General features: G+C 34.1%; 1 protein-coding gene across 3 annotated transcripts; it reads left to right on the top strand.

Annotated features, from left to right (window-relative positions):
- The first annotated feature begins 21,948 nt into the window (after positions 1 to 21,948).
- Rassf9 (Ras association domain family member 9) lies at positions 21,949 to 48,140 on the top strand. Of its 3 annotated transcripts, XM_010610264.2 has the most exons (3): positions 21,949 to 22,262; positions 22,828 to 23,103; positions 45,468 to 48,140. In XM_010610264.2, exons 2-3 carry the CDS (start codon positions 23,057 to 23,059, stop codon positions 46,726 to 46,728), a joined length of 1,308 nt encoding a protein of 435 aa, XP_010608566.1. In that variant the 5' UTR covers positions 21,949 to 22,262; positions 22,828 to 23,056; the 3' UTR covers positions 46,729 to 48,140. The 3 variants fall into 3 exon arrangements, with proteins under 3 accessions (XP_010608566.1, XP_010608560.1, XP_010608571.1); XM_010610258.2 differs by lacking the exon at positions 21,949 to 22,262 and having other exon boundaries at positions 22,781 to 23,103; XM_010610269.2 differs by lacking the exon at positions 21,949 to 22,262 and having other exon boundaries at positions 23,052 to 23,113.
- The last annotated feature ends 10,173 nt before the right edge of the window (positions 48,141 to 58,313 follow it).

Raw genomic sequence — 58,313 nt, 5'->3', positions numbered from 1 at the left:
TATATATATTCGTCCTTTCTTAGTGATTTCAATGAATGCCATGATTTTTAATCCTAATTTTCTTGTAATAACCTCTACATTTGAACCTCTGATTACCCAAATTGTACATCCCATTATATCCACAGTGGATGTACTTAGAATTCCACTGTCCATGGTAAAATTTTTATTTCTCCAAACAACACTCTAAAAATACCTTTTGCAGATGGGAGGGGAATCTGGGGATTGAAAGAAAGATGAAGAAGAGAAGAGGAAGGGGAACTGAAAAGGATTAAGAAGTAATAAATTATCAACTCCTCACCATAATACATCCATTATGTACTGCAAATAAGTACCAATACAAAAAGTCTAATAGAGAAAAGACTTCCTGTAATATTTCTCATTTTGGTTATTGGAATTACGATTTACTAAAGTGCATGTAATGAAACACTGGGATCCATTTCCATCACCTTTCTCCTCCCCAGCCTACAGGGCCAATTAACAAAATGTAATCCATATTCAACTGCTTTTTATTACTTCATTGTTATCACCTACATTCAAGATATCAGCACCTCTCCCCTGAGCTGCAGCAATGACCACCTGAATACTCTCTGTGAAAGCAGTCTTGAACCCTTTCAATACAGACCATAGAACAAAGTAATTTTTTTAAAATTACAAGTAAATACAAGTAAATCTATTCTTGTCATTCTCCACTTAAAACAATCTTGAGAATTTTTTTTTACACTTAAAACAAACCTTAATCAAAGCTGGTTTTACCAGAGTGAATCTCTCTCTTCTCTGTCATCATAACCTATGACTCTCAGCTTCTGTCCCTATATTTTGGTCACACTGGCTTTCTGGCTTTCCCTCAAACATACCATACTTTGTCACAGATCTTTAATGAACTCTGTGATTCGGTTACTGTTTCACATTCACTGCCTCCTCCCTGAGTAAAAACTGATTCTAGTTTCTCACTCTTTGAACTTTACTTTGTTTATAGGACTTGGATTGGTCAATGACATTTAGTAAATATAAGAAAACAAAGACTTAATATGTGCTTCAAGCTTAAGTATTGCCTTTTCGTTCTTCCATTGCCACAAAAAGAATGTTTCCAGGATAATCCCAATATAAGAAGAAACATATGGAGTATAGAAGTCGCACCTGGCTTGCAAATTTGCAGTTTAAGGCCCAGATTTCTGAGTTTAAAATAGGGTTGTCTGAGCAAACTCTTGAACATATGAACAGGCTTAAATGATTGGTTTCCACTAATTGACTCTTGGAGTGATTTACTATGCAGTATTTTTGTGGCAATAGCTGACTGATACAACCACTCATTTAAAGGACCAGGGGATTTAGCTCAGTGGCACCGTGCCTGCCTCAGAAGTGCAAGGTCCTGAGTTTGAAATCCGGTACCAGAACAAACAAAAACAAAAAACAACCACCCACTTAAAAACTCATCCCATAGCTATCCTATTCAATTTCTTAAACTTTTAATTTATGCATTTATTCTCTGCCTTTTATAAGTAAACGTAGGATACGTTTGTGTCTTGTTTCCTTATCAGAACAAAAATAATATCTCTACATAATAAGCATCCAGTAAATATTGAAAATTGAGTAAACTAATGAAATTCCAGGCTGTCCTTACTGCTTTTAGGATACCATCTCACAAGAATTTCCATTCTCCAAGTTGTGAACAAAGAAACTCCAGAAGCAAATCTTTTTTGAAGAAATTCCTAGCCAAATGAGATAGTATGAAAGAATGCTTCCCTTCAAAGGGTCTTAGATATTGTTTTACATTGCAATTTACATTTTGTAAGTTACCATTGAAAGTAAGTGAGGGTATAGTTATGCTAATAGCACTTCCTAGTGCTTGGTAGAGAGACTAGGAATCAGGAAGTTGTCAGAAACAGAAGACTACAGCAACAGTTCAGCAGGCTAAGCCAAGAAGCAAATCAGTGTAACCAATAGCACTGGCCTGAGAGTAATTTAAAGATTTAACTTGAAGTCCATTTGTTGAAAACTTACTCTACAATGGGAACTGTGCCAGCATAATTTGATTTCATAAAAATTATCATACTGTGAAATCAGTATCACTAGATGATATTATTACCATTGTGTGACTTTAAAAAATAAGTAGAGAGTCTAAGTAAAGATAGGTCAATTTGTTAAGTAGAGTGTGCAAAGGACTGAAAATCCTTTCATTTCTAAAGCAACAGCTACTTTGTGAAATTAATATCATATTCAATTAACAATTCAAGAAAACCTATATTGATATGTTGTAAAAACACTATGACAAGTAAAGAATAGGTTAATTTTAACTTAAAAATTTAAAAACGTATATAATTTTGATTGTAATTCATCATTTGTCTTATTTTTCAGGCTTACATGTCTTGTACATCTCTACTAAATGTACAAATCTTTCATCTCAGAATGCTTCTTACTACATGGATTATGTAGAGGCTAAATGATCTCTGTATGCATTGAATTGCTTTAAACTGGAAGAAATTAGAATGCATAGAAAGAAGACTCGAGAGACTGTGTTTGTCATCCAACTGTGAAAAGCACTCTCCTGGAAAGGAGGGTATTTCCTACTTTGTACTCTAGGTGGAGGCACTAGTATGTGTAGAATGGAAATACCACACAGAACTCTTTCTGTACTGGACCATATTTTGATGCTACCATATTTCACTGACCCACAGAATTCTAGAACTGAAAAGATCCAGATGGAATTAGTCTTATAATTTCACTTTCCAGAAATAAATATAGTCCAAGATATTCTAACTAGGTTGTCAGTTTCCTTCACCACTCTATTTAATCAGATTGATCTTGACTCTACAGATCTGGTCTCACACTTTTTTCCCAAGGGAAAGCTGTTTTCCAACATCAGTCAAGCTATTTTAAGAAATCTGTTTATTCTCTGTGAGTGTCACTATTATTACTCCAGTATCCCCACAAGTTGAAGACTATCTAAAAGGTATCAGTCATTAAAAAAAAAATGGGCTTTTCGTTTTGGGCAAGTCTTGTGTCCTTTTATTTTGAATAATATTTTGAATTTAGCATATTCAGTTATGGTGCTATCTTGCAATGAAAATAGAAAATGCTTTAGCTTATAGATTACAGATTTGCTCCTCAGATAATCTTTTGCTTAATTATACAATATCACCAAATTTTTTCTTTATCCTTTCTGGCTCAGAAGTCAGATATATGTGAACATTAGTCAAAAAATCACACTCAGATGCCTACATGACATAGACATATCCCATCTAAGTCCAATTTAAGGCAGCCATCTGCTTGTTACTTATCTGGAGATTATTTCTCCCCAAGTGAAAGGTTAAATATGAAATAGAAAACTGTCCAGTTTTCCAGAAGTATAACAGAAAGGTTTTATACTTCAAGTTCATTTGTTAGATCTACAAGATTTTAAGTTATACCATGAAATGCTGAAGACATACATGAACAATAGTTTAAATGAATATAAATCTTAAAAGACATACATCCTAGCAATTGTCGTTTAGTGTGACCATTTTAAGGGAAGCTCTCCACTAATTCTGACAATATCATCACAATACTAGTTTAAGAGGTTCTACTAGTAAATGTCTCATTGGTTTTAAATGCATAAATACATCATTTCTGTATGAGTCATATTTTGATGATGTGCTTTTCAGTGATTTACCAGTATTATCTAACTTATCAGTCTTAACTGGCATATATTTGCTTATGTTTCCTTATTATCTGCTTTCACTGTAGGATCTAAAGCAACATTCTCTTTTCATTGTTCATATTAGTTTAGTATTTTTTCTATTTTACTAATAAAGTTTGCTACAGGTTATCAGTTTTATTCACATTTTAAAAATAACTTTAAGCATTTGCTGATTTTCTTCAGTTTTTTGTCTATTTTATTAATTTACACTCATATTACTAGTATTTATTTCCTTTTCTGTTGGTTTAGATTACTATTCCTTTTCTACCTTCTGTTAGGCTTAGAACATTGATTTCAAATCTCTCCTGGTATAAATACTTAAATCCCTAAGGTTCCATGAGATCATGGATATCAGTTTTGCACTGATTTTGATAATTTTTATTTTCATTATAATTTCTAAAATATATCTTCCAGTTTGATGTAATGTAAATTTTTTTCTAATCCCAATAGTGTGAAACTATAAATCAATAATAGCAGGAATTTTGAAAATTTTACAAATATGTGGAAATTAAACACATGGTATGTAACAATCAATGGGCAAGGAAGAAATTAAAGGGAACACTTAAAAATATAAACAAGGATGACATATACAAAATGATGAAATACACCAAAGCCGTTGTAAGAGCAAAACAACAAAATGCATGGAAAAAAAGAAGAAAGCTCAGATAATCAACTATGATGATTAAACTAGATTATCCATTTGATTTTCTTTTTTTTTTCTCATTGAGTTTATTGGTACATTTTTAGGTATACAGTACAGTTACATTCATTATTGGGATTTTGTACCTTAACATGACAGGTCTTTGTTCTCATTTTTCCCCTTATCCCTGCCCCCCTTCAGCCCCTCTTCCCTTCCCTATTTACAAATACTTTATTTCCATTTTTCCATTTTCTCACTTTTTCTCCTTTTCCTTTATTACCTTTCCCCCACCCTTCCCATTTCCCCTACACCTTTATCCCTTTTCTTCCTATTTGACATTGTCAATTCACTTGATTTTCTTAGGAGCCATCCAATGGATTAGTAAGACACACTACTGTGTGTTTCAGGGTATGTCATGGAGCCATAACATTGGCGTCTACTTTGGTCCATCTTCCCTTCCTCTCTAACATTTTACTCTGCTTTGCTTCCTGGCTGTAATAAACTGGACATTTTTACTCTCACTATGCCCTTCCTCCATTTTGTTTTTGCCCTGGAGACAGATACCTGTGTAATGAATCCCCTAAAACTATAAGCAAGATTAAACCTCACCTTTTTAAGTCGTGAGTAACCATTATCCTATCCTCATGATAGAAAAGCTGATTAAAGCAAGTGGAGCCCTAGAATCCTATAAGCAGAGCCTGACAGATGATTGTAGTTAGAGCTCAAACCAGAATGCCAATAGGAATGTAGACAGTAAAGGCCAGGCTCAAAAGATTTCAGTTGTAAATAGGAACTTCACTGGCAACTGAACTAACAACTGGGGAGCAACACTTTGACACAAAACGTGCCTGAATATTTCCTGAGAATTTGAAAGAGACAGAGATTAAAGACAGTGGATTAATTGATTTAGTTGAGTAAATCTCAAGGGATGTAGTATGAACAAAACTGGTTGCTTTCAGCCAGACTAGGGGTAAAAATGAAAGCTGAGGGCAGAAAGCCAAGCAGAAAAATTTGAAAAGCTTAAATTTTGGCCCCAAAACAACCACTTGTAAATTTGAGGTAATAGGAGTGTGGTTGATGAAGTGATTAGCACTACTAATAAGAAACCAAGTATTCTTTACATTTTATTGGTACATTTTTAGGTATACAGTACAGTTACATTCATTATTGGGATTTTGTACCTTAACATGACAGGTCTTTGTTCTCATTTTTCCCCTTATCCCTGCCCCCCTTCAGCCCCTCTTCCCTTCCCTATTTACAAATACTTTATTTCCATTTTTCCATTTTCTCACTTTTTCTCCTTTTCCTTTATTACCTTTCCCCCACCCTTCCCATTTCCCCTACACCTTTATCCCTTTTCTTCCTATTTGACATTGTCAATTCACTTGATTTTCTTAGGAGCCATCCAATGGATTAGTAAGACACACTACTGTGTGTTTCAGGGTATGTCATGGAGCCATAACATTGGCGTCTACTTTGGTCCATCTTCCCTTCCTCTCTAACATTTTACTCTGCTTTGCTTCCTGGCTGTAATAAACTGGACATTTTTACTCTCACTATGCCCTTCCTCCATTTTGTTTTTGCCCTGGAGACAGATACCTGTGTAATGAATCCCCTAAAACTATAAGCAAGATTAAACCTCACCTTTTTAAGTCGTGAGTAACCATTATCCTATCCTCATGATAGAAAAGCTGATTAAAGCAAGTGGAGCCCTAGAATCCTATAAGCAGAGCCTGACAGATGATTGTAGTTAGAGCTCAAACCAGAATGCCAATAGGAATGTAGACAGTAAAGGCCAGGCTCAAAAGATTTCAGTTGTAAATAGGAACTTCACTGGCAACTGAACTAACAACTGGGGAGCAACACTTTGACACAAAACGTGCCTGAATATTTCCTGAGAATTTGAAAGAGACAGAGATTAAAGACAGTGGATTAATTGATTTAGTTGAGTAAATCTCAAGGGATGTAGTATGAACAAAACTGGTTGCTTTCAGCCAGACTAGGGGTAAAAATGAAAGCTGAGGGCAGAAAGCCAAGCAGAAAAATTTGAAAAGCTTAAATTTTGGCCCCAAAACAACCACTTGTAAATTTGAGGTAATAGGAGTGTGGTTGATGAAGTGATTAGCACTACTAATAAGAAACCAAGTATTCTTTACAGGAAAAAGAAGAAAGATATTCTGAGGGCATACTAGAAATTAACAAAATCCAACCCATTCTATACTCAAAGGTGTTAAAATGTAAATGGTTAATTTGAGAAGAGAGTCCCATGGTCAATGCCAAAGAAAGGAAACTTAAGGAATTGGTTACCCAAATTTACTTCACCACATACAGCTATTCAGGCATTCAGGGTCATGGCAGCCATATCCTATCAGGGTCTGACTATGCTCAAGTTGGTGGTAAAACTTCATTCATATGAAGCTGGCTGTTCAGAAGTGCAGCGTATCTCTAAGAGTTGTGGGGTCAGGAAGACTTCCATAAAGATTTCAAAGGAAGATTTGGGAAGCCAGGAAAATACTCCTTGAAAGATTAATGAAGTTGCAAGATCGAACCCAAAGGTGCAGCAGAGACTCCAGGAAATGAGAAATGTTAGGAATGTACAACATCTCTGCAGGAAAGTTACAAGTCATGAGCAAATCTAGCCTAAGAGAGAGGTCAGGTAGGCTGCAACCAGCAAGGCCGAGGCAGTGGGAGGCATGACCAAGCCTGCGGAACTCACCTCTCACCACCATGTACCCCAGATGCTGAACACAGACATGACTTAGTGTTTGCCCTGCTGAGCATTCTTTTTGTTTTGAGGTGATTCTTTTATACCCCCTATTCTTCCCCTTTAGAATGAGAATGCTTACCCTGTGCTATTGTATTTTGGAATTATATGACTTGTTTATTTTTACCAAATTTAATAGATTGAAGTTTGCCTTCATTCTCAAAGGAAACTTTGAATTGGAGTTTTAGTAATACTGGGACTATTGAAATTTGGGGGAAAAGATTGTTATCTTTCAGTTGTAAACAGGACGTTGAATCATGTAGGCAGAATCATGAACTTATGTTTACTTGGAAATTATAAATGGCTTAGGAAGATGTGTTTGGGTATCAAGTTGACAAATAGTGGGATGTGACAGTTCAGGTGGACTGTCAACTTGATTGCTTTGGAAGCCACTAAAGCACATTTACAAATGTGAATGGGTAAGGCATGAAGATGACCTTGGAATTTTTATCTGGTCCCTTGCCTCTTCTGGCACTGTTCCATATCTCTGCTTCCCAGATGCCCTGAACTAAGAACCTTTTCTCTGACATGCTTATCTACCATGAAGGTATTGCCTTGAAGCCAGATGACCTTTCCCTCTTTAAATTGTGGGTATCAGGTTTTGTGTCCCAGAAAAGGGAAAGCTGACTATTACATCAACCTAACATTATACCATAAGAAACTAGAAGAAGAAAACAAACTAAGCTCAGTTAATGGAAGGAAGGAAAAAATAAAGATTAGTAATAAATGGAAAAGATTAAAAAAACAATGGAAGAGATAGGCAAAACTGAGTTGCCTCTTTAAAAAGATAAACACAATTGGCAAATTTTAACTAGCCAAAGAGAAATGAGATGATTCAAATAAATAAAGTTAGAAATGAAAGAAAAGACACTGCAAATGGTACCACATTAATGTGGAGGATAATAAAATTCTATGAAAAATTACATCATCAAGTTGAAAAAGCACATAAAAAAGACAATTCCTAGGCATATACAACTACCAACACTGAACAATGAAGAAGTGGAACATTTGACTGGACCACTAAAGCTGAATAAGATCGAATCTGTAATAGTCTCTTATCAAGGAAAATCTTCACTGCTCAATTCTTCCAAATATCTTAAGGAAGAACTAATACTAATCCTTCTCGATGTTATCCCCAAAACTGAGGAGAAGTGTTATGGTTTGGGTCTAGATGTCTTCCCAAAGCCTCATGTCATCACAGGTGGCTGAATCTAGAGTGTCCGTTGCTATGATTAAGGGCATGCGATTATTAAACCACTACACGTGAACGATTGATTTGACACTGCCCTAATCCTGGCAGTCTGGATAAGATAACGGGGAAGAAAATATGTTACAGATACAAAATGAAATACTAGCTAACTGAACAAAGTGTGAAATCCTGCATTTGCAACAAGATGGATGGAATATATTAAGTGAAATAAACCAAGCCCATAAAGACAATTTATACGTGATTTCACTCACATGTGGAGTCTTTAACAGTTAATCTCATAGAAGTTGAGATTAGAATCACAAATACAGGAAGGGGTTTGGTGCTGGGAGATGTTGGTTAAAAGAAATAAAATTTCACTTAAAAGCATGTAATCAAAAGAAGGATCACAAGTATGAGTCTAATCCGGGCAATTTAGATACCCAGTAAAATGGTATTTTAAAATAAAAAAAGCAAAAGGACTGTAGTTGTAGCTCAGTGAAAATGTGCTGAATTCAGTCCCAGTGTTAGAAAATAAAAAACAAAACAGATTTTTATACAAGATAGGGACAATAGATAACAATATATGGTATTCTAGAGAAAGGCTAATATAGTGGCTGCAACGTAACTTATCATAAAAATACTAATTGTGAGTTAATGTATATGCTAATTATCTATATTTAGTCATTCCAAAATGTATGTATATTTTTCAAACAATTTGTAGTATATAGTAAATATATATAATTTATCTGTCAATTTAAAAAATAAAAATAAAGACATAAAATTCCTTAATTTATACTAAACTCTAACACAGCTTCTGATATCACATCCTCTGGCTAAGACATTATTTCATTGTACACAAGTCTTTTATAATCACGAATTGTTTCATGAGAATGAAGTCAGCACAAAGACTGTTGAAGATAACAACGTTTTTTGGCACCAGGCGCTGGTAATGTAATACTTCATCTTTGCAGTAATAATAGCTAATATTTATTAAGCCATGAGTTTTTCACAATATCTCTGCAAGGTACAATACATGTCTGTTTTTTCAGTAGAGACACAGAGGGGTGCACAGCGTAAATTAAAAATAGCAGATGTACAAACATACAGTCTGGTTCAAAAACCTCTGCTCTCAACTATGCTGCTAGAGGCATGTGGAAGGTCTAACATATTAATATCCAATACATTGGTTTTTTGAGACGGACAATGCTAATGTTGAAATCTCTTGGGTGAATCACTTCTACCTCTAGAATTTCTATGCTTCACTGGCTGGAAATTATCATCATGATTAAAACATAATGTTTAGATATGATAGTGCCACCCATCATATTTCAGTGAAATTAGTTAGGCGTGTTGAATAATTGTCTTTAATTAATTTATACTAATTTATGGGGAGATCTTAACCTGGGACACATTTGGTGGTCTTCCTTCAAAAATGTTATCTTTGACTTTGGAATTTTAAAAAATGTGATTTGTTGGCAGCGATTTCATTTGCAGAAAATCACTTTTAAAAATTCTGACTTCAGGGTTACTCTTGGAAAAAAATCAGATACTCTAGAAATAATGGACCCATGTTCTATGTTCAGGCAATCTGCTAAAATTTTTCATGTCACTGTTTTCATTAGCATCTCCTGCTGAACACCCACAAATATTTCTGATATGCACTTTTAATGTATAGTTTTATTTGGAGGAAATAGTAACTAGTGCTTTATGGAATTGTCTATAGAACTATAATATCTTTTAATTATTTGCGTCTACTTGTCCATGACTAGAGTGCCTTTTGGATTTAAATATTCTCATATCAAATTCAAAACTTTTCTTTTCAAGAGAGGCAGCCCGTAATGTTAACAGTATAGCTTTAAATCTCTGCTCTATCACTAAGTAGTTTTCTTTCGCCCTCTGTTCTGTTAACTTTATTCATAATATGATTTTAAAAAAGGACATCTGTTATGCTCTTGTAACCACTGATAAATCCCCTGATGTATAAGTGGTTGTGAGACAAATCTATTTTTTAATGTTCTACATAATAGTGTAAAACTCTACATTTTTGGTCATTTATAACACTCTTTTAGGTTGGATTTTCAGGAGAAGCATCAATTTAATGACATATGTGCTTGAAATTTTTACAGACAGTGGTTAGAAAATTAAAGCCCAAACTGAGATCTTCAGTTAAATATCCCTCAATACTATACACCCTTTTAGATGTTAGGGAATTGCTACTCTTAAAATGTGACCAGATAAGAAGTGATTCGTTGCTGTTATATAAGTCTGATTTTAATATGGTTTGAACATTCTTGTGGGAATAGTCACACAGTGAATTATGACTCTTGGAACTCAGTGCAATGTCAAAGGGAAAACCAAATAAGAGCAGAAACCTGTGCAATATGAATTATCATTTCCTTCCATAGTTTGAGAGCTTTGAGTAAAAGTTACAAAAGAATGAGTTAATTCCACTTCTTATCGATGATAGCAAAGATCCTCAGATTTTATTTTATTTTTTAAGAACCTCAGGTTTTAGGTAGCAGCTGGAGAGGGTAGAACTGAAGATATATGACTTAAGTTTCAGGAATGGATCCACTGGACCATGAAAAACTAAGTTTAGAAGTGCGAATAAATCAAATGAAAGCCAGTGGTTTTTATGTTCTGTGAAACTGAAGGTTTAAGTCAAGTTCACTAAAATCTCTAAGTGGCGGGGAAAGATCTCCACTCTGCCTTTCAGGAATTTTAAGATCACTCCACTGGCTATGTAAAGTCTGAAGGCTGTATTTCAGCTACCTTATGAATCTCAACAATTGTATTAGTAAACTGGTGGTGCATAAGCAGAATCACTAACTTAAAAGAAATGTGTGTTCTCACAGTTTTGGAAGCCAAAAGATCAAGATCAAAGTGCTGGCAAATTTGGTTCTTGGTGAGAACTTTCTTTCTAACATCTGAAACAATTGACTTCTGACTATGTCCTCATGCCATTTCCTCTAGATATGATATCTCTTTCTCTTTTTACAAGAATACCAGTCCTATCAGAGTAAGGACTCATTACTATGACCTCATTTACCCTTAGTTATCTCCTTAATAGCAGTATTTCCAAATATAGTCACACCAAGTGTGAAGACTTCATTATATAGATTTGGTGTGTGGGAGGGAATAATTCAGTCTATAACAGTAACCTAGCCAAGAAACAATTTAAGCACAGAAGAGGTAAGGAAAGCATAGATGGAAAAGAGATTTTTGGCGGAAAATTTTAAGAACTATGGAGGTAGCTATAAAGCCTTAGAAAAAGTACTAAGGTAACTTGACTCGACCATGTCAAATTGAAATAGGGACAAAGTAGAAAATGAATTTTAAATGTTTCCTATTTTTAAGAGTTACCAGTTGCCTGTTAACAGAAACTTATTATGCCTGGTTAAAGTGTGCAGGGGTACAGGGGGATGTATTGAAATGGGAATGAAATAAAACCTCAACCAGGAGTTATGTCTTGGCAAAGAAAGTGTCCACATTTTGTCCATGTACCGAGACTATGAGGGACTGAGTTTATGGGTGGTAGACTAATCAACCTGGCAAAGGCAATATCAAAGCAGTGTCACATTCAAGCTATGACACAAGAATTGCTGGTGTCTTTTATTTTTATTTACAGTCAGAGTTGGAAGCAAAATGTAGAGTAGAAAGATTTGAAAGTCGTACAATTTAGAAAGAATAGAAGACCACATATGGAAAGTTCCAGACAGGGACGGTGTGGTTGCTAAAGAGATAATTACCATTAAAAGGAAGCTTATATTTTCCTCCAGGATGATAGGAGACAAGCATAAGAGCATCTCAGGAGTTAGCAAGACTTCACTCATCACAAGCTCAAAGGTATAAAAGTACAAATTCATTTCAAAACTTATTTGAGAAGAAAATCCTGGAGTGCCCTCTTCACATTGGGCTACTTAGAAAGTTGTGCCCCTGTGACTTATGCCCTGAGTTCAAACATCAAGGCATTCAGAGAACTCTGCAGCCATTATTCAAGTGGGTTCAGATACTGCACATGGAGTAGCAGAACACGGCATTTTCTGTAATGCCAGTTATTCAAGTATGCAGAATGAAAAACTTTCGACATAATGAAGGCTACCACCAGGATTTAAAAATAAAGCCTGTGAGGGCAGAAAGTATATAACAGGGTCAGAGTCTTTGCAAACAACTGCTGATGAGGTGATGTGTGAAGCTGGAAGTGTTATCTAAGCTATAATGGAGACCTAGGGAAATTAGAGAGGCCAATAATATAGAATGCCTGCTGGGCAAAGCTGCATGCAACAAGCAGGGCCAGCCATAAGACTGGCCCTGTAAGCTATTGTCAGCGGGGAGATGGAGACAGGGCTGGACAAGCCCTTCGGAGCTTACATCATCACCCTGTGAATTAGAGGACTTGATGTTTATCCTGCTGAGATGGGTCTTGCTTTATTCCAATGTTTCCTTTCTATGACTCTATTCCTTCTTTTAGAAAATGGAACTATATACCTTGTGTCACCATGTTTTAGAAGTACAGTGAACCCTTGACTTATAAACTCACTTTGCTCTAAAGAGCTGGTTGTAAGTCAGTTTGGTCAACTGAAGGCTTAGGCTCCTCTACACAGCCTTCAAAGCCTGTCTCTTGTACACAGGCAGATCTCACAGTTCTTAAAAAGACATTGGCCCAGGATTTTTCAGTTAACCCCACATAGGAATGGATATTTTTATGATCCTTCCAGAACTTTTTAAGGGCTAAATCTTTACCTGAGACAATCTGGAAGTACTAACAGCTGACATTCAGGTCGTAGCACAAGTCTTTGTTTGTAGTTAAAATTAAAATTTTGGTTGTAATCCAAGTTGTTCATATGTCAGGCTGGTCATAACTCACGGGTCCATTTTATGTAAGTTGTTTTAAAATTTTTTTCAGGAGTTCACAGATAAATTTTACCTTTAGTCTCAGGGGAGACTTTAGATTTGGACTTTTGAATAATTCTGCAACAGTTAAGATTTGGGTGATTCTTGGAGAGGGACTAGATACATTTTTTTTAAAAAAGTTGTGAGATAGATGTGATTCTTTAGAAGCCAGGAAACAAATGCTTCTCAAAGGCACGTACATCAAAGTCTTCATCGTTAGCCTGTGCTGATACTGAGAGGTAGTGTAGCCTTTATGAGGTGAAAATCTAGTGGAAGGAAGTTAGGTCATTGGGAGCATGCCCTTGAAGGAGACATTTGGACTCTGATACCCCTGTTTTGCTTTGTGGCTTTCATGAGGTATATAGCCTTCTCCACCATGGACCTTCGCCATGAAGAGCAATGCCAACACAGGCCCAAAGCAACAGGACCAAGCATCAATGGACAAAAGCTCTGAAACTAGAGCCAAAATAAACTTTTCATTTGTTATGTCAGCTTTCTCAGATGTTTTGTCACATTGATGGAAAGCTGACTAGTACATTCAAATCAACATAGTGACTATTGTCGTGAAACTTTCTCAACGTGTGCCTTTTTCAGGTATCTATTCACAATGTGACTGATCCAGAGGAAGAAAGAAGCCAGGCTTTTTCTAACCTAAAATTGAAAAATGATGCAATATCACGTCTACCATTATTTGTAGAACAAGTCACTAAGTACCACCTACATGTATTCATTAGAAGTGCATCACTAATTTTGTCTACAAGCAAAAAGAGAGTAATCAAGCTTTATGATGGAGCTAGGAACATCAAAGAACTGGGGGCAAGTTTTTCACAGCTTCTTTAACCCTTCTGAAAATTCTCTGTTCACCTTTGTGACCGTTTTTTAAATTACAGAGCTCTATAATCCCTAAAAACCCTAATCCTCACAGTAACCCTAACCCTAAACATTACTACTCAAATTTATTACTTAAAATCAACCTTATCATTGCATTAAAATCTATGCCACAGGATTGGTATATCAATTTAGTCACCTTTTAAAACAACCCTACCAACTTTTGCAAAGGCTTTTCCCCTGAGCGGGACTGCTCTGTTCTTATAGATGAGAATCAACATCAAGAAATATATTGTTGCCTTTTCTCTCTCCTGAACTTTTCATCTGTGAAAAACAGGTTTGCCAGAAGTACTGAGAAGGAAAAATTTCAAAAACTACTATTCAAAAACAATATGAATTTATGTTGTTACAATTCTAGAAGCTGAAAGTCAGTGTATACGGTATCCATAAAATAATATTGCAGTTCCTGGTGAGGACTCTCTTTGTGACTTGTAAATAGATGGCTGCTTTCTGGCTATGTCTTCACACAAATTTTCATTTTCATCTAAGTGGTAAGAAAGAGAACTCAGGTGTCCTCTTCTTATAAGAATAGAAGCCTTATAAGATTAGGGACTCATCTATAAAATTTCATTTAATCTTGTTTCCTTTCCTAAAGTTACACAATGTAAATATAAATATAATCTCATTGAGGATGAAGGCTTTGTGTTAGATTTCCAGTTTGACAAAATACCTGGGAGAAATCAACTTAAAGGAAAGGTTTATTTTGGTTCACTGCTTTGGATGTTTCAGTCCATGGTCAGGTGGCAACATTGTTTCTGGGTGTAGGGTGAGGAAAACCACACTGGGAAACCCATAGGTAGCAGAGCTGTTCATTTCATGGTTACCAGGAAGCAAAGTGGGTCCAAAGACAAAATACACCCTTCAAGGGTACTCTTCCAATAACTGGCTTCTTCTGACTAAGTTCCATCTCCTAATGTTTGTTTCTAACACTTCCCGGTAGCACCACCACCTGAGGGCCAAGCCTTCAATACACAAGCCCTTAGTTGCATTCTAGGTTCCAGCTATAACAGATTTCAATGTAGGTACTTAGGTCACTTGAGAGGCCATACCAGAACAAGTGTAACTCGTGTTTGTTACATGTGAGGCTGATAAGTTCTGTACATCTTGAGGAGAGAACACTGGTACACTGAAGAATTCAGAATACATTGAAAAAATTATGAATAAGTGTGAAAAAGGAAACAGTTGTAAACCTTCATAAATGATTTATTAACATTTAGAAAATAACACTTCTTATTTATGTGATTATTTTCAATCCTCCTTATTAGAGATACTTAATCCCTCCCTCCTCTCTATATCAGTGTTGTACTTTGTACACAGCTTAATAAAAGGAATGATATTTTATATTAAAATAGTTCTCATTCAACTCAAAATTTTGAAAGCCAAAACTGTGCCTTCTCACCCTTAAATAGAAAGCTTTTAATTAAGTGCCTTGAATGCTATAGATGTGCAATAAGGATTTATTTTATCAAAGAACAAATTAGCTTCAAGTCAATGTATCTGTTAAAAAAGAACCAAGCATAAATTGTAACAAAAATAATGTCAGTCAAATTCAATAGTAAGAATCTTTTTTTTTTTTGATACCAGGGATCAAACTCAGGTCCTTGTGCTTGCGATGAGGCAGAACCACTGAGCTAAATCCCCAGCCCAGTAAGAATCTATTTTATCATGCTAACAATAGTAATTTAGCTACTTTCAGCCTTTGTTAAAAGGTTTGTTAAAAGCTTTTGTCATTACATATTTGCTTCAAATTCCTGCTTTACTTCATAATCTAAATGTAATACATTTAGAACGTAAGATGTAAGCTTGTAAAACATTTTTGTGTTTATATGTGAAGTAAAAACCAGCTTTAAACCAAGAAGTGATTATCCTTTGTAACATTTTTAAATGTTTAAATTAATGAAACGAAGAATGTTTGAAGCATTTCCCCTTCTATGCAGACACCAGCTTCTAACATCCTGCTTTCACATCTCTGTTCTTTTTAATAACTTTGTTACCAAGTCTCTGAGACAAATCTCTATGAGTCTGAACCATCTGAAATAGTGCCTAGTACAGTATCTTGGCTGGAAACCAATGGCATCTCTACTTTTCACATCCATCCATATTTATTAAATTACTGAACTTTTAAATTAGTCTTCCACACACTGTTATAAAGAATACATTTCTAGTTATAATAATATTACATGTTCCCACAAGATTTTTTTGTTTTGTTTTGTTTTATTCGGTTTGGTTTGGTACCAGGGATCAAACTCAGAACCTTGCCATTGAGAGGTAGGTGGTGGCACCACTGAGCTAAATCTCCAGCCCAAGATCATTGTATATTTTAAGAAGAATTCATTAGTTAGCAATTCAGGATTTCATGATTTTTTTTCTTTCTCAATTAATATGGTTTTGATTGACAGATCATGACTTCACAGTAACTGAAACTAAATTTTAAAAGTCTCCCCGTGTAAATAATAGGTAAGTGAGATGGTAGCTAAATTATTAATTGATCTGATTTGACCATTCATATATATACATATATATGTATGTACATATATACATATATATATAGATGCATACACACATCACATTATGGAATACTCAAATCAGGTATATATATATATATATATATATATATATATTCAGGTCAATATATATCACATTGTATTCCTTATATGAAATTTTCTTAACATTGAAATAAAATTATTTTGTTTCATTAGAAACTATGAAGTCAAAGTGAGATTGGAACCTTTGTCCTTTAAGCTCTTACAAATAAACTAAACATACGAGGTTATAAATTAAAAGAGAAGACTGCATCAGGAGAATTATGTTCTAACTCACCTTCTATATCAAGCTTAGAAAATAATTTATTTTTTCATGGATTCAGAATTCTTTTGGGGGGGATTCAGATTCAGAATTCTTAACAGAAACATGAGGCTTGTATGAATAAATTCTAAATTATATTTTAGACTGTATATTTTAAATTTTATTATATTTTACATGTCAGTACAAAAATAACTGATTTAGTAACATAGAGAACAAGGTGTACTTTTGGTGTACTCTCTACAAACGCGTTTTTGAACAAGTGCATTTATCTCTGGGTCCCACATTCTTATTTATGAGACATTTTGGGTGGAAAGTGTTTAGGTTTCTTACCAACTCTCAAATCACCTTTCTTTATAGTTTGGCCTAGGTTTGGTTTTGAGTTAATTACTTGATTTTTCATGAGGCTGTCAACTTCTATTTTTTAGTGATAAAATCGTGAAAACATTTTGTTTCTTGCTGACCACATTGCAATCAAATATGATACCAAATCGAGAAATACCAGTTCAAAGCACAACATATTTATTATTTATTATAGAAGGTGATTGTACACTTGGAGACACATGTATTTATGTGCCCATGTTTAATTTTCTGAAAGTATCTGTGTTTCACAGCTTTCAAAACTTTATTTGGAGTTAAACAATTTCTGGTTGCTTCTTCCAACTTTATACGGATTGTCGCTTCATCTCTTCGAGTTAATAACGGCCACAGTTAGTAAGGGAAGAAATTTGGCCTTTTATTTAGGACACAGATGTCTAGTCTACACCCACCCAGTCAACTACTCAAATATTGAGTTTAATTAATTAAAAGCTATTTTAATGGAACTGCCCATTGAAGCTGGATGAGTAATTGTACACTGACTATACAAGTTCTGCAAATCTTAGGAGTGTTGTTCTAAACTTTTATGGAGAATCAAGAGAACATGGCAAGCACAGAATCTCAGAGTTGAAATGGAATCTGCTTATGGGCTTTATTTAAACCACTGAAGTTGTTATTTCTACCATACCTAAAAACTCTTAGGTTGTTTTACAGCCCATGACACCACCAATCAGTATTTAAGAGATTTTGTGGGAAAACCACATCATTATATTTTTTACAGTTTCTATCACCATGAGAAAATTTAAGACAGGAAAGAAGTACAGAAGTTAGATATTCACTACAGAAAATCATGGTAATAGTAGCTCTGGAATTCAATTTAGTTATCTATTCACTACAATATTTCCCTTGATTTTGCTATAAACAATTTTGTCAGAGTGTCATTTTGTCATTTCCTGATCATCCAAAGATTCTTGCTCAACTTTTGGTCCCACACTTCCTGGCCAGCTGCAATTATTTATGTATTCTTCTCTTTTGGCCAAAGGAAAGAGATTAGATATCTTACTACTTTTCCTTTAATTGGGAGTGGGTCTGAGTAAATCAGATAAAACTGGTGGATTTCAGCAAGCCCTCTCCCACATTATTTCCTCACAGATCATCATGGAAGTGGTGAAAAACTGGCTCACAGCTGAGTATCTGTGTGAAATCTAAGACTTAGAATTTCAGCTCTGCTGTTCTTTTTCATGGCGGCCCTGGGGAAAACTGGCTCACACCCACACAGTTGCCTATGATAAACATTCCAGCAAGCCAATTTGATCATTAAAATATACAGAGAAAATAGCAATGCAATACATGTATAGATAAGACGGGTTCTTTAAAAAAAGAAACATCTTAAACTTTCATTTAATGATAAAGTGAGGATGCCTTATTGTTTTTTACATTTTTGAGATTTAAAAAAGCTGCGGTTCAGCTAGGTTTGATGGTGCATCCTGTAATCCCAGCACATAGGAAGCTCAAATAGGAGCGTCATAAATTTGAGTGCAGCCTGAGATATACAGCTAGCTCGAGGTTGGCCTGTGCGACTCTTTGAAAGAAAGAAAAAAGAAAGGACCAAAAAAGGAAAAAAAAGAAAAAGAAAGAAGAAAGGAAGGGAGGGAGGGAGGGGGCAGAGAGAAAAGGAAAGAAGGAACAAAGAAGGATGGAGGAAGTGAACAGAGAGGTTCAGACAGGCTAAGCAATTTAACTAAGATCTCTGCAAGGAAGTGATAGAGCTGCGACAGGGAACTCTGTGAAGTTTGGATTAACACTCTCAGCTCCTACACTTTATGTGCCGCTTTCCTGTGAAATCTTACAGAAAAGTTCACATAATAGCCTTGAATGCCAGAATACAGAGTCCATGCTTAATTCTGAAAAAAATCTAAAAGGTTCATGCTGGCAGTGAGAATGGTGTTTTTAGTTTTAAATTTTTTATTGTGTATACCTAAAATATATAATATTATGTTGTGAGGTGCATATGTAGTAAAATACTTATTATAGTGAATCAAATTCACATATGTTATACCTGTATCTATCTATATGTATTCTACCGTAGTTACTCATTTCTCTTCTTTTGGCAATAGTAGTTATATTTATTTAGCAAAATTCCTGAATGTGATACACTATTATTAATTATAGCCATCATATTGTACATTATATCTATAAATTGTACAGTCCATATATTTGCTGTCTTGTATGTTTGTCCTAAATCTCCTTCTCCTCAATCCCAACACAGGTAATGAAGTGGGTTATTGTCAAAGATTAGAACACATTGGAAGGTAAAGATAACTGAGACCTTGATGTGCGTGGTTGAGAGTCTGAAAAATCTTTGCAGTCTGTGGGGTTCATGCATAAGATCTGTTGAAGAATTTTGAACTTTAGTTATATATAGGGAATTAAGGTGGGTGTGATGGCACATTCCTGTAATTCCTGTAATTTCAGTGCTGGGGAGGCCAAGGAAGAAGGGTCACTGAAAGTCTGAGGCCAGCTTGAGCTACATGGTGAGTTCAAGGCCAACAAGAGATTAAGTCTTTTTAATATGAGAAAAGACTAGGTCAATGATTTAAAAATGAACTAGACGAAGAAGTTATGCATTAGTTTTCTTAATGAGAAGCCCTTTAAAATACAGATTTGTCATCAAAGTGTTTTAACACTATTAAGCTTTTGGTATTAATTCAACCACAAGTTCAATAATCTTCATTTAAGTGATGAAATATTCATTCATTCTTTATTAAAGGTAATGAACCACAGTCCATTGGATTTTTTCAAATGTTAATGGAAATACACAAGGAAGTATACATTTTCCATCTATTTGGAGATAAAATTATTAAATATAAAATTATATGATGTTATATATGGCAATAAACCCTTAACTTTTTGTTTTCTTTTCTACTAGATAAAAATAATTTTTAACTCACTGACTTTGTTTTACAGTTTGACATATTTCCCAATCTCAGCCTAATAAATAAGTTAAAAATGCATTCTTCAAGAGAATTGAATAATCTTTCTGATGGGCTATTAGACAATGCTTCATTGTATCATGAAAGGACAGTTATTCTTTTCCTTAATTTCAAGTTTAAGAGAATTTTTAAGAACCCTCTACCTCATTACAGAAATATTAAGTGCTCAAGCTAAAGTGTTAGCAATTTACTTATAGTTTTTCATTTAGTTATCAAGATGAATATTAATAATTATAAAACTTAATGGAACTATTTCATTGGGAAAATTTCTTACAAAAAACTTGGATAAAAGTTTGAATATTTAAAAGGATATTACTGAACATAGCCAAATTCGTTTTGAAAAATGGTATGTCGATTTATACCTACTAGAGTATAATACGCTAACCATTGTTATGACAGAGATCAACGTAATATTTTACAAATTAACCTTTTTAACAAAGATGAGCGTAATCTTCTAAAAAGTTAATCCATTTGGTAGATTCCGGATAAGCTCTCATTTTGCTTTAACTATATCATGTGTAGTGACCAGCAAATGTAACATTTTAAAATATAGTTTGTTTACTTTTAAAATTATTGTTTGCTCATTTTTCTATTTAGATATTAATGTCCATGTCTTATTTCTTTCAGTTTTTAATATCTGAGGGACAATAAACCTTTGTGTTTTTTCGTAGCTTTATTGAAACATAATATATATAATAAAACTGTGTGTATTTAATTTATGTAAATCCCTGTTTAATTCTTATGAAAGAGCCAGTCTTGAAATATAGCAATAGGATATTTTATGTGAGGAATTACAACATCCTAAATAAGACTCATCTGTGATAACTTGAAGCTCAACCTGATTGTGTTAATAAAGATGTAATGTTGTTTCCTCTTTCTCCAATGAAAGTATTTTATTGAAAAATGCAACATAGCTGTATATATAATTAATGTTAACAGGCATGGAGTACTGAAACTATGGGAAAATCAGGGTTATTTGAAAAGACAAAATTCTTTGCAAATTGACTGTAATTGTATTAACAAGAAAATAGTATAGCTTTAAGGGATAATATAGTGAATAATTTAGAGCGACTGGACAAATTTCCATAAAAGTTTAAATATTTTGTTTGTGTGTTGAGTTAACAAAGTAAAATCAAAACCAAAAAAAAGGAGAAATGCAGTCATGTGTTTTTCTTTCATATAAACCATTCAAAGTGTTAAAATTTGCATGTTTGGTTGTAGATTTGCTTGTAGGTTTACCAATATATGTCTTCTCTATGCTTGTTTTTGTAAAGGTTTTTTTCTGGTACCACTGACCATATGTACTTTTAAAATGGATATGTACCCTTGAATTATATTATTTCTCAAGAAAATAAAAATGTAACTGGCTCTGGTAATTTTTAAAAATGTATGATTTAAGGGAATACACACCACATGTAACATTATATAAAAATATAAATAAAATGATTTTTAGATACGAAGGCACACATATATGTTATAGATACATATAGAAAGAATTAGACTCAGAATAAGCAAATACAACCATATTTTTCTGAGCTCTGTAGAATCCTGCAGAAGGCACCGTGTATAAATACCATGGACACCTTCGGGTCACTTTGCAGGGAGGGTGGGGGCAGTTCCTGAAGAAAATACAACCCTTCCTGTGCTTTGCCCGGGCTCGGAGCCGGGCCAGCCTGACGTGTGCTTCGGGAATGGTATCCATTGGTTTCTTTTCCCTCCCTCCTTCATCCTAAACCTCAAAGGCCAAAGTAGAAGCCGGGCAGGGAGCAGTGGGCCAGGGCCTGAGGAAGGCGGTGATAGAAGCTCTCGGGGCTGCACCAGGCTCTGGGGGTCCGCAGTACGGTCAGGGCCGGGCTCCCCCAGTCCTGGGGCGCCTTACACCCCGACCCTCCCTGCACCCGCAGTTTCCCGAAGCCCTCCGTTCTCCTGGCGAGGGGCGGGAACACAGGGTTCGCCTTGCTCTGAAACTCCCATGGCCCCCAAGGCCCAGCAAATACCAAAGTCAGGCAGGGTCGAGGCAAAAGAAATCCACTGCCGGTTCGGAGTTGATGCCGCGATCACTCAGCCTTGGAGCCCTTTGTCCCTTCAACTTTTGCAAAGTGAGCTTGAGACTGGAGGAGTGGAGTTGAGGAGAACTGTTAGGATCGTGGCGTTGCGGGGCTTCAAATCCCAGGGGTTCTGCCGGGGTCCCCCTGGATCCTGTCTCCCGCTCCGCTCCCCCCTCCGTTAAGGCTAGAGCGTTGACAGCCGGGTGGGGGAATTCTGTATGGAATCAGTAGGCAAAGTGGCTTTGGGCCCCGCTCCTGCTTTCCACGATCGGATTACATTTACAGACTGGAGCTGCCTGGGCGGTGGGGGTTTTTACTTTAAAATCTCTTACGTGTGCTCACCTTGTGTGGCTGGGTGTGGAAAGCGGGGGAAGGGGAGTTTCCAAGTGGAGTGAAATTCCCATTCCATGGGTATTACCATGCCTGTGGGTTGGCTGTTCTTAAAGTTTAGTATGGGAATGTGACTAATTCAATGCACCTTTCTTTTTGCCTCCCCTCCTCTCCTCTCTCCCCTCTTCTTTTGTCTTTTCTCTCCTCCTCCTTCATCCTCCTGTCTCCCTCTCTCTCTCTCTCTCTCTCTCTCTTTCTTTGCCTGCTTCCAAACGCCTTCTCCGAGGTTGAAGCTGGGCAGGTCTCCAAAGACTCAAGCAGCCACAACAATCCCGCAGTTCAAAGTTAAGCAGCAGTTGCACAACTTCCAGCAGCTCTCTCAGCCGGCTCCTAATGAGCTGAAAGCCAGGAGATTCTGAAGAGGTGAAGAGCAGATTCAGCCTAGAAGTTGAGATCCGGCCCCAGCCCCGATCTCTCTGAGGTACCGTCCTAGGAACCTGCTCGCCAGAGGGACCATGGCTCCTTTCGGAAGAAACTTGTTAAAGACTCGGCATAAAAACAGGTAAAGCCAAGTAAGTGCGTGTAGGGGAGCTGTGTGCTACGCTGGTACTCAGGACACTACATATGAAAGCACACGTTTGGTTGTACCTAGATTCTGATGAAAACTAGGGACACAATGTCCCTGGGAAATGAATTTGGCTAAGTCTCCTATGAACACTGGACTGATAAGGGTACTGCTCTAGTTTTGATGACAGCAGTAGCTAGGTCAGGGATAGCAGAAAAGGATCAGTGAAAATGATTTTATTCCCTTTTTGTCTTTTGGACCATATGAATCTACAGCTAACATCAATTGTTTTTCTTTTTGCTTTCTGCAACAGTTGAGGGTAATAGAATGACAAGCTTAATTTGGTTCACACAGAACTTTAGAATATTATAGAAAAGTTAAATGTTTGATGAAGGCATAACTAGAATTGATAACCACTTACTAAAGTGAAAACCACAGCTGCTGAAATGATATAACCAACCCGGAAACAATGTTTTGGTTCCCCTAAGAGTGGGACATTTCTGAAAACTGGAAATTTCCCAAAGGAAAATATTCTGTGGAGAAACTGTAATTCGGTTCTTCCAAAGTTCTTCAAAAACTTTAGCAGGTTTTAGACCAAAGAAGAATTCAAGCAGCTGTCCTTATTGCTTTGATTTTACTTTGGTTTTATTTGCTATTTTAAGCCTGCAATGCCTAAACTATAAATACATGTACTTAGAAAGAGTACACACACACACTCACACACACACACACACACACACACACTCACTCACACACACACACGGAGATGTTTTCCTGGGCCAGCCTATGTGTTTAAGCCTTATTAAGTATTTTATTTTCATCTCAAATGTTACATTTTTATGGCAAAATAGTGAAGATAATTTTAGACATCAGTAGGCTCTTTTTTAGAGTCTCTATTTTGGCCTAAAGACTTTTGCACTACTCTGCTCAATCTTGCCTGTTTGTACTTGTTATAATTTGCTTAGTGTTAATTTAAAAGGATACAATTACACAGTAGGAAATGATATAATTATTTTTAAAGTGTCTTCATGACAATATAGTGGTAAAACTTTAAAATCAAATCTCTGTGCATTACTTTTACACAAAAGTCTACACATTTTTGCAACCTATGTTGAATACGTTGTTCATTTAGTTGGCTAAATTCCCTTAAAAAAGTGAAACAGCCATACACATATCATGAAACCCAAGTCAGTTTTATTTGCTAATAACTTCATAATACATAATAATAAAGTATTTGTGAAATAAGTGTTTTATTATGTATGGCATAATAAAATAGTTTGGATATTTAAAAAAGTTAAGGATAGTTAACAAAGATAAATTTGTAATGAAATATCTTCTAGAGAAGCCATGCCCTTTCCATAATTATTTTTAAGTGAATTTTCAGTAGTAATACTATTATGGTGTAAGCTTTTTACATTTATTTAAGTGCTATCAAAATATGAAACATTACTCCAAAAAACCTTACAGTTTTATAAAATCAATTTGCTTTTCTAGTAAATTGTATATTAAGTTTGTTTGTTTTGAATTTTTAAAAGCACTTCCAGAATCCTGTCATTGATATACAAAATACCAGTGCAATGAAACTTTGCATCCTGTGAGCCAGTGATTTTTCTCTTGCAAAGGTCCCTTCCCCACTTTCCTTCCATCCGTGTTTACCACTGTTCCATTAATTCTAACACACCACTGCTGTCGTTCGAGAAAGTGAGTATGCAAATATTTTAATATCACATTTTTTGCGTAATATTATAGAACAACAAAATGTCAAGATAAATTTAATAGTATTAAAGGGTTGGTTAAAGAAGAGGAACCTGATTTTTTTTTCTGAACGTGCATGTTTTGGCACAAGTGTTGATACCGAGGGTACACAGGAACTGCTGTAATTATGGATTGCTTCTCTTTCCAGACTGGTATTTTTCTGACTCATAAAAGAATTCAAACTGCAGAAATGAACAAGAATGGAGAAATATAAGTTTTTCAAATTAGGCAATAAATGGATTATTCCAATAGATTTAACATAACTTTTTGGTATTTTGTATTGCTATATGTGGATTCTTTTCTTCTCCCCATTCAAAGGTAAAACTATAGGTCAGGATTTGTTATATTATTGAACTTACACATTTCACTTATCTAGTTCTGTGATGATTCAAAACATACCACTTCCATATAGAGAAATCAAATTTTTTAAGTGAGTGACTTATTCTTTTATAGATAATGTGATTGCTGATAAGGCAGTTATCTGGTAAGTGAAAGCACTCTGATATATACAAATATATATATATATATAAATTTTTTTGTTGTAGAACACAAAGGAAAAATTTGGCTAATGTAGTTGTAATCTTCATATATATTACTTAACGAGAAGAACTGCTTGAACATAACTGCAGTTTTATCAGCAAGAAAAGTGTAGATTTCTGAAAGGTATATTAGGGATTTGAGGTCATAAGATTTTGGGCAAATTTTTTTACTGAACTTTTCTGTATGTCTTTTCCTTATTTACTCTTAGTAATAACTCAAAACTGAACCCCATGATATGGTTCTCAAAATAGACGAGAGCTGTAGAGACAAACAAAATGCAAATAAAAGTTCAAAGATGAAGCACACAAAATTTAGGAAATGGAAACTACAAAGCTTGAAGAAGGTGGGGCTGTATCTGTCTAGACACCGTGATGTTTTCATGCGGAGGACAGCACCTTGCATGTGGGAGACCTGTAACACAGCTGTTTATTTAATTTTGTAAACTAAAATTATAACTTGCACTTAAACTGGAGACATGGTAATTATTTTATTCCCTATTCATCATGCAAAGCAAACTACATATTACATGAAACTGAATATTTTATAAAAGATTGATGTAATCTAAAACATAAGGACCTTTCAAATAATTATGTGAATTTAACATGAAAATAATACTACTTTGCCAGACAATTTTTATAAATTTGAAAAAGCATTTAAGAAATGTAGGAAATAATCTTCAGGAAGTGTGAAAATAAATGGATGGGCTCAAAATGATAATATTTGAACATTGGACTTAAGGTTATTATTTCCAGTTTTCAGATAAATAAAATCTATGGAGTCAATCTAAGTTCATTTGTATATAGATATATTAAGAGTTAATCTTTTAACATTTTCTAATTGTTTTAAAGATTTATTGGTGAAGTATAGTTTTCAGGAGGTCTCAGGAAATGGATTGTTTAGTTCTAGAAAGTTTTGTATCTCAAACCTAAAGATTAGTGACTATGTTGTTAATCAGATTTTTGTTCAACATAAAAATTTAAAATGGTGACAAGGGGAGATATTTTTCAACAAATTATTCAAGTTTCTAAAAATGTTCTGATGATCAGTTAGCAGCCATATTTTCTGACATAAAACCCAAAGAATAAAAGATGAAGCACTGCTCTAATTGTATTCATTGGACATTCAATAATTCTATTTAGATTATTAGATTTTTTTGGTTTTTATACAAGTTTCATTTGAAAATGTGATGGTATATTTCTATTATACTTTTACTGTAACAATTGTTTTGCAGGTTAATGTGTTTAAACAGCAATCAAGAACCTTTTTAACAGTTTGGAAAGCTGGGACTTGACTTTAAAACTTTTTGGAACATTTTGTTATGAGACCTGATCCCTTAGTGTTTTAATTAATAACATTGAAGGGCAGGGAATGGTTCAAACTTTTGCCAAACAGGCTAACAACAGAAAATTACCATAAGGAAACAGTTACCTATATATTTGTCAGATATATGAATTTAGAATAGTTCATGTAGTTGATTTGAAAGATAAAGCATGCTGATTATAATATGATTTAATCCAGTTGAAAAGAACTTTACAACTATTTGAAGGGCTATTTAAACTTTTCTTGACTTTTGCTTGTTTCACCTTATGTCTTTCCCTTGGCTTTTCCTAAATGAATGGGTATATATATCTGTCACTATGGCAAACATCCTCGCAATATCAACCCCAAATTCAAAGGCCCCAAAATATATTTGCAGTGAATACATTTGAAGTGCTATAGTTCTATTGTTTTATAATTGAAACATAAATTTTGCACTAGAATTTGCTATTGAATTACTGAGAACATATTTGTACTTGTTTTATTTAATTTTATGCGGGGTGTATTATGTTGCCACCATAAATAAATTATGCAATGGCTGCTTCATCAGAAGGAATAATTAAGTTTTACAGTTAAGGTAAAAGTTTTTGGCAAGCAGGATGTCTTCTCTTTGCAATTAGAAGTATGGTAATTTATGAATTCTGAAACAGGGGAAATTATATTTCATGTATATTTTGTGTATCCTTCAAGCAAAGGTTTAAAGTGTTCCTAAAACTGGCTGAGAACTGCCAGATATTTTAGTATATAAATCTTCATAGTTTTCTGGAGTTCCTGAAAAAGATTTCCCCTGATGATATCCAGTAAATTAAGCAGTTATTAGTTGGCAGCCAACAATCCATTAGGAACAATGACTGGAATGCATCATCCCAAGAAGAGTATCCCAAGAGTACTGGCATGGATGAAACTAATCCAGGTTAAAATTTAAATTGACATTCAAAAACCGTAAGTCAATTTAAAACCTTCTATGTAAGATGTATTATGTACCATATCAATGCAAGCACATGACAAATTGAGTTTTTAAATTTATTTTTAAAAAAAAACAAATTTCAAAATGTATATAACCAGTTATTATTTTAATTTAGAAAATGCCTTGTGCAGCTAGTTGCATAAGTTAGAAATGCTTTGATGTTGATTGGTATGTCCAAAAAAAAAAAAATCTGTTGATAGCTATAAATAAATTTCCAAATACAGCTCATTTTAAAATGTTTTGTTCTACAAATAAAAGTTGAAGTAGGATTATGAATTTTCCTCTTATACATGTATATGGATACCAGTACTTAACAAAGAGTCTGTCTGTCTTTAGCATATTGACCTTCTAAAATGAAAGCTCATGATACGTCAAAGGGTAAAGTTCAGCATAATTCTATGTTCTAGAGTTCTTTAGTATATATGTGATGATTAGTGTTAAAAGATATCCAAAAACAACATTGGCAAAAACCGCTATTATTTATTTGTTTGTTTATTTATTTATTTATTGAGACAGAGTTTCACTATGTAGTTTAGGCTGGCTTTGACCTCACTTTGTAGCCAAGACTGGGCTGGGACTCAACAATCCTTCAGCCTCAGCCTCCTGAGTGTTGGAATTACAGGCTTGAGCCACCACACCTACCCAACATTAACTACTGAAGATTTAATTATTTACTCTTTTTGCTAGATTGTGACTCCTTTCTTGTGGAAACTAAGGTAAAACTATAGCTTCTCAAGAAAACTTTTGTAGTTTTATATATAATCGAAAGTGACTATTAATTGAATTATCACCCACATACCAAGTAATTACTTCATTTGAATAAAACAGAGTTTTGTGAAAACATAATCTCAACTTCTCTTTGTAGTTACATTTTGGATGTTATCTTTGTCAAATAGACACCAGACTTTATTGCGATTCCAGTTGGGGGGAAAAAAAAAGCTAGCAAAAAGCAAGGAGCAATGTTACTGGCCCTGCCGTGGTGGTTCTCTTGTCTCCTTTTATGACTCTTGCCTGGGACCCTGTAAGTATATGGTTGATAATAGGGGATAGCCCGTACTACAGACTCACTCCTGAAGATTAAGCATTTATTATTTCTTTTGAAATGAGAGGAAACTGTGATTGGGAAAAGGTCTCTCACATACAATGTGAATTTATAGTGCTTGGGTCAGATTAATACTGTTTATGAGAAAAAAGTAAAATGGTAAAAAAAAACTGGCAGAAAAATATTTTAACTAAGAATTCAAGCTATCTAGAACATACACTTCAGGACATATCCCAACTGCATCAATACTAGTTGCACGCCCTAGGGCAAATATTTAATCTTTCTAATACAATGACAACAGTAATGACATGCGAGGACAAATCCAACTTTTACAATGTTTGTGTGTAGGGAGGTTACTCTTTAAGTGAAAGATATGAAGGTATCAATTTAAAAAGTTGTTTAATTTATTCTGATACCTGAATGTGAAAATGAAGAAGATCTGATGCATAAGCTTCATTGCATTATATGGTACACTCTAAATGAACTCCTGTAATAATTTAACATATTGCAGTAAAGAAAATACTATTGTTTTTCCTATTCTACATAGTACACAGTGCAGTAATTAATAAATAGTATAGACAGGATTCAAATCTGTGCTCTATATTATTACTGAGGACTTTTGTATTCTTATCCTAACCTAAAAACACAATTAAACAAACTATAAAGTATTTGGATTGTATATAATTATGTATGAAAGATTTAGTAGAGTTCTAGGAGATAACAAAAGCTCAAGTAGTACACCTTCATTAGTTAGGTCTGTTGGATGGCAAATATTATAAAACATATCTAATAATTTAAAATTTATATGAATGTGATGTTTGGTGCGTTGAAATTCCAAATCTACACTCAAATTTCTGCAGCACCACTAATGTCATTGCCCAGATATAAAAAATTAGATGATAAAGCTTGAGCATAACTAGGAATGAGGAAACAGGCATTATTCTGATCTATATTTGGATTTTTATTCTGATATTTTTGAGCCACTGTATGAGGTTGTTAGCAATTTTGTAATAAATAGCACCATGCATAGCACAGCATAGATTGTTATATTTTCTTATTTGTTTTTGCAATGGTTTTAATTAAAGTAAAGGATATACAATGAAAATATATTAATTTTTATGTTATAAAATGGGAGCTTGAATTAGAGTCATTTTAATGTGTAAATTCTATGATTCTAAAGTATCTTTTGCAGAGTAGAATTTAATTTTATTGTACTCTTGTTTTGTTTTTTGTTGGTACTGAGAATCAAACTCAGGATCTTGTGCTTGTGAGCTTGTGAGTCAGGCAGCAGCACCACTGAGCTAAATCCCTGGCCCATTCTTGTTTACTTTTTGATGACTACTTTAAAAAACAGAAATTAGAGTTTGAGTAATTTTACTTTACATAAAATATAATGCATCGACACATCATTTCCACATGGAAAGACAGCATTTTAGTGAAAGTCAAATGTGTTTAATTTCATTTATAAAATGATACAGCAATTAGATTATTAATTATAATTTCTAAAAATTTTGTGTTTAGTATTGTTACTCACAATTCTAAACTTATCAACACAGTTACATCAATGTTATGAGCCATTAAAATGCTATTTTATTTTTTAGGGCTGAAAAACAGTATTTGGCACCATACCAGACATGCAGACACAACCCAATTCCTAGGAGATTAAACTCCTAATTGGAGAAAATAGCGCTATAGTCAAATAGGCCATGCATGAGCATTATTTAAAAAAATCACTCTTCCATGGGTAACTATCTTTGACAGTGTAAAGAGAATCATAGTCTTTACAATGCAATTAAGAAAATGAGAGTATAATCTTTTGGAGCTGCGGAAAGCTGTTCTGCTGTAGAATCGATGTGCAGAAAGTGTTGATAACTGACTCTAAGTAGAAGTATAAGAGAGAGAAGTAAATAGAGGTAAAGGAAAATAAGAGGAGCATCATCACAATTAGGTAGCGTTTATTAAACTCCCACATGTGACAGGCTTGGACAAGACAAGGGAACACAATAAGATGTACAGAAAGATGTAGGAGGGGACTGAATCACAGTAATCTAAGACTGACTCAGATGGGGTAATCAAAAGAGAAGAATTCAGGAATCATGCAGTGATATGGTCACTTTGGCCAAAAATCTATTCATGGTGGTTAGACTGGTGGAAAACAATTTTTACAGTTGAGGATACAACAGAAGTATTCAGGAGAAAGGTAAGGATATGTTTATGTAACATGTAAAGTCATCTATAATTAATTGCTGTCCTTTCCAATAATCATATTAAACTGGACAGTATATCAGATTATGGGATTGAATTATTCTTCCATTTTATGAGTCTCAAATTTTAATTCCACTTAATGTGGATCATGGTCCAAACTTGGCAAGTTTTCATGCTTACTAGTTATGCCATGTGATTGAAAGAAGCTTTATATCTGAAACTTATGAAACATAATGGTGTATGTTTTTTGTACTCAACCAATGACTGGGATGTTTTATAGACACCCTGGGTATCTTTTGTTACTCTAGTGCTGCTGTTTATTCTCATCTGTTTCAATGTCACTATAATTCCCTAAAATTATAGTTAACTGAGGAAACTTAGCATTCAGTAAAAGAGCATTTGCTTTCAAAGACACCAGTCTTTCACTGCAGAGATACTTATTTTTAGCCCTGAAAATAAGACTTCACTTTTGCCTGGAAGCTATAAGAGATGTTATTGAAAAGCTATGGCTAATCCCATGGGGCAGACCTACCATAGTTGCATTCACATATGAAGAAACGATTTGTACACAGTTTTAGAAAGGCACTTAAGGCGCTGTAATGGACCTTTGAGATTCTGTCTTCATTAATTGGTCTGAAAAGTAGGCAGATCCTAGCAGTAGGCCAGAAAACATTTGTCATCATTTGTTTATTGTCTGATCTTCTACTCTAGAAGTGAAATTCAAGAAAATTTTTCCCAGAGCTATTAACAGCAGTTAACAAGACTCAGAAAAAATAATTTTCTTAAAATGTGATCACTTATCATCTCTACTTTTAATTAAGAGAAGTTTCTGTAATCACAATCTAGATTAAATAAAATGTGGCTTATACCATACAATGCCTTACATAATTTGCACCTATTATAAAAATAAAGAGGGGATGAGCTGTCCCATTCTGTCAGATTTGTGATCTACATACAAATTAAAATAAAAGTAGCAATTTAAATTTGTCACACTAAAATTCACATACTGAACAAGTATTTATTCACCTTGTAATAATATATGGGACGTGTTTCTCAAAGAGCTCATGATCAAGTAGTGAAAAGGGTAGCAGTAGGTGTATAGCACAATAATAAACAGACAATAGAAAAAGAATAAATGAATTAGAAATTTGAAATTCTATAGTCACTGCAATGTAATAGTGTTTGGGTGTTTGTAGATCATAAGGGGTACTTATTGTACTTCAAATGCACGGGAAATCCATTGAAGAGTGGTTAACAGAAGGTTATATGGTTGTATTTATGTTTCTTAAGAGGTGAACTTTACTACTATACGGACAAGGACAGTGGGACATATAATGGAAACAAGGTATCCAGTGGAGAAGTTATTGTAATAGAGTGAAATGTGATGACTAGTTTAATGACAGAAAATGACAACATAAATACTCTATGGAAACAGAACTTTGCAATGAGAGAAAATGAGAAATGAGAGATTATTCTGAGGTTTTTGATGAGCAGTTGTAAATGACAGTGTCAAAAATGGATAGGGAGACCTTTGCAGAGAAGCAGATTTGGTTGAAAATGTATGGGAAAGTAATGATTCTAGTTTGAACTTGTTAAGCTTCAGATGCCTATTAAGCATCCGAGTAAAGGTGATCAGTATGATGCTGGTTCCTGCAACTCAGGACTAGAGATATAGGGGGAGTGGTATGTTAGGTAACAAAGAAGTAGTTTCTCTGAAGATTTCATGAAACACTGAGGTCTTTTTAACCAGGAGGTGAAATCCCTGAATATGGCCCGGCTGCTTGACAGTGGGTCCGTGGAGCCCAAAACTCCCCTGCTCCCCAATAAGCCTTCCTCCAGCCCAGCTAGGATTCAAGAGCCAGCCTCACAGGCAAGGGGCAAGGAGAACCAGGTGCCTGGGGGCTCAGGCCCAGGCCCACCAGTTGAGTTGAACCCTGAATGACATGAAGAATTGAATACAGAAAGATGGGGAAAAGAGCATTTCTGGTGAAGGAGAAATAGGGAGAATTATACCAATGTAGTTTGGGGAAGGCCAGGAAGATTATTCTCTTATTTTATTTTATTTTGCAGTAGAAAGGTCTGTAGGCAAGAATATGATGTGACCATTATGTACCATAAAGATTAACCCGGAAGAAATACTTAGACAATGATGATAGAGTAGAAAAAGATTACAAGTGGGCCCAGTAGGGAACAGACATCTTACACGATGTGAAGAAAGGTAGAATTAAGTCACCATGGAGGCAGAATTTACAGGGCAGAAAGGACAGTGGCAAAGTCAGTAGAGAAGGAAATAATCTACAATTCCGGTTCGGAGTAACTGGGGGTATAGTTGTGTCACCATAAAAAGCAGAAAAATACCAAGGATAATTTTTGAGAGACAAGGACACCAGGGAAATGATCGGAAGAGTCCAGGTATCGTTCAGGTGTTTCCAATATCCCACCTGAGCTGAGACTGAAAGCCGTGATTCATCACACCCGCTTCCAAACTGCTCACAGCCACGTGGGGCTGATTAGTGCGGCGCAAACTGCACCTGGAATGGGATGGTAAAAGAAAACACACTGGCTCCCAGTCAGGGCTCTCAGGCTTACTAATCCTGTTTGAGTCCCACTCAATCTACAGGAAACAGCCATCTTTTAATGATGCTTTAATTATTACCTTCGGATGAAATTGCTTCCAAAGATTACCATAACTTCCCCTAGATTATAATTTTCTTTTGTGTCAGGCTGTGCTATTTTTACCTTTTTATCTCCTAGAAAGCCTTATCCAAAATATCTGTGTGATATCATACGTAGCCTGAGATACAAGAAATGCCCTATTATTTAAAAATAAATTTTAGATTATGATGCAATTTAATCATCAACGTCGAGTTCACTAACTTTTTTGTGCAAAAAGCCACATAATAAACATTCTAGGTTTCCCCAGCTACTGTCTCACTGGCTCCACTACTATGTGACTATAGAGTGAAAAACCACCATAAACAATATACAGGAAAATGGAAATAGTTTCTGTAAGACATTATTTATGAAAGAGTTGATGTTCAACTATAACCACCAGGCTTCAATATTCAGAACTTCTGATATAGATTAATAATTGAGAAATTTCTTTTATTTTCCTCCCCCAAGTACCTTCTTTGGAATTCTCCTCTTAAATAAATACAAAAAGAAATATTTAACACCATTATGTTAGGTTTTTAGGTTTCAGAAGTGAAAGACTCAGTCCAGGACCTTACTGGCAAACTAATGAACAAGTAAGCATTATGCAAAGTAGAAAGTGCTATGACCGTCTGTATACTGCATTGTATAGAGGCAAGTAGAATGAGGACTCATTTTTATGGGCCTGTGGGAGCTGACTTATTCAATAACCGGGACATTTTCCCAGAGGAAGCAACATTTGAAGTAGAATAAGAATCAGTTAGGAATGGAGAACGAAAGATTTTTCCAGGACAAGGGAAGCCAGTTATCAATAAGTTCAGAGTCACAATTAAAGTCCAGCAATCAATGATGTGACATATTACACCTGTCAGAGATGAGCAGCAATTTAGGAATGGGTAACTCAGTGTGCGAATTAAAAAAAAATCCTTGACCAGAGTTGCAAGAGTTAAATCCTGGAAAGAATGCTAGGAGTAAGGGAAGAAAAGAAAGGGAAGGAGGAGGTAAAGGGGAAGGAGGAAGAAAGGAGGAAAGAGAAAACAGAGACAGAGGCAGAAGGAGAGAGGGAGGAAGGGATTGATTTGAAATGGACTTGCTAATCACTGAGGATTACAATCAAGGAGGATGCACAACAGTATTACAAAAGTGCACGCAGAAGCCACACGCTTTCTCCAAGCCTGGAATCCAGCACCCGAGAATCATGGTGTTCATCGTGACCTTTTGATCACAGCAAGTCCAGGACTCTGTTCAAGGGAAGAAGCGATGGGCTCCAGAGGGTGGTAAGAATGGGAAGAGGTCGCAACATATTGTGTCACAAAGAAATCAAGTCACATCAGTTCTGAAAACTTTTACTGAGCTTGACAGCAAGATCCTGATAACCGTAAGAGAAAGGTATCCACTTGGGGAAGTGGTTAAGTCACTTGGGATGGGTAAGAGTTGCTGGAAGTGAGGAACCAGAGTGACTGTGGGTTGCTATTCAAGTTGGTAAAGAAAATATAATTGAAATATATGATCAAATGAAGGTTGTTATAATTTGACAAGATAGTGGAAAAGACAAGAGGAAAAGGTAAAATATTTTAAAGTTTAAGGAGGTATAAATTATAGCAAAGTCCTAGTGAAGGCAGGAAAAATTCAAAGCATCTTAGAGTTTAAACCCTTCGGAATTAAAATAGACATACAATACATTTGACATAGATGACTGTTGTTATCAGTTATGCGTTTCAGTTGCTTTCCTTTTCTTTAACAGGAAATTTGACGACAGGCTTTGATATACTCTTATTTTTACAAATTATTACTTTGCAATTGCTTTTTTAGATAATTTATTTGTTATTACTGGGGAAAGCTGATTATGTTACTTGAAGCTTCCAAATGAAGTCACACTTTATTGTAACTTTTTATACATTTCCAGAAAATGCAAAGCAGGAACAAAGGAGCTTGTCTGGTGTTTTTTGGCTATCCTACTGGAAAATCAATTTCTTGCATATTTCTGGGGTCATTCAAATAAGCCAACCCATCTCTGAATATATTTCTAGGGTGAAACGTAGGTGGTTACAGTCAGATACTGCCTCAAATTACTGTTGTTAGGAAATATCTTCTACTATGAAGACAAATCCAATTATGGTTTTGGCTGTCAAGAGGAAAATTAATGTTAATAGTTAATTAATGTTAATAGTTAATGACAGCTATCATTAAATGAAATATCCAGGCTAGGTAACTTTCTTTTTAATAAATGTGCTTTGTTGTTATGAAATAGTTCACTATAAATACAAGGCACTAAGGGAATCTTAGATACCTGCCAGGTACTGGCACAGGTCACAGTGTGAAGTAAATATTAGAACTTCCAATGAGATTAGATATTTTCTCAGCAATTCATCTGGTAAGTGCTACATGTTAAATATTTACATTTTGATTATTATCAGTTTCCGGAATCTGAACTATGAGCTTAGTTTACTTAAACCCCATTAGTCTCTAAGACACATTCTTCACACATTCCCGTTCCTTTTTTCTGTTGGTGGGAATGTGTATTCTTACTACCCTGCAACTGTGGAATGTCTAGGGCTATTCTTATCTTGCATGGCTGATTTATGGTATTACTTCCTAGAAAATTAAACTGGCAGTACTTGAGCATAAAACTAGTAAGTACACACATGAACCAAATTTTAACGTTTGGGGGAATATTTATAACCATTTTTTTGTTAATTTTTTACTGTCCTATTTTACAGAAAAGTCAATTCTCTGAAGGATTAGTTTTCAAATTATTTTAAGAAAAATATCAGTGGTTTGTATTTGGAGGAAACTATTATTTTGGCAATACTGCCAACACTTTTCTATCAAAACAGAGATTCAAATTTTCTTAGTGATCTACAGAAGATTTCTATTGTTTTATGGGTGAAAGATTTTTCTTTCTTTTTAGGACTTGTAGTGTTGTTTTTGAAAAAAAAATTATTGATCGGTCAGAGCTTACTTTCTATTTGCCCGTATTGTTAATTCTAATATTGTTTAAATTTTAATCTGTGTTTATGTATATATGTTACACATTTTATTGATTGATTGATTTTTCCTCATTGAGTTTATTGGTACATTTTAGGTATACAGTACAGTTCCATTCATCATTGGGATCTTGTACCTTTACATGGCAGGTCTTGGTTCTCATTTTTTCCCCATCTCCCTGCCCTCCCTTCACATTTTAAACAATGGCAATGAACATTTCTATTTAACCTTGCTCTTTTTATTTCAACTACAGCATATTTGGTTTATATAAAATGTCTTTAGTTTTCCTGTATTTACAATGTAGTGCTTACATTTTCAGATATGAACCTGATGCTGTTCTCTTTATATAACCATTCATTACAACACCATGAATTACATGCTGTTTATTATTATTATTATTATTATTATTATTATTATTATTATTTGGTTTTTTGAGACAGGATCTCACTATGTAGTTGAGACTGACCTGAAACTCACTATGTAGCCCAGGCTGGTCTCAAACTCACAGCCATCCTCCTGCCTCAGCCTCTGAATGCTGGGATTACAGGTGAGTGCCACCACGCCTAGCTTAATTTAATTTTAAATAAATTCAATATCTGTGAGATTATCTGTAATTTTTTAATCTATCAAATGGGCACAATTGTACACATAATTTTGGAGAGGAGGACTAAATGAGTATCTAAAAGCCTTCATTTAATGTTGGTATTATTATTAATACAGTACAGAAAACATAATATTTTAAAAAAAGAGAATATATATATACATGAAAAAGCTCTAGAAAGAAAGATTACCTCTAGGTTCTAGGGTGAATAGATCATTTTGAATTTTATTATTTGAAATCTGTTTTTGTTAATTTTAATAATATTATATTATAACTAAGAATAATTGAAATAGTAAAATTAATATATGAAAAAGCCCTTAATCTAATATAAGTGTAATCAATCTTCTTTGTTAGTTAATTTCATTGGCACATTTTAGCTATACATCCTGATCACATTTGTCATAGGGAATTTCTCCATGTAGCTGATATATCTACATTTTTTTCCTATTCCCCTACCCTTCATTCAAGCCCTGTTCCCCTCATTTTCAAAGATTTGTTTTCATTTTTCTTTCTTTTCTCTTTTTTCTTTTCCCTTCCTTTTCCCTAGTACCCCTTCCCATTTGAACATGTTCCTATTTCACCATATGTATTATACATTTTAAAGAAGATGTGTTTTTTCGATAGAATGGACTATTAGCCACGGAGAAGGATAAACTTGAGACTTTGCTAGGTAAATGTCTCTGAACCCTGAAAGGAAACTCTTAAGTGAAAAAAATCAGACACACATGTAAATAATGTGTTGTTTCTTTAGTATGAGAAAATGAAAGTGCAAATAAGGACCAAAGCATAACCAATTCTATTTCAGTACTTCATACTTTTTGGGTTTCACGTGACATGATAAAGCTTCATCTCTTGCAAACTTTTTTAACCCAATTTATAACATATTTTAAATCTGAATCTTCCTTTTTTTTTGTATCTTCAGCATTCAAACACATTTCTTGAAACAAAAATTCCATTAGCAAAGGACTGTTAATGAAAATTATAGTAACTCATATTCTCTCATTTAAAATGAACCATTTATTTGGAAGTAAACTAACACAATGAACTAAACTGTATTACAGTTTCCAAAAGGTCAGATGTTTAAGCTCAATTTGGGCTCTCATTTCTGTTTATATTTGGAATATTGCTTTTCTTTGGTTACAAAAACACATCATAATATATAGATAGATAGATAGATATTTTTTCTTCTCACATAATAATGTTGAAACTAGAGTAATTTATTAGATAAACTAATTTTATAGTTGCATTTTGAGAACATTTCATTCTTGAGAAAAGGTACTATCAAATTTAGAAATACAATCTAAAATATAATTGAGAACTTTCAAGTAGTTGTGGCATTTTATTTAAGCCAAAAGTATCTAAACTTTTAAGCTAAGTTTGCATATTTAAATATCAGTTTATAACTTCTGGCATAAAGCTTTAGTGAACTTGCTTTTTATCAGAACTTCTTTATATTCCTTAATGAATTTTATGCTTTTATTTACAGCAACATGAATTTGTACAAATTATAGCCACATTTCAGCTGAGATAAATATGTTATTCTCAGATCCCTTGCCTTCTTACTAGTTAATAGCTCTCCTTCCCAATTATCAACTGAACCTCCCACTGTGGACTCATCATAATTTTAATATTATGTCAGTTAATCAATGTTCTGTGACTGGTTCAATAGGCTGGACCTCATTCCACATGAGACTTCATAACTCACTTGGGTAAGTTGTTCTGAGAAGGCTTTCCATAATGTCACATTTATCTTTTGTGTCAAAAATTTGACAGCTACAGACCACTAGAACCTGTGTTTTTTATAGCATCAGAGTTTCCTAAATTTCTAACTCTTTCTGCTAAGAAACAGATAAGATTTTGCATTGTATTTATCAGAATACTGGACACAGGGAAATCAGTAATATATACTTTTGGCTTTCCATATTTGAAGTTTCCACATTAGTAATTTCAATTCATTGTAGACCAAAAATGTGAGTAAACAATTACATTTATATGGCACATGCACTGAATTTTGTTTCTCTCATTAGTTCCCGAAGAAAATAGCACAACTATTTATATATCATTTGCATTGTCTTAGTCCATGTAATCTAGAAATTATTCAAGTTATATGTGAGAATGTGCATAGGCAATTTTATATTTTAAATGAGACTTGGTCAACTGCAGATTTGTGTATCTTTGTGAAGAAGGTTCTGGAGTAAAGCCCCAAGGACGTGGAGAAATGAATTTATGCTGTACTAATTCTGTAATTATTCTTTGCTATGACTTCCAATAGTAGAGTGGTAATAGGGTAAAATAAATTTCTATTTACTGAGGAATATATGAAATATAAAAAAAATTTAAAGATAATTAACGGTCTTATGGGTTAAACAAATAATAGGAACTCAATTCTTATTTTCTTAAGGAATAAGAATTTTGGATGAGAAAAATTTATTTGAATCCTACTGCCTGAAAAATAAAACATCCTATGACACTGTTAGCTGAATCCAAAGGCTGAACAATGCAGACTATTAGTAACCAATGTTTAGTAATAAGAAGATAGAAATCAACAGACTTTAAGCTGAACATTGTATTTTCACCTCAAGAGAATAAGGACCTTAAGACACTATTAGACTCCAGATTAAGTCAACAGAAGACAAAAGTATACTTTACCTAAAATTATTTCAGCTGGAACTTTGATTAGAACTGATGAAATATTAATTCTGTGGGGGAAATGCTCTGAGTTCCAAAAAATTATTTTTAAAATAATTATTGAAATGCAATCAATTCACAAATTAGGAAATATTTGTAAATGGTTAGTAATAGAGGTAATTTATTGTATTTTAGGTGTCAGTAGTATGTGAAAATCCGAAATCAATCTCGGGAGGAGCATTCTTACCTTCAAACTTTGTCCCTTGAAGCAAATTACTTAACCTTCTTTTTGTCTCATTTCTCTTGTGTAAATAGTGTATTTCTAACCACCAAACACACAGTCCTTAACTTGACAGATACTACGAGCCAAGAAGCTCCTAAACTAGAAGTGAGTTCATTAAATCAAAAATAGTAAATAGAAACAAATATTTGCAACACACAGGAAAAAGCTGATTAATGCTATTTAAGAAGACCGCGTGAAGTGTAGGAGTGAGGAAAAGCATAGCATGAAAGGCTGAAAGGAAAAAGAACAGCGCTCTTAAAACTGGCAGTGAATTAATTTATAAGTGGAACTAAAGCTCTGGGGAAAGCACAGACAATGGAAGTGAATTATTGGAAAATAAGATTTTATTAAAAAAAAAAAAAAAAAAACAGGGGCCAGGGATTTAGCTCAGTGGTTCTGCTGCCTGCCTCGCAAGCACAAGGACCCAAGTTTGATCCTGGTACAAAAAACAAAGCAAAACAGATAAAGCTATGCATGCTTCAGGTTTTTTGTTTGTTTTGCTTTGTTTTTCATGACTACAGCATGTTATTTGGGTAGTTCATGATCCAGTGAAATGTTTACGCACTCATTCTCAATAATCATGGGTACAAACAAAGCAAAACAAAACAAACTACACATTTGGAAATGCCATGTGTATATTTGTTTTATTTTTGAAGTAGCAATCCAGTGTGCACTAGAATCAGAGGTGAGATGGCTCAACTACTGTATTTGGATCCATTAGATAAGACCTGCTTATTGCTTTCTGTTGCACAGCAAAAGAAGTTATCTAGTCTGTATTTTTAACCTTTTGTTATGTATGTTTTGTAAATGTCATTTTTTTATTAGTAAGTTTCCAAAGGTTGGGAAAAGAATGTGTTTTTTTTTTTCGTTTCAGCTTCCGTGTTGTTAACACAAAAACTGACACTACACAAAATGTTCCCTACCCAACTTTACCACTGATTCCCACAATATACCAGAAAAAATGTCTTACAAATCATGAGTCTTTTCATTACCCATATTTCCCAGGACAGTGCCAGCCACAGAGGAGATACTCAGCAAATATTTGTCAAGTGAATAAATAGAAACTCAGCTGGAGCCATGTTATAAAATAACTACAGTTTTCAAAGTCTTAAGCCTGCTATAACATAGATTCCAGACATGATGAAGCATATACTTGTGGGAGATTTAGGACCTAAATTCAGTAATGTCTTCAGTTAAGTAAAAAGAGTTTTAAATATTACTTGATTTGTAAAAATCCTCCAAATATTTGGTAATAATTGACCTAAGAAAATATAAAAATGTTAAGCAATCTTAAAAAAAAATAATTTGGAGCCAGTGAGTGTTGCGTTTTTAATAAAGGTAGTAATTGTCTCAGTCATAGTATTGAATTGACAATATCTTTTTATTGTGTGTAATGATCATTAATCTTGCTTATTTACATGAGCTGAAAACTACTAAAGCTTTAGAGAATGCTGCATTATAGAACTTGATTCTTCCAAAGCAGACCAACATCTCAACTGGAATAGGAGCCATGAGAGAATTGAGAGATTTGTGTGTTTCATCGTTATTATTATATTGTACAAAAAATTCACTGCTTACCAATCTTCTTTACAGCTCTAGCTCAGGACTGAAGGATTTATTAGTACAGCAATGTGCTTTTTAAGCTACAGACCCAAACTGATATTTGCCAGCTAGAAAGAGAACATAGGGACTTGTCCAAGAAGCCAACAAGGGCTTTTGAATACACAAAAGTTTTGTCAGCTAAAGGAAATGCCTAAGCCAGTCAACAACCCTTTCGTGCTGCATCAGCTCTGAGTGAGATTCTTTCTCTTTTTTTTTCTTCCTCTCTCTCTCTCTCTCTCTCTCTCTCCTCTCTGTCTCTTGAAACAGGGTCTCACTTATGTAGGGAGCCTGACTTGGAACTCACTGTGTAGCCCAGGCTGGTCTCGAATTTACAGTGCTCTTCCTGCCTCAGCCTCCAGAGTGCTGGGATTACAGGAGTGCACCACCATGCCCGGCTTCTCTCTCTCTCTTAAAGCACAGAACCAAGATTGATTATGTAAAGGTACAAATTTCAACAATGAATGTCATTATACTGTATACCTTAAATGTACCAATAAATAAAAAAAAAAAAGCACAGAAAGTAGGGTCATGGTTGGAGCTCAACAGCACAGTGCCTACCTGGGACGTGTGAGGCCTGAGTTTCATTCCCAGTTTAAAAAAAAAAAAAATTAAAGTACAGAAGCTAACATATTCCTGAACATTTTCTCCCCATGCTGGCCACTGGGAGAAGTGAGTTGCTAACACATCCCTGTGCCTCATTTTTTTTTTAATCTGTGAAATGAGATTAACATAGCCGGGTGTCGTGGCACACGCACTGGGGAGCTGAGGCAGGAGAATCCCTGTGAGTTCGAGACCAGCCTGGGCTACATAGTGAGTTCCAGGTCAGTCTCAGCTACACAGTGAGACCCTGTCTCAAAAATAAAAAAAAATGAGATTAACATAACTGTGACTGCTAAAGAATTTGATATGACTAGAGCTTAGAAGAGTTTCTGAAAGATTTTAAATGTTTAATTTTTACAGTTACTATCTATCAGTGCTGTATGTTTTTAACAGATGTTTGTGACTTTTGTTAATGCTATTTTTAGAGTTTGACCCTAAAACCTAAAAACAAAAGTAAAGATAAATTTCATTTAAAATTTTTTACTGCATTAGCATTGTTATCTATGGTTTTGTGACAGCCATTTAATGTTTTTATTTTTGTCATTACTTATAAAAAATTCACATTGAAATCAATTTTAATTTAGCATGAAATTATGCAGAGAGTATGTGCTACTACTTTTGAAATTATGCAAGTTAAATTAAGTAAGTGAACTCCTAAATATGTGGTGTAAAAAAGTACTTATAGTAATTCAGAGGACTGTAACTATATGGTGAAAACATATCAAGGTTATGATTTATTTAAAGTTAATTTGTTAATGGTTGATTTATGTTGCCATATCACAGATAATAGTGGGTATCAGTTTCTTTAACACACTTATTTTTGTCTAGAATACTTTTGAATATTCTTTCTCTGAAAATCTAAGTATAGAGATCATTTTATCACCTTAAGTTCTAACCAACTTTGGGGTATTTAGGATTATTAAATTAGGAATTACAAACATACCAGTCTATCACATTTGCTTCAAAATGTCATATTATACAATACTGTATCATTAAATGGGAATATTTTGTAAGAGAGCTATCATAATTCATTATGGCATTTGAGAAATTCAGAAATTTCACTTGCTACAGTTCAATGCTTAAATTTTACTAAAAACTCATTGTTAAAAACTGGACTTAATCTTTTATGTTATTTATGTCATTTATTTATTTTTTCAACATTATTAATCACTTTTCACTTCAGGAACATCAATATCCAAATAATAATAACTAGGTCATTTAAAATAAAGTTGATGAGGGCCGGGGATTTAGCTCAGTGGTTCTGCCACCTGCCTCACAAGCACAAGGACCCAAGTTTGATCCCTGGCGCAAAAAAAAAAATAAATAAATAAATAAAATAAAATAAAGTTGATGAAATAGGATTAGTCACCACTGTTGCTAAAATGTAAACACTGTTAACTTCTAACTGTTAAGATTCTAGAAGCCAGGAAATAGGTTTTTGATATGTGCTAAATGAGTATTGACTTAACTTTCACAGGACACTTTCTACTCACAAAATCTTATGTCACCATATATCACATTGGAGAATAATTCATTTTATACCATTTGTTTCTTATTATTCTTTAAAAATATTATAAAAGATGAGCAATTTGAATTATAATCATGATGGGAAATATGCTCCTAAAATTCTCTGACAAGTATGGCTCAGAATTTATAAAATCACCATGCTTTTTACACTCAAGAAAACTGATCCTTCCTCTACTATACGATCATTTGTTTAAGCACGGTGCTATGGTTCCAGTAATTGTTCAAAGCCCCAACAACAAGTGGCAGTTTAATCCCCAAAGTCTTATATTAATGGGATTAAGAGGGTGGAGGCTTAATCTGAGCATAGTGCTTGAAGTTAGGGCCTTTAGCAAATGAGTAGGATTAAATAAACTCATTAGGGTGGAGCTCCTATGGTTAGGTTCTGGTGGTTTTAGAACAAGAGGGAGAGAAATTACAAATAAGTGTGCAATCTGTAAAACAGGTGTCAATTATATTGCCATATAATTCTTTGTGATGCCTTGGGATTCTCTCATTAGATGAAGCACCAAGCCTTGGACATGTAGAAATAGGAGCCTAAATAAACATTTTTTTCTTTATACTGTAGCCTACATCAGGTTTTATATATGTGTGTGTGTGTGTGTGTGTGTGTGTGTGTGTGTGTGTATCTGAACTCTAAACACTTGCTTATATCTCTACTGCTAAAACTGTAGGAAATCCACATCTTTTCCTAGAACACTGCAATAGGATTCCAACTCAGCCTTCTTCCGTCTACTTAAAAAAATCAATTGCAACAAAAGCTTCCCATTAAATGTGGAGTAAAATCCAGTGCCTTATCATAGTCTTCAAAGTTTTGCCTGTCAATGGCCAACTGTACTGTCCTCAGCTCCTAACTACTGCCATAATTTTTTTGTTGTTTGTTAATCTTACTTCATGATCTATGTGTTTATGTTCATTTCCTGGAATTCTTCCCTTATGTTTCTTATTAGCTCCTTTATGTTCCTACTCAGGTGTCACTTCCACGGGAAAATCCTTCCTGAAAGCACTTTAAATTAAAAAAAAAAAGTTCTTCTTCCAAGGTATTTTCCATACTTTCATCAGGAATAGTTTTCTTCATAGCATTTCCCACCATGTGGTACTAATTAGTTACATATTTGTGTCTATATTCTTGTCTTTTTTATTACTAGATATTTTGTATCTTTAGCCATGTTTGGCACATGTTGATGTATAAAAAACATTTGTTGAATGAAACAAGGACTAATTTCACTTAACTATTTTTGAATGACTCTAATATCACCTCAATTATCCTTTCTGTTTTCTTTGGTTCTGTTCTAATCTCAAGGCTCCAGAACAAATGGTCTTCTTTATTCTCTTATTCCTCTGCTCCCTGATTTTGTATTAACTGTAACATTTCCATATCGCGGCCAACTCTTAAAGATAAATGAAAAGAACCTCCACTCTCTTTCTTGGCAATTTACTCTTTCCAAAACCCACTGGGAAATAAGAAGAAAGTTAAAATACTTTCCATAGATTTTTTTTCCGCCCTTAGGTAAAATTAGGTGAGTCTCATGGAGTCACAATCTCCGAGTTCATATCTCACTAAGGATAAAAACAAGAAAGGTTATTAATATTAAAACATCTTTCTGAGTCTATACAGGTGATGACAAGACTATGATGTGCTTTGTTTTTCTTTTAGATCTCCAACTAAAGACATGGAATCAGAGGAGAAGGAAATTGTGGTTTGGGTTTGCCAAGAAGAGAAGATTGTCTGTGGGTTGACTAAACGCACCACCTCTGCTGATGTCATCCAGGCCTTGCTGGAGGAACACGAGGCTACTTTTGGAGAGAAGCGGTTCCTGCTAGGAAAGCCCAATGACTACTGCATCATCGAGAAGTGGAGAGGCTCCGAACGGGTTCTTCCTCCGCTAACTCGAATCCTGAAGCTCTGGAAATCATGGGGAGATGAGCAGTCTAATATGCAATTCGTTTTGGTTAAAGCGGATGCGTTTTTCCCAGTTCCCTTGTGGCGGACAGCTGAAGCCAAATTAGTGCAAAACACAGAAAAACTGTGGGAGCTCAGCCCAGCAAATTACATGAAAACATTACCACCGGATAAACAAAAAAGAATCGTCAGAAAAACATTCCGGAAATTGGCTAAAATCAAGCAGGACACGGTCTCTCACGATCGTGATAATATGGAGACGTTAGTCCACCTGATTATCTCCCAGGACCATACTATTCATCAACAAGTGCAGAGAATGAAAGAGTTGGATCTGGAAATCGAAAAATGCGAGGCTAAGTTCCACCTTGATCGTGTAGAAAATAATGGAGAAAATTATGTTCAGGATGCATATTTAATGTCCACTTTCAGTGAAGTTGAGCAGAAACTAGACTCACAGCCCGAGGAAAATCAGACTCTGGAGGACTTGAGTGAAAGTGATGGAATTGTACAGTTGGAAGAGCGTCTGACATATTACAGAATGCTCATTGATAAGCTCTCAGCTGAAATTGAAGAAGAGGTGAAAAGTGTTTGCTTTGGAATAAGCGAAGATCCCGAAAGGGCAGCTACCGGTGAACTTGAAAACCCTAATTTAGATAGTGTTAAGTGTGATTTGGAGCAAAGCATGAAAGCTGGTTTGAAAATCCACTCTCACTTGAGTGGCATCCAGAAAGAGATTAAATACAGCGACTCATTGCTTCAGATGAAAGCAAAGGAATATGAACTCCTAGCCAAGGAGTTGAATTCCCTTCACATTAGCAAAAAAGATGAATGCCATGTAAAGGAAAACAGAGGGATGGAATCTGAGGTTCCCTGCACCAGTGAGGAGGCGCCTCCCTTTACCCAAAAGGTCCTTAACGGGTACACAAATGACACAGACTCAGACACTGGCATCAGCTCTAACCACAGTCAGGACTCAGAAATAACTGCTGGAGATGTGGTGCTATTATCAACATAATTCACATGGCTTTCTTCTCACCTGCTTTAATGCTGTCTATATCTGTGCAATTTAATATGCAACTATTTCAAAAAAAAGATCATGCATGTTAAAATGTTCAATAGGTAATAAAAAGTAGTGAGGATTTTTATTTTTTTGGTATAAGATTTTCAGTGTGACTTTATTATAGGTTCAAGCAATGAATTATTTATTAGGAATGCAGCAGAACTAGCTTATCAGTGTAGAACTCAGAACTAATTTAATGGGAATTATTTGATAATCTCACAGCTTCTATGGGCAATGATTTGTATAAATTTAAAAACAATTCCTAATATTGCAAAACTAGTCACATGTAGTAATAGCAAAATGCATTGTATTTTTTCCAACAATGTGTCATTAGAATTTTCATATCTGTAAAGTACATAACAGTTACTGTGTTGTAGCTCCCTTAATTCAAGTCTTGGTTCTTTTAATACTGATGCTGTACAATCTGCTCTATCTATCATTTCCTGAATGCTCCTACCTGTTTATGCCTCTGTGACAGGTGGCTGTCAGGACATGTAAGAGTATTGGCAGTAGGTCAGAGCCTGTATAGATGAGGCAAAGCCAAGTGCAGCATAAAAACATTTTTTTCCTGTAAAAAGTACAATAATTAAAGAGCTATGTATCAGCTTTTCCTACTTGGAAATTGAGATATTTTGATCAAATCAGTGTTCTTTGAAGGTTCCAGCTTAGAGGGGTAGTGTGAATTAGAAACCAGGTGCTTATCCACATAGAGGATGTGATAAAATTTAAAGTTGGTTGTGTGGGTAAAATAGTGTTCCACCTCATATCATTATTAGAAATTTGTCTCTGAATGCATGGGAGGGAATGCACAGGGACGGAAGGTTTATTCTGGTGTGTCGTATTTTAGATTGTCTTCGTAGTACTTCACCCAAACTGCTTAGGTGCGTTTTGTGCTTTAAGAAGTACTAACAACATTTCAGACATGCTAGTAGAAACTGAAGAGATTGAATAGATTATTGAGGTTCTGCCTTGACTGACAGTCGTTCTAGTGCCAGATTATACTTGGTTTTCCTTCACTTTTTAATTAAGAATCTTATTTCTCCCCCTTGCCTTTTTGCCTTCCTTTCATCTTATCCACCTGCCTGTCTGTCTTCCTCTTTTCTCCTCTCTGCCTCTCCCTATCGCGTTACCATTATTTCTCCCTTCCTTCCTGCCAGTGAACATGTGATTTAATCATATTGGACAGAACCTTATGCTTTTATAGTACTGGCGGCTGAGTACTGCTGCAGTTTATGTTGGTTTTGTTTTTTCAACTGACACCTTTCTTGTGTGCCTGGATGTGTAAATAGAAATATTATTTTATGTAGGCTTTATATGTGAATATCAGTTGAGATTCCAAGTGTTTCGTGTTTCGTGCCTTTTTATTCATATTGTAGTAAGCTTCACACTTATTTTTCAACATTGGAACATAGTTATTAATAATCTTCTTGATAAGTGTCTTTCATGTTCTCAATCTCTTTATTCATTCTTCCCTCTCTTCTTCACTTTTTTACGACCTTTGAGAAGATATTTAGAATATCCACGTTTCAATTTGGGGGATTATCTATGTTCTATTTTTTTTAAACCACAATTTTTGCAGGCCATATTTGAAGTTGGCAAAATAGGAATTTCCATCCCATGAAAATATAGAAATAAATAATAAGTAATAATAACATGGGACATATTTTTAAAAGAAGTTATTGAATAATCATTTGTGAAAGTGTATGTGCCTCATAGCCCAATAAATCATTAGACAAAATGAAAATATAGTGACATATTTATTGATCTCTATTAGGATTAAACTCAGAAGATAATCATAAATGATAAACCAATTATAATGTTGTTTTTCTAAAGTGAAAGTAATCTCTTTGGATTACTCTTATGTTTTGACAGGAAATAAAGGAACAATGCTTATCTCCTGTAACTTAACTGATTAAGTGATTTCAAAAGTGGTTTGTATAAGAATGGACTAGAGATATAAATTCATTTCATTGAATTACCATATGTTTTAATGCTGTTGAACAAAATCACTGAGTCTAATGGTTGATTATATATTTTATAGTAAGCAAGAGAGCAAGTCCATTGATTTTTAAATTTGTTTTAAATTTTTTTGTTTGATTTTACTTATTCAAGTATGTTTGTTTTCTGGTCATTTCAATATCAAATCATTCAAGTGATATGATGAATCCGTAATATAAAATTATGTATTATTACATCAATAAAATATTAAAATATGGTACCCCAGGCTTAGATACTAGTTATTCACTAATAGGAAGCACAGTTTTCAAAAAGGGACTTGATAAAAAATTCAATATTTTCAATATCTGGAGAAACTTTAAAATTAAGTCTATAATTTCTGAAATAAACTGACAAGGTAATTGTGCGAAATAGCTTTTTGAAGCTAGAAGAAGCAAACCAAAAGCCGATGTTCTTCACTTTCATAGAAAGACCTAGATTTCCCCAGATAGAGCTTCATTCATCCCTCCATCAGGTCATCTGTTTTTTTCTCCATACCCGGTACACCGCAATGCTACCCATCTTACACAGTGCTTAAAAGTGAGCTTTTTTATGAAACAGCGTTGTTATAATCTCTTGTCTCCAAGCCCACAGATATTTCAGATATACTTCTCATTTACCTCAGCATTTATATTTTACCTTTGGTTGTATTTATTTATTTATGTGCTGATCCAATGCCTCTCTTCCAATGCATTCTTGGTATATTACTTTATCATCTATCTTGCTGATTTCGCTCACTTCTCCTACTTTTTTTACTCCCTAATAGATTTGAATTGAATGGCTAAATTTTAGATTAGCAACATCTTTGTACATTTTTAACATGCTAAATGATGTTTGTGCATGTTGTACATAAATATGTATTTTAGCAGATTTAAAACATTAATTAGAATTCTATAAATTTTGAGGGGTAGACACTAAATTTTAATGTTTCTTGGAATTGTTTTGAATGTGCATCATATTTTTTAAAACCAACTATAAAATTGAACCTTATTTTGTGGTACCATGTGATGTTTCAATGCACATATACATTGTATGAGGTTCAGATCAGGGTAAATGTTAAGACTACATTTTGTTTTTATTCCACAGGAGTACTGATTTACAACTCAAACATCATCTTTTTAAAGCTAATTTAATGACAAACTTATAGAATTTTTTCAGTCATCTCTGCTTTTAAGAATTTGCCGGGCATGGTGGCCCATGCCTGTAATCCTGACACTCAGGAGGCTGAGGCAGGAAGATCGCTGTGAGTTCGAGACCAGCCTGTAAGTTCCAGGTCAGTCTCAACTACATAGTGAGACCCTGTCTCAAAACAACAACAACAACAACAACAAAGCAAAAACAAAAACAAAACAAAACACAAGACTTTATTATAGAATTGGGCTTGAAGTGGAAGACACAAAATAACTTTTAAATTTTCTGACTATAATGTATATTTTCTTTTTCTTCTTACAAAAATGATTTCTAATCAGTGTGTACAAGCTATTTTAATCCATTAAATTTTTATTTTTATATTTATTTAAGCATCTTCTATACATGAACAATATATTTCTGTAGCTGCATTTTATGATAGTTCAAAGTAGAATTATTATTGTTCAATTTAAAACATTTTTCTAGTGACAAAGGAATAACTTTTAAATCCTGATATACATATTTAAAAATATTAGGGTATTTCTTGTCGTAGTGTCTGCCTTGTTTAATAAGCCTTATATGACAAATGTAAAGAATATATAAATTCTTTAAGTTGTATCTAATCTGCAATAATAAAACAAATAATTTTAACTTCTTGTGATATTTTTCTGATGTGTTACATGGCTATATTAAAATTAATTTTATATCAGTTTGAATTATATCATTTCTAAATTAACTCAAATGATTTAAGATATTATTTCATGACTATAAAATATACAACAAATAAGATATAACAAAAGTTTTTATTAATACCTATTTGTTCCAATATTTGTTAGAAAATATTCTGGATTTTGTGCTGATTTTATGACATAGTATCTTGTTTTCTAGAATGAAATCACTCTGATGTGAAATCAATGAAAGAAGTATAAGCATCTCTTCTAGAATTATTTTTGTTACTACTATTACTTGTCAAAAGAAGCCTTTAGTTTTGCTGTTTTAAAATATTAAATCACTTGAGCCATAGGGAAACACACTAGGCCATTTTATAAATGATCATGAATGACTGTATTGAAAGAAGATAAGTGTGATCCAATAAAACACATAGGAATAAACTGACACCATTCTCTTTATCAGTGGATCTCAATATGAAAGAAAACACACAACAGACATTTTATTAACCTCGGTTTGCACTGAGTTTTCACCAATTATTTAAATCAAAAATAACAAATTTAAATTCTAGAGCTAATAGGTCCAAATCAGAAAATGAAAGTTTCAATGATCATCTTGATAATTCAAATACCAAATTATCACGTTTCCTTATGTAGGCACACTAGACAGTGTTTCACTGAAGACTACACAGCCTCCCACGATATTTTATTCATTTATAGAAGTAAAACAGATGCAGTATACAGAACTCAAATTATTCAAAACGTGGGCATCGTGTTAAGTAAATCTTCTATCCTTGTGACATACCTCCCCAAACATCCTCTTTAGATATATCAGGTATTTGTTATTGCTATGAATTACTCTAGCGATAATGAATATGTATATGTTTACACACATATGGATTTTCATAAACACCTTTTTCTCTACAAAGTATTGTCTGTGGTACAGATGTTCCAATACTAAGCTTTCTCCTGTAACACTTCTTATTCTGAGATGTGCTTATTCTTAAGATCATTCTATATTTTTCATATAGAGACGCCATATCTTATTCGATGGCAACAAGGACTTTCATTGGGTCAAGGAAATAATTCATTTAATTAGTCCTTTCTGATTGCTACTGAGGTGGTTTCCAATCATTTACTGTGCCAACATGAATAATGTTACAGGTTCAGAGAATTTCTCTAAAGCCAGGTGTATCAAATAATGACAAGCACATTTTTATTATTATACTTATTTGTACATATCAATTGTAGAGATTGGCTTCATTGTGATATTCTTATATATGCATGTAATATACTTTATATCTATTTTCTTACCCTTTTGACGACCTTTTGCCCTCCTCCCAAAGCAATTCTTTGCAAATAGCCCCCTTTTACTTTTATGTGGTTTTCTTTTTCTAAATTCCACAAATGAGAGAAAAATGTAACAGTTATTTTTGTGACTGACTTATTTTTCTTTAATTCCTAAACTCCATTTCTACCCATTTCCCTGAAAATGATATAATTTCATTCTTCTTTATAGCTGAACAGTACACCATTGTATATAAATATCATATTTTCTTATGCAGTTCTCTATTGGTGGGCATCTAGGCTGATTTTGATAACTTGGCTATTGTGAGTGCAGATATAAACACAGGTATGTGAGCATTTCTGGAGTATTCTCACATAGGTTCTTTTGGATGTATACCCGGGAGTAGTATAGACATTTATTAGGCTTATTTTCAGTTTTTGGAGGCATATCTTTATTGTTTTACATAGTGGCTATGCGGTTTAACAGTCACACTAATAGTGTATGAATATTCCTTTATCCCCACATCTTCCTCAGCAGTTGTTGTTTTCATAATAGTTATTATGACCAGTGTGAAAAGGGAATCTCCATGTAGTTTAGATCAGCATCTCTCTGGTATCTATTGAACAGTTTTTTTTCAGTTATTGGCCATTTATACCTTGACTTTGTAAAACATCTGTTTATATAAAATATGTTTTTAACATTAGAAAAAATAAATTTAACTGGAACTTAATCGAAGCAGAACATAATTTGGAAATGTACTCTTCATATCAACATGGTTTTTTTTCTATTACGATGGGGATTGAGCTAAGGGCCTTCACACTGAGCTAGATCCCTAACCCATTCTATTTTGCTTAATTTTATTTCAATTTTGAGACAGGGACTTGCTAAGTCACTGACTTGTCCAGGCTGTACTTGAGCTTGTGATCCTCCTGCTTGGCCCTCAAGAGTGCTAGGGGATTAAAGATGTGTGCAACCATACCTGGATTACTTAATGTATTTTAATACAAAAATTTTAAATTATATAGTTCAGTTCGTGGACTAATAACTCATGAATTATTTTTGTCATATTTTAAAAATGGCTTTCATGGTGCAAGATAGAAAATTTTTAAATTTTGTTTTTATTAGCACATGTTTAGAGTATTTACACTTCTTGTGGGGAAGTGGTACATAGACATTATGCATCTTAATTCCTTTTCTTCCCTTTCCCCTTCCTGTCTCTCCCTTCATCCATCCCCTGATACCTTTCTTTCATTTTTTTTTCTTTTCATTTGTTTTTTTTTTTTGTATCCGGGATTGAACTCAGGTCCTTGCGCTTGCAAGGCAGGCCACCGAACCGCTGAGCTAAATCCCCAGCCCTCCGTTTCATTTTTGTACACATTTGCAGTGCGTAGTGCTTACATTTCTTGTGTGGAGTAGGATGGGAGCTCCCATTCATTTTGCTGACCTCTTTTTTCCCTCTCCCTCTCTCTCTTATTCTATCTCTTAATCTCCATCCCATTTGAGAAAATCTACCTGTCTACTTCCTATTATCTATCTCCTATTTTACTCTTCATTTATATTTTGGGTTTCTCATGAGAGAAACCACGAGTTAACTAAGCTTGTGTGTCTCCTTTGTTCCACTTAATGTTATGTTACCAGAGTGCATCCATTTTTTCTGTAAATTACCCAAGGGTATCTTTTTAAGACAGAGTAGTACTCCATTATGTAAATACCATAGCTATGAAATGTACACAGTGAGTCTGATCTGAAGGTGTCAGAGTTCCAGCTATTTAATCTTTAAATTCTCAACATTAGACTTTGTGTATTTCTATCACATACCAACCCTGCCATTCATATTATTGAATAACTTCCTATTTTGAAAGTAACATAAATTTAAATGACCTTTTACATTAAGTAAATTCTTACATTTACTTTTGTAATTGGTGTAACATATGAGGTAGTAATTTGGAAATACTGGTGTAGTTCAATACCCTCATAATGTTCAATAAGTAGTCCTATAATTCATAATAAATGATGAAAAAATATACCAAAAAATGTGAAAACACATATCCCTGAAGATATTCATGCTACCTAGTTACAAGACTAACAATAAAAAACTATGACGTTTTGGATTAATTCAAATTATTTACATGTTAATATTATCGCTGATGTTTATGAAAACACAATAATAAATTTGGTTAAAATGAAATGAATTTTAGTAGACAAGTTAAATATATTACAAAATAAAAATACATGCAAAAAACAAAACTATATAAAATGGGAAAACAATTTTAAGATATATTTATCAAAATGATAATTTAATATGTTCTAAATTTATTTTCCTATTATACAAATCTTATATAAAATATAAGATCTTTTATTACTTAAAACATTGAAAATAATTCCTCTGTTTGATATCCTTCTATTCTATTCTTACTATTTTTTGCTGATGCTCTTTCAAGACTTTCCTGAACATAAAGCAGCTAGATAATTATGAGCAATGCCAGGTCAATGAACAGGAGCTGTGTGCCTCCTTGTTATAGGCAAACCATTTGGATTCCAGAAGTCAGATTCCTTCCTTCAAAATTATTTCTCAAAAGAAAAGAAAAAGTTTAAAAGTGGAATGAATTAGGTTATGTAAAATAAAGTACTGCATGCATAATAAATCTTAGGAATTTTCTTATTGTTTACATCTCTGTTATCTTTAAATTTTGGAGAGGTTATACAAGGTTCTAATAGAATTAAAGCTCAGAACTCTGCCTCTTCCAACATTTTCTTTTCTCTCTCTCACAGGGCTCTAGAATTTTTAGTGTCAGTTTTAATAGATGAAAGAAATGAGAACCAAGAACTGTCCTATAAAGATACAAGATCCCAATAATGAATGTAACTGTACTGTATACCTAGAATGCACCAATAAACTCAATGAGGAAAAAAAAGGAGTCGTGGATATGATAGAAAACTATCTATGAGAAGGGAAAAAGAATATCATTGTGTTTTCAGGATAGAAAACTATTCCAGAAATAGAGGTGTGGAGGAAATTAACTTGTATTATTTATTTTTAATCTTTCTAGTGCCTAATAGAGATAAGTCCTAAAGTTTGCCAGTAAATGTTTGTAAAATTAAATATGTAACTAGAAGGCTAGCACTATCCCAGAAATAAAAGAGTTATTCTACAAATGTTAACTCTCATTAATGTAAACAATGAAAGAAAAGTTAAACTTCCATCCAGGGATAAAATATCGCTTACACATTACATTCAAAATAAACACTACCACTTTTTCTTCTCCTTCCTGTAACTTAGCAAAAAAACAAAACAAAAAAACTGATACTCAGATATATGTCTGAGTATCAGTAGTTTATACATGCTTATGTATATTCATATAAGTATGTATTTATATATATATATATATGAGAGAGAGAGAGAAATTTAAACTAACATTTTGCCAGTCCAATCCTTGATTTTCAAGAGTATTTTTATTTCAATTATCATGTTCCATGTCCAAACAAGAGAAGAGAGAAAATTCTCAACCTCTTCAAAACTGAAGCATTTTGAAATGTTAGCATAGCCTTTTACGTAAGTGAGATTTGCAGGAATCATATATATATATATGAGAGAGAGAGAGAAATTTAAACTAACATTTTGCCAGTCCAATCCTTGATTTTCAAGAGTATTTTTATTTCAATTATCATGTTCCATGTCCAAACAAGAGAAGAGAGAAAATTCTCAACCTCTTCAAAACTGAAGCATTTTGAAATGTTAGCATAGCCTTTTACGTAAGTGAGATTTGCAGGAATCATTATCCCTCCAGCTAGCACGAGTATTTTACATGGTGATTATTGATTATTTAACTTTTCAAATAAAGATCTTTGACCAAAAATCTAAGTTATCTTCAGTAGATAGAAATCGAAATATGGATATTTATCCTTTGCTCAGTATCCGCCCATACCAAACATGAGATAATCTTCCAAGGGATAATAAAATGGAAAACTGTAAAATACTGCAAAGAGATATCCCCTTGTAATGAGGGTAGTAATGCTAGTCAATTAATCATTCAAAAGTAGGATACACTACTGAGGAAAAGTCTGGGTTAGTGATTTAGTTCTTAGATCAACCCGAGTCATGAGTCGTTCCAAAGTAGTTTACAAATCTGTCTCTCCAACAGAGTTACGAAGAGCTTTTTAAAAAATAAAGATTCCTGGACTTATCCTGAAGAATTTGGTTGAAAAGAATCTGGATAGCAATCTCAACATTTTTGAGATTAAATAGCTACCCAAAATTCTAAAGCAAAGTCAGTAGAGTATGCTTATTAATTCTAGCAGAAGTAGTGACTACAACAAAGGAATGTGAAATCAAGCATTGTCAAGGTGACTGAGAGCTCATTGATTTAAAGAAAACATAAAAGAACATAAAGATCTATGACAAAGGTGATATAGAAACAGAAAAATTTTAAAAGTCGACTCTAGAGTCTGCAAGTGAAATAGCACCTGATCTAAGGTGAAAAATAATAGAATAAACTGGGCCACTGAGGGAACTCCTATGGTCACACGATCACCACAGATATTTTATGTATATTCCACTTGTTTGCTTCTAAGAAGGATTGTATATTAAAAAGTCCAGAAATAACAATGTCCAAAAATGTTATTTTCTTGGCTTCATTATAATTTATTGAAAAAATAACTAAGACACGTTTCCTTTAAGAAGACAGACAGACTCAGTTCAAATGTAATTTATAGTCTTTATTATGGACAGTCTTTATTATTATCATTATGATAGTCTTTATTTTGTACCTGACTTTCTGTAGCTGAAAAGCTGAAATGATAAAAATCATTGGCTTTTTGATTTCCTTATAGGATAAAAGTTTTAACCTGAAAAATAGCTCACATCTCAATTGGTAAGTATAGAGATTTCCATTACTATAGCAGCTATGATTATTGCAACATTTCCTTGACTTTATAACTTTTTCCTATGTTAAAAATAGGAGGAAAAGATTCCATTATTGGCTACATGTCAAAAGAAATGTGAATGCCAACCAGGCTGAAGAGCTAGTAATGCTGTAATTTGGTGGATCATTTACATCATCTCTCTGTTCATTCCATTGTCATTCCAGTTAGGTATTTATACAATTTATACTACACCATCAAAATTTACTTAACGTGGGCTGAGGGAGTAGCTCAGTGATTCTGTGTGCTACGCATGTGCAAGACCATGGATTCAATCATAAGAACAACAAAAGAAATCAAAACAAAATGTACTTTAACATACTTTACTGCGGTCGAATATTGAAGGAAAAAATAGTATGTAAATGAAAGAAAAGGTAAGTAGAGTTATGAGCTAAAATACAGTACAATCTCACAGAACGTGCACATGATCTTCCTTAGAGGATAATTAGGGGCTTATACTTAATTTGGATCCATAGTTCACAGTTTTACAAAATCTGTTTTAGCTATTTTCTAGGCGTCTTAGTATTTCCTCGGGACTGGGAGAAAATACCGAACTTCTATAGATTAGAGGAGTAGAGATTTATTTACCTCACTGTTGTAGTCCATGGTTGGCTGGCTCAATTGCAAAAATTGGACAGCAGAGGGGTATAGCAGTGACTAAGATGCTTAACTCAGGGCATCCATGAAGTAGACAAAGAGGGGAGGAGCTGGAGAAAAAATGTACCTTTCAAGGTCACACCTTCTTCCCCCCCCTCCAATAATCGCCCGTTTTTGAGGTACAATGCATGTATTTTATAATATCTCTCCCCCCTTGATTCATTCCTCTCCCACCTATTTCTTTCCTCTTAGTAACAATCTCCCCTCCACTTTCTGTCATCTTCTTCAGAGTACACACATTAGGAAGAAAATGGGAAATTTGTCTTTTTATGTTTGGCTTATTTTAGTTAACACATTGGTGTCCAGATTCCTCTGTTTTCCAGAAAATGAAATGATTTCATTCTTTTTATGACTGAATAATGCTCCATTGTGAATATATGCTACATTTTCTTCATTCATTCATCTGTTAATGGATACCAAGAACTGAGACTGAGCTCCTATATATGCTATTGTGAATTGTGTTCTAACCTGATTATGCAGGTATCCATAAAGTATGCTGACTTTTACTCTTTTGAGTGCAAATCAAGGAGCAATACAGTTGGATCAAATTACAGTTGTAATGTTAGTCTTTTCAGGACCACCTATTGTGGTTGTACTAATTTGCACTCCCACTAGCAGCATAGAAAAGGGTTCCATTCTCCTTTTATCCTCCAAATATTTATTGTTTTTCTCTGCTTGCAAATAGCCATCCAAGGTGGCTATTGGGATGAAATGAAATCATGATATAGTTTTGAGTTGCATATCCTTAGTGTCTTAAACTGTGGAATCATTTTTACAGATACTTATTGTCCTTTCATAATTCTTCCAAGAAACATATTTTCAATTTTCATTTTGAAACAATTGCTCATTTTGTATTTGGGCTACTTGATTTTTTTTTTTTTTTT

Source organism: Fukomys damarensis, unplaced genomic scaffold, assembly GCF_012274545.1.
Source record: "Fukomys damarensis isolate Sample0158 unplaced genomic scaffold, DMR_v1.0_HiC HiC_scaffold_15, whole genome shotgun sequence".
NCBI lineage: Eukaryota > Metazoa > Chordata > Mammalia > Rodentia > Bathyergidae > Fukomys > Fukomys damarensis.
Note: the sequence above shows the minus strand (reverse complement) of the source record. Positions and strands in the feature narration are given on the sequence as shown.

What these genes read in the sequence shown, in the direction of transcription:
- Rassf9 (XM_010610264.2), top strand. Translation starts at nt 23,057, where the DNA reads ATGGCTCCTTTCGGAAGAAACTTGTTAAAGACTCGGCATAAAAACAG. An exon ending in AAGACTCGGCATAAAAACAG is followed by an intron (nt 23,104 to 45,467) that starts GTAAAGCCAAGT and finishes TTTTTCTTTTAG; the next exon opens with ATCTCCAACTAAAGACATGG.